The 72,089-nt window shown below is 26.5% G+C and overlaps 1 protein-coding gene and 1 long non-coding RNA gene across 5 annotated transcripts in view; both read left to right on the top strand.

Annotated features, from left to right (window-relative positions):
* LOC122507430 (homeobox protein araucan-like) overlaps positions 1 to 20,143 on the top strand; it is a 118,761-nt gene extending 98,618 nt beyond the window's left edge. For all 4 annotated transcript variants that reach the window (XM_043620144.1, XM_043620135.1, XM_043620161.1 and 1 more), the window contains exons 5-7: positions 1,897 to 2,866; positions 3,158 to 3,240; positions 17,263 to 20,143. In XM_043620144.1, the coding sequence (XP_043476079.1) occupies positions 1,897 to 2,866; positions 3,158 to 3,197 (1,010 nt within the window). In that variant the 3' untranslated portion in view covers positions 3,198 to 3,240; positions 17,263 to 20,143. The remainder of the gene's footprint in view (positions 1 to 1,896; positions 2,867 to 3,157; positions 3,241 to 17,262) is intronic.
* A 28,106-nt stretch (positions 20,144 to 48,249) lies between these two features.
* Positions 48,250 to 71,040, top strand: LOC122507502. Its single transcript, XR_006302121.1, has 5 exons — positions 48,250 to 48,361; positions 49,061 to 49,416; positions 66,793 to 66,871; positions 67,291 to 67,414; positions 70,919 to 71,040. It is a non-coding gene; the product is annotated as an uncharacterized LOC122507502 (long non-coding RNA).
* Positions 71,041 to 72,089: the final 1,049 nt, after the last annotated feature.

The raw sequence follows: 72,089 nt of genomic DNA, 5'->3' as shown, positions 1-72,089 counted from the left end.
TATTTATTTGGTTGCTTCAACCGAATTTTTCCCTAAGTCCACAATATATATCTGACATACTTAATATAAAAAAGATGTTTCATAGATTGAATTTATTTTAATTCGAATATATACCTGCGGTTATTTGATAAATCGGAGGAAAGACACTTGGGGGTCGATAGTCCGGAAATTGCGAATATGCAAGATTTGGAATCGAATCTCTTTCTCTCTCTCTCTCTCTCTCTCTCTATACGGATATTCATCCGTGGAGTCTATATCGCGGGGGCGGACATAATGGTTCACATGTGGGTAAACACAGTGACGGGTTGCGGGTTGCCGCGCGAGGAGATTAATGGCCTTCGGTTTGGTCCCCTGGTGGACTTGGACGACGACGTCGACGATGTAGTTGATGGTATTGGTTGGAATATAGCATCGTTCCAGAGTGGTGGTGTTGAGGGTGCGGTCGAGTTTGAGTAGCCATCCGTAGGACCAATATACACTCTGTCCATGGCTCTATATACTGCCAGATTTACTATATATATACATATATGTATATATGTGGGAGAATGTCGTGGTAGATGTGTATAGATACAGTGCTCTGGCACTGGGTGATGTATCGGCGCCCGCGGCGAGACGAATGGTATAGACCCTTCTATAGCTGCATTATACCCCACCACACATTGGCCAATATCGGTTCGTTCCTGGCACCTGGTTTTCATACAAATCAACTATTTTCTAGACCCACAAGGATGTCTTCATTATAGAGTAGCTTTTTTTAACTTTTGTAATTTTCGACATGAAGAAATGGGGCAAAATTTTAGTGCAAATAAAAGAAATAGAAGATAAAGGATGGAGTTAAAAGCAGGACCAGGAAAAGAGAAAGATTAAGAGATAAAAAAAAGGGAAGGGATAGAACAAAAGGTTTGTAATAGTAGACGTTACGTCATACGTTTTCGACTCCACTTTGTACATTAAGACTTGACGAATTAGGTTTGTAAACTGATTGTAAGCGGAGGAGTAGAGAAGGTATTGACTAGAAGTAGATCATGCGATTAGCGTCTGATAAAAGAGGGTCAAAAGTTAAAGAGCCACTTGTGGACTTGGCAGTAGTATCAGTTTAGTTGGTCCATAAGGCTCTCTTTATAAGGGGTATTGCGCGCGCCCTTCACCTAAACTTTTACCACTTCTGTTCTTGTTTCTCCTCTCAACTCTCGGTATATATCTCGCAGTCTGTTGGTCGCCCTTTCTAGCTTGGGAATTATCGCTTGACGACCCATCAAGTAAACCCTCTGCCGACTCATTCGAACCTCTTAATGAAATTCTCACCCCTGACTGACTGGCTGGCAGGCAGACGGCCCGAGCAGTCCTAGAGTGCCCCGAGAGGGATCGAAATAAAGAAGGATCCACAAAGTGAGAGAGAGAGAGAGTGGGAGAGAGAGCCACTCGAGGGTTGCTGAAATCTCTCGCGCCCCAAAGTGGTTGCAGACTTCGCCCCTTTTTTCACAGCATCCCTTGTAGCTTAACTATATAAGGGTGTGAAAGGAGACACTCGCTATATAAAACTTTCCTTCTCAATGTCTATATAACCCCATAATGACACGCATCCTGGGTCTCACTTTCACACCAGAAAATGTAGCCCATTAACGTCAATATCCCAGAGGGAGTGGAAATTACCTTCTTGAAGAATTAATCATAATGAACAGTTAAACTTTTTTTACAACACACGACAGTGTTCTTATTTCAAAATGACAGGCTAGTCCGACCATCAATCGGATCAGAATTCAAACAAAAAAAAGTTTTTAGGTCCCGTAACTGCTGAAAATTATCAACTGAGTTTAAAAGACAAAATTTATCATCAAGCGATGACCATCTATTTGGGACATTAATATTTAGTTGACTCATCATGTTTGTTCGCAGAACCAATGAGGCATGTGAAAGCGGAGCACATGAAGATCGATAAAGATCTCGACGATGATGACGATTTGGACCTGGAGGATGATCCCCGAAGGAGTGAGCACTCATTTCATCATGCGATGCATCACCACCATCACCAAGGCTACAGTAGTGACGATCATCTCAAAGAAGAAGGAATTAAGAGCGAGTGTGGTGCAGGTGGTATTCCTATTCCAGCCACGAAACCTAAGATTTGGTCCCTAGCTGACACGGCAGCTTGTAAAACACCTCCTCCAACTTCCCATCCACATCACCAACAGCAGTATCACTTACACCATCAGCAGCAGCATTACGCTCAGCAGCAACATCATTTATCCAACCAATCTCATCATCATTCTCAACAACCTTGGCTCGGCTCGAGTGGAGTGGGAGGCGCTCCAGGTGGAGGTGGTCTAACATCCTTTGCACTTCCCTCATCGGCAACAATGAGTCCATCGTCCGCTGCCACTGCACCTTATTCGGGCGCAACGGCGCGATACGGTGGTTTCCTGTCGTCTTCCTCCGGTGGACAACTTCACTACAATCCCAATTCCTCTTCCGGTTCAACGTCCAGTGCTTCGTCCTCAGCAGCGGCGGGGTTTCCCGAAGTTGGTACAGATACCCCACCCCAAACACCTCCCAACATGAAGGTGGGTACCCCGAATGGAGTGATCCAGGGCCCTCCAACAGGGTACTGCCCTGGTGGCAACAACAACAATAACAACAACACCAGTAATGGCAATCTCAATCATTATACTTCTAATCATAATGGAGGTTATCTGTCCACAAGTTCGGGATCGTCCAGCAGTGTTTCGTCCTTTAGTTCTCGTCTTCAAAACTCGCCGCACAAAGAATTCTCGCCCACATCGCAGAATTCGATACTCCACCAACATCAGACCACGGCCAGTCTCCCACCCACGGAAGCCACCACGGCCTTCAAACCTTTCTACAAAGGGTGAGCTTTGTTAACAAATATTCTTTTTTACTTTAGACATTTTTTATTGCTATCTAACTTTTTACTCGCAGTAGAATAAAAAATGATTAACAACAATTAACCAAAGATAAAAAGACGATTAACCATGATTAACTGCAAAGGTAGGATAAACAAGGGTTCCTACCTTTGCGGTTAATCATGTTTAATCGTGGTTCTACTGTACTAGAAAATATAATTTCGAATTTTAAAAACCGAACCAGTAAAATGTCCATCCGCAAAATTTATTTATGGCTTCTTTCGTATATGTTTTAGGTCACAAACCATGGGAAGTGGATTTGTGTCACCAGTTTAAGGATATGAACGAGCACCGACACAAGATGAACGCATCCGCCAAGGTTTGTTGAATTTCTTACCTCTGTTTTTATTGCATGCTCATCTCTATTGCCCCAAATAAAATTTACAAGTGTTCTCCGAGAATACTTTTATAACTGACCTTAAAACCCCTGCGCCTATAGAACGAGTGTAGGAATTAGTTTGGAATTAGGAGTATTCGGATTTGTCTGAAACTATTTGGATTTTTATCGACAGAGAAGAGGGCTATCTTGAAGATAAGTTGATATTAGAAAAACGTAAAACTTTTTGTAGTTATTAAAGAGCCCGCGAGTGAGAAAACTTAAGTCAAAAATAACAGTAGTTGACAATAGATATCGTCAGTTAAGTTTCTCAAAAGTTGAAATTTGGGTGCACTGGCACCTTCGGAGTCTTTAGTTGCGAAGCTAATGAAACCTATTGTAGTTATTAAAGAGTGCGCAAGTGAGAAAACTTTTAAAGCGAAAGTTAACAGTAGTTCTCATCAGATAACGTCAGAAGTTTCCTAAAGTTGAAATTCGGTTGCACTGCCACCTTCAGAGTCTTTAAGGTAATGAAACTTTGTGTTTAATAGTCGACATTGTTCAATGTCAGTAATATTAGTGAATCTAGTGTTTCTCCAAATGCAAATAAGTAACCAATGAATAACATTAGTTAATCTAGTTATTTTGGGAATGTTGTATCGGTCTGGTATTAACAGGGACTGAGCAAACAGATATCTATCAGCGGTTGAAGCACATTAACACGAGAAATGCGCGCGGATAGCAAGTACAATAATTTATTTCGCCATTGAGTTAAAATAAAATGAATAGACATAAGAGACAAGGCACGAAGGTAGGTCGTTTCAAGCAACGGTACAGTCTTATCCGATCACGATCAGTCACGGTCCACGATTGACTGCCCTGGACCAGAGCTCAACTCGCCTCCAAAGTCGAACGGACACCTTAAGACAATCGATAAGGAATTAATATCCGGCCGAGTTGATTGGTCGTTAGTCCCTGGGCCTGCGTCGAAATAATAATGGCATTGGGTATTGAGTAGCGTGTGGGCAGTCTGCGGGCAGAGAGAGGCTATCGCCACCTTCTTGACAGTAACAAATGGACGGAGATTTCAATCAGTGAATGGAATCACCACTGGTTCGCCTCGTCTCTCTCTCTCTCCTTCTCTCTTACATTTTTTCTCTCTCTCTTCCTCCTTTACTCTTTCTCTCCTCCTCCCTTTTTCTCTCACTCTCTCCACCTCGATCCTCTTCCCAACCAGAGTGAGTGCAAGAGAGAAGGAAATTAGATGCCTCCATTCTCCTTCTCTCTTGCACACACTCTCATCCAACTATTCCACTCGAACACACCTCAAGCTGTCGCGTTAGTGACCGACCAAGTCACTCGATTCGTGTTGGCCACTATCTTCTCACGAAATAAAAAGTCAGGCCTAAGCTTATATATGCAAATAAAAACGATGAAGAAATAGACACATTCGAGTAGCTTCATGCTAATGCAAACAAATCAATTTCTTTTTTTTTTTTAATCTCAAAGGAAAGAATAAACTTTAAGTAAAGGAAATTGATTCCATCTTCTTTTGAATTAGAAAATTTTTACAAGAGAAATTTTATCCCTCACAAATTTTTTTTCTTTTTCACCGACACGTGCTTAAAATTCGTTTCTGATTTAAAAAAAAGAGTGATTTTCCAGAGGATCTTATATACTCGGGAGAATTGGTAAAGAAGATGGTGGTATGAGAACCAGTTATCAGTGTCGGTTAGGCGATCGTTAAAGTGCCTTGGGAAACCAAAGACTTCATCCCGCAGTCACACCAAAAAGCATGAGAGGATGAGGGGGTGGGGGCTTTCCGAAACGACTACCCTCGTTTCCTTACAAACGATTCCCTGGATTCATCTTCAGGGTTTACTCTCGATATCCCCTTGGCTCCTCAAAAGCCTCAAGTCTCCGTAAAACTTGGACCCTGACTTTTCCAAAGGTTTCTTCGCAACAGTCTTAAACATCCCTTCTCAATTAGTTTACTTTTAAATTAAATCCCAATTAGTTTTACCCCAGTTCTGAACATAAAACAGCGAAAATCAGAAATTATCCATTTAGTTCGTGTGAAAAAGCTAATACTTCAGTTTATTAATACATCAAGTTTATTTTAATTACACATTTCTTATAAAGAACTAAGATGGTCTAAAAATGTGCGGCCAAAATAAGTAAATAAGTAAAATAAATAGTAAAGAAAATAAAGTAAATAGTAACAGAAATATTTAGTAAATAGTAGGTATTCTATTACTTTTCTATAAGAAGAAAAAAAATCCTAATTTACTTATAAATTTTTGTCCATTTGGCTCTCAATGACAACCCACAGGTGGGTCTCCCACATTCACCGGATCAAACTCCGAATCCAATTATTCGAAATTGAATTTAAATTTGATTTTACAAAGTAAATAATTGTGCGCAAAAGAAGATTCGAAATTGTTTCAAGATTCGAATGAAAGATATAATACTTGTGAATAGATTTAGTGCGTGATCTGTGATTCCAAATTATTCCAGGTGGACGCCTTTGTCGGCCTTAACCCGATACTCCTCAAGTTTTCGAAATGTAGAAAGAAGGACAAGGCAGTATAGCATTTTCTAGCGTGAATGTAAAGTGTTTGAAAGAGGGAAGGTGAAGGAGTTTAAAAAAAAGAGGAGGAAAAGGGGGGAATAAAGGGAGAATAAAAAGCAAAAAAAAAAGAACAAGTAACGTCAGTTTCCAGGTCTTGGAGACGTCTTTCGAGTCCCGGGTGTTACCGGGACCACCTTATCTGGTGGCGATCTGATCCTAATTTATAGCCAGGTCTCAAATAAACTAGTTTTCGCTGTCGTCACCTTGCCTCGCTTTCGGTCTTCGTCTCGTCTCTCATTCTATCCGACGAGAGAGAGAGAAAGAGAGAGAGGCTGCTGGCTGTTGGTTGTCGTGGTTTTCGCCTCGTGTCCCTCATAGTCCAAGGCTTATAAACTCCAAAACTTTAGATGCACCAACGACTCCAACCTGTCTCTCCCGCAGCCACTAACTCGTTGATTTCTTGGTCCCGCAGGTAACCACTAATACAATCATGGGACACACACTCACACATGTGAGAACCAATGAAAGAAACTCTCAGTGGCTACCTGGTAGACTAAAAAAGTAAACCTCAACGCCCATCGTAATTGCCAATTAGCTCGCTGGATATTTAATTGCCATTAGAGTGGGTGGAGTGTTTGGATCTTGGTGGTCGTTCATGATACCTTATCCTCCGTCACTTTCCTCTGCCTGTGCTCGCACCTCCTAATGGGATATTTACAGAACGCCCTTTTCGAATTGAATTAACCTTTCATCCGTTTAGTTCTCCAACTCCAAATTGTCTCATCCGAGACAATTTGGTCCGAATTTCCATTCATGTCTATTCGACCGAATCAAAAAATCCGTACCGAAAAGTCCAAAAGGTAATCTTTTCCGAATGGCACAACATCTATAGGCACAATATTCTGCCTCAATTGCATAAAAATGCTTCTGATAATGTTGCTCTTCAATAATCGAAATATTCTGTATAAAGCTAAAACTATCACTCAGGTGCAAAAAAAATTGGCACAGATCAGGGAATTCAGGGATTTTTAATAAAATGAACTGGAGAAAATTAAATTTTTAGAATTCATAAGAAAATTCTGAATTTTAAGTGTATTTTTTGTTTGCCTCATAAACTATCAAACTACCACGAATTCAAATACAAAACCTTCAACATTTTTTTCTATTTCTGACCAAAATAAATTTTTTAATATTATTTAATTATTTCAGAAGTTTTAATGCAATTATCTTGATGAATAACAAAATTCTTCACAAAGATTCAATTATTTTTAGAAATTTTAAAAAAATATAATAATATTCATCAGAAGAATTCAATTATTTCAAAAGTAATAAAATTCTTCGAAGAAATTCAATTCTTTTTTGCAAATTTTAACGAATATCTCGTCAAGAATTAAATTATCTTTATAAATAGCAAAATCTTTCGCCAAAAATTCAATTATTTACAAAAATTTAAATAAAATTCTTTGCAAAATTTCAATTATTTTTAGAAGTTTTCCGTAATTGAATGATTTTCAATATTTACTATTTTCATAAAATTTATCAAAAAAATTTAATTATTGAAAAAAAATTTGTGGTACAATTATTCTACGAAGAAATCCAATTATTTTCATAAATAATAAAATTTCATTTAGGAATTCAATTATTTTCACGGCAGAATTTTAAATATTTTAAATAAAATATTAAATAAATCCCTCGAAAAATGCAATTATTCTTAAAAATTTTATTAAAACTTGACGAAAGAATTCAATTTTAAGAAATATTCAAATATTCAATAAAATAATATAATTCGTTGCAATGATTCAATTATTTTCATAAATAACTTTCAATTCGTCGCAGGAAATGATTTATTTTCAAAAATTATTAAGTAATTCTACAAAAGAATTCATTCATTTTGATAAACAACAAAATTCTCTCCATAAAATCAATTATTTTAAGGAATTTAAAAAAAAATTCTTTTCCAAAATTCAATTATTTTCAAAAGTAATAAAATTCTTCAAATAAATTAAATTATTTTTTGTAAATTTTAACGAACATCTCGACAAGAATTGAATTATCTTTATAAATAGCAAAATTTTTCGTCAAAGATTCAATTATTTTCAAAAATTTTAATAAACTTCTTTGCAAAATGATTTTTAATATTTACTATTTGCATAAAATTTTAAAAAAAATTTAATTGTTAAAAAAAATGTTTGATACAATTCTACGAAAACATTAAATTATTTTCATAAATAATAAAATTTAAATTAGGAATTCAATTATTTTCACGGCAGAATTTTTAATATTTTTAATACAATTTTAAATAAATTTCTCGCAAAAATGCAATTATTTTCAAAAATTTTATTAAAACTTGACGAAAGAATTCAAATTTAAGAAACATTCAATTATTCAATAAAATAATATAATTCGTTGCAATGATTGAATTATTTTCATAAATAACTTTTAATTCGTCACAGGTAATGATTTATTTTTTAAAAAATTGTAAATAATTCTGCAAAAGAATTCATTTATCTTGATAAACAACAAAATTCTCCCCATAAAATAAATTATTTTAAAGAATTGTAATAAAATTCTTATCCAAAATTAAATTATTTTCATAAGTATCAAAATTCATTACAATAATTTAATTCTTTTGAAAAGTAATAAAATACTTTGCTGAAATTATAATTTATTATCAATTTTTTTTTTAAATTCTCGTCACGAATTAAATTATCTTTATAAATAGGTAGCGATATTCTTCTCAAGAATTAAATTGTTGTTAAAAATGTTAATAAACTTCTTGTTAAAATTTCAATTATCTAAACAAAATTTAATAAAATTCTTCACACGAATTTAAATATTTTCATAAATTATTATTTAAATTCTTAACATGGATTTTTATAAGTAATTGAATTTTGAAAAGGTTTCAAACTCAAATCTTTGGAAATCTAAATTTTTCGTACTTTTAACTAATAATTGATTTAAAGAAGAATTTTAGTTAAAAATTCTAGAAAATAATAATTGAATTTAAATGATAAAAATAATTTCGAAGAAATTCATGTTTATAATAATATTCCTAAAAGTTATTAAATTTTAAACGATTTGAATATGAAATTTTTGAAAATCTTAATTTTAATGGAAAAATAATAATGATGAAATAATTTTTTTACCTATCTAATAATTTTTAGAGTGAATCAGAATATTCTTTAGTGTCAGGGAAAAAGTTAAAATTCTGTCTGGGAATCAGGGAAAAACAAAGTTACATTTTTGTGGCAATCCTGAAAAACTACTCAAAATAAAGAAATCCGAATACATAAGATAAAAATTACTGTCTCGAGAATATCAGGATTTAGTGAGTGATAAACGGTAGCAAGGTGCTTGCATTTATTACCATTATACAAACGCAAAAGCGACAGGTGAGAAAATTTTCAACCATCCAATGAATCCCTGGTTTATTCGAGAGAGAGACTGGGAACGTAACAATCGATATGGCAATAGAGCCGAATTTGCACATTGTCATTCGAAGCGCAGGCATTTAACGACAGAACAAACGGGTGATGGATGGCCCAACGAAAAAAAAGAGGAAAAAAGAAAAAAAACAGTAGAAAAATCACGAGTTAAATGAAAACTTGGTGTTCCCAGGACCGATTGCTTTTTAATGCGCAACCTCTGCGAATCACAAAACGATTGCGTATGACGATATTTCATTGGCAATGTGAATACTCGTTCACTCACGACAAAAACCAACAACTGTTGAGAAAAAAAAATACTACATTGTCGTGAATCAATTACAAATATACTATATATTGTAATTGCCATAGCAGTGCAACGGTGCTTTTACTTGTTTTCAATTTTATTTCACAATAATTTGACACTTATATTCGTAAATTAACAAGAAATTGTAAAATTAGTTTTACTTTTGTAAAAAAATTGAATTATTTATATTTGATCATTATATTGAAAAGCTTCGCATGAGTTTGTTTCGATCGTTACACACTTAACGTTAGGGACCACCCAGAACAGAAGGAATATATAGGAGACTTTTTGCTGTATTCAACAATCACTAGTCTCGAGCAAACTCTTCAATGGAGTTTTATCATTCGATGAAAAAAAAATTAACAAAATAAACGAACGACTGTGTGCACGCATTTGGAATCATTCGCTGTTTTTAATTTGATAATACAATGTTAATTGGAGGACTTCTTTTCTTTTTTGCCATAAAAATTTAATTTTGTTTGACTTTCGACTTTTTTCTTGATCGAAAAAAATATTCTACTGATTCACTTTAAAAATGATTAGATACTCAAAAAAATATATTGACGAACTTCTTTAATTGTAAAATTATTTCTTGAGGAATTTTTCTTTTAAAATTTTATTAAAATTTTATTAACATTTTTCTAAATTGCAAAAATTGTACACTAAAATTTTTAATTATTTGTATATTTGACGAAAAAACAAAAAGTAGTTGAAATAAACGAAAAATCCCTCGCAAAAGAAGTGATAACTAACAAGTGTCTTGAACCAAGAAATTAAATTAATTTTAACATTGAACAATGATGAATTACAGATTTTCTGCTTCATGACTTGGAAATTCATCAAAAAAGTTAAGAATAGCACATAGGCACCGTATGCTTTCGAAACGTTATTTTCTCATTTAAATCATTAATTTCTGTGAGACGAGTCTTCAATGTGTGTGAGTGTGTGTTTATATATATTGCTCAAAGCATCTTGCGCAAGAGTGATATTTTTCCGTTCTTTCACGTTAATTTATGCAGGCACGCGGCAGCAAAACGCAACGTACGACCAATTTGTTGTCGTGCAAATGTATATATACCAACTGACTCAACTCAGAATGCGAAAAAGATTAAGTCGTGCACTCGAAAGGTGTTTCAAGTATTATAGCGCTTCTTTGCCATAATAGATCTAGCTTGTAAAGACGATAGAAGATCCACGAGTCAATTAGTCGTGCCGAGCATTAAATCGAGTGATTGAGTGCTTCACTGCAGTGTATATACACACAACTTGGCTCCATTTTCAAGTTGGCAACAGAATCTCGATTGTGATGAAATAACTCGAGATGATCTATATTACAGTCATTAACAACAGTCATCTATCGAAACATCTTGTGTTCTTCTTCTATCTATTTTTCCATTTTTTTCCTTTCTGTTCTTTCTTTTTCTGCTTTTTCATCTTTGCTCTTTCTTCTTCGCTCTTTCCTCTTTCTTTTTTTCTCTTTTTCCGTTTTCCCCTCTTTTCTCTATTCTTCTTTCCTTTCCTTTTTCTCCTCTTTTCTCTATCAGTCCTTTTTTGATAAATGTCTTCTCCAGAGAGAGTCAAGTTTTCTGATCTTTTTCTCCTGGCTAATCTGCTCTTGTTGTTGATCTTCTCTTTTTCAAAGAAAAGAAAAAAATTTACACACACACACACACTCACATATATACAGAGTCTAGGAATGAGAAACTCCTTTATCTCGAGTTTGAGTTTCTTTTCTCTTTCCAAACTATCAATATGCATCCCCTCTCGATGCATTCTCCAAGCTCTGCTCAGGAATTAATCTCCTGATGTGGAAGAAGTCGAAGAATGCTGTCTGGGTGGTACTCTACCTACAGAAGGTACCTGGGGCAATTGCTGTTCACTTTAATCTTTTAATGGGTCCATCTTTTACAACTAATGTTTTACCAGTAAAGAATCTTGAATTCTACCTTATAGTCGCATAATATTAGCACTCTACTCCAAGATGAATAATGAGTCTAATGGACTTCTTTATTGGCATATTTTATCTTCATATATATATGTATTGATTTGTCACCGTTTCCTGTTGTTCGTTATGTAAACATTCTTCGTACACGATTCACAATTTGTCGCCACTATTATTTATGCTAATAATAGACTCGAAGAAATAATTTATTTCAAACAATCAAATTTTTTTTTTTTAATTAAACTTGATTTTCTAATTTTGGGTTAAATTAACCAAATTCCAACTAAAACCAAATCGACTAAATAGATAATAATCTATTTAGTTCAAACCAAACCAAATATTCAAACCAAATCGACTAAATAGATTATTATCTATTTAGTCAATTTGGTTAATGTTAACCAAATAAAATTACAGGGTTACTACAAAAATTTAATTTTGTTTTTCCCTGACATTTCCCTGATTGCCAGACAAAATTTTGTCTTTCTCCCTGACACTAAAGAATATTTTCATTCACTCTAAAAATTATTAGATACTCAAAAAAATGTTCTATATTCTGATTCACTCTAAAAATTATTAGATACTTAAAAAAATGTTCCATTCATTTATTTACGAATTTCTCTAATTGTAAAATTTTTTCGAAAACAATAACTTCTTTTTTAAATAAATATTTAATTATTATTTTTCCGTAGGAATTAATATTCTTCAAAATTAAAAAAAACAAAACTTCAAAACTTAATTAAAAAAAAATTAAATCTACACAATTTTCAATTAAAAAGTATGAAAAATTTAAACATTTAAAAATTATAATTTGAATCCTTTTCAATATTCAATTATTATCTAAAATTTTAACTGAAATTCATATTTAAATCAATTTTTTTTAGAAAATTCTACGAGACTTCAATTACTTAAATACAAAAATAAATAATTTATTCAAGAATTGAATGTTTTTTTAAATTAAATTCTCATTTTAAGGATTTTATCAACAAATTTTTAGGTAATTAAAATTCTTTTGACGAATTTCAATAAAATTTTCAAGAATAATTTTATTTTTCGAGAAATTAGATTAAAATTGTCTTAAAAATAATTGGATCTCTAAAAAATTTCATTGAATTGAGAAAAATTTTTGAAAATAATTGAAATCTTGACAAGAATTTTATTAAAATTTTTGAAAATCAATTGAATTTTGGAGAAAAATTTTATTATTTATAAAGATAATTGAAATTTTGAAGAGAATTTTTTTAAACTTTTGACCATAATTGAATTTCTGCGTAGAATTTTATTACTTTTGAAAATAATTGAATTCTTAATACGAGTTTTAATAATATTTCTTTTTAAATAATTCTAATTTTCAAAGATTTTCATTTGAAACATATTCAAAATTAAATTATTTCTAAAAATTTACTCTGTAATGCTTTTAATGTTCAAATGATTATCTTAAATTTTAACTGAAACCCATTATTCAATCAATATTTATTAAAAAATTCGACGAGAATTCAATTATTTATTTATTTCTTTATTTTACAATCAATTAAATACAAAAATAAATAATTTATTGAAGAATTGAATGTTTCTCAAAATTTAATTCTCATAAAGAATTTTATCAGTAAATTTTTTAATCATTAAATTCTTTCGATGAATTTTATTTGAATTTTTAAGAATAATTTTTTCATTTTTCGAGGAATTCGATTAAAATTGAAATTAGCGATGAGTTTTATTATTTATGGAAATAATTGAATTCCTCAAAATAATTTTATTATTTTCAAAAATAATTGAATCTCTGTACAAAAATTGCATAGTTTATGAAAATAATGGAATTCTTATGAAGAAATTTATAACAAATTTGTAAATAATTGAATTCTTGCGAATTTGTATTATTTGTGAACATAATTAAATGACTTCGTAGAATTTTATCAAAATTTGTTTTAAATAATTGAATTTTTTGGGAAAATTTCGTTAAAATCGTAAAAAATTGAAAATCATTGAATTGAGGAAAAATTTTGAAAATAATTGCAATTTGGCCAAGAATTTTATTAAATTTTTTTAAAATAATTGAATTTCGGAGAAAAATTTTATTATTTATAAAGATAATTGAAATTTTGATAAAAATTTAAAAAAATTTTGAATGAAGTTATTTAATTAGAAATTATTGTGAGAAATAGTAAAAATTGAAGGTTTCGTGGTAATTTCATAGTTTATGAGGCAAACAAAAAAAAACAAAAATTCAGAATTTTCTTATGAGTTTTAAAAATTTAATTTTTTCTAGTACTTTTAATAAAAATCCCTGACTTTTCCCTGAATTCCCTGACCTGTGACAACCCTGAATTAATTTATTTGGTTAAACAAACGAAATTTGGATGATTCAACCGAATACATTGCTATCTAACGAAACCCTTGTTTGAAACAATTAAATGGAATCAAATATTTTATCAAACTTATTCAGTTGATTCAAATATATTATATTTTCGATTCAATAAAAATTTTTTTGTCTGAAATAAATTGGAACTCATCAGTTTTAGTGAGGCACGAGGTGAAACAAAGATTTCCTTGAATGGATTAAAGGAATCCATTCATTTAGTGAGTAAATTAAGTCACTAAAGTTGATTTAAAAAAATGACACGAAAAGAAACACAAAATAGACACACAAAAATAAAGAAAAAAGAAAATATCGAGAAAAATGTGCAAGTTTAGAATAAGATTTGCCAAGTGGCAATTAAACAGATATCGCTATTTCGATTAGAAGAATGTTTACAGTTGATTGAATACATTTTCTTTATATAGATTAATTACTCTATTTTCTTACTCGTTTCTTACACAAGGCAGAGTGATTTGAATAAAGCGAGATGCTGGCATCCGGATTTACTATTTACACGCGGTCGTTCTTGATTCCACTGGGGATTAAAGGTCCGTTGAAACATGGCTTAGTGGGAATTATCACGAATGTCTATCGAATGGGACACATACCGGATTTGTCCATGCGAAACGTTGTAATCGCAACGATATGCACTGCGTAATCGCCATGGCTACCTATTTTCTCCGGACAACATAAGTATTCTAGCAAACAAGCAGTTATAACGATACAAAAGGATGCGATCTTTTCTGCCAGGGAGAGAGAGCAGGAGAGACACCATATTGCCCTCGAAACCGGTTCGAATTCTCGATTCTTCTCTAATCAGGAATTTCAAGTGTCGCCTATCGAAGAGACACGTGTACTTCTAACTGGGAAAATTAATTCATTACTTTTCGAATCATTCGGTCACTGACATGTGCAATTAAACTTTTATAATTGTAAATCATTTTTCCATCTCTTCGTGTCTTTATCTTTTTTTCATATTTCAATTGAAAATATGATTACAATTTCAAAAATTATAATTTACAGTAATAATTTCAATAATTACAATTTCAATTAAATAATGCTGAACTAATTTTAATATAAATATATAATTATATTAATTATATTAACAAGTTTCCTATGAATATTTGATTGTTTTTTTATTGATTTCCATGGAATTTTGATCTGCAGATAAAAATTCGATTTTTTCTTCGATACTAATTAAAAATATTAGAGAAGAGTTTAATTATAGAAGAAAATAATTTTTAAAAGCAATTTTATTTAAAAATATTCATGGCGTATGTTTTTTTTTACAAATAAAATTAATTATTCTGACGAACCTTTCTCTATAATTTTTAAGAATTTCAATTAAATTCTTTAAAAAATTCAATTATTGCTTTTCAGAATTTCAATAAAACTCTTTACAAAATTCAATTATTTTTAATAGAATTTCAGCAAATTTTAAATAATTTTAATAGAATTTTAGCAAATTTAAATTATATTGAAAAAATTAATTACTTGTTTATAAAAATTCAATTAATTTTAAAAAAGTAGAACGGAATTGTTTTTAAAAACTAATGTCACGAACGTCTATTGACTATTTTCAAGTATTTCTATATACAATTCTATTAAAATATTACAGTATTTTTAATATCTTTTTAGGAAATTTCAATTATTTCAAAAATTTCAATCACTAGCTTATAAAAATTTAATTATCATTAAAAAATAAAACTCAATTTGTTAAAGAAATTAATGTGTTGAAATTATTTTTTAAAGAATTTCAATTATTATGAAAAATTTAAGTTATTTCAAGAAATTTTAATTACTTGTTTATTTAAATTCAATTTTTTTTTTAAATAAGATGGGAAAAATTTGTTAATTTTAATGTGACGAACTTTCCTCGATTATTTTCAAGTGTTTCAATAAAAATAATTTTAAAATTCAATTTTTTTAAATAGAATTTTAGCAAATTTAAATTATTTCAATTAATTGTTTAGAAAAATTCAATTATCTTCAAAAAATGGAACGGAAATATTTTTTTTTAATTAATGTCACGAAAACTTCTCTGGATTATTTTCTAGAATTACTTTAAAATTCTATTTAAAAAATCCATTATTTTGAATATATTTTTAGAAAATTTCAATTGTTTCAAAAATTTTAATTACTTGCTTATAAAAATTCAATTATCTATTAAAACAGAACAAATTTTTTAAAGAAATTAATGTGGTGAAATTATTTTTAATAGAATTTTCGCGAATTTCAATTATTTCGAAAAATTTCAATTATTTCAATTACTTATTTACAAGAATTCAATTATTTTCAGAAAATAGAATGGAAATATTTTTAAAATTGTAATGCGGCAAACTTTTCTCGATTATTTTTAAGAGTTTCAATAAAAGTCTTTGGAAAATTAAATTATTTTTAATGGAATTTTAGTAAATTTCAATTATTTCAAATATTTTTTTTCAATTTTTTGTTTACAAAAATTCAATTCTCTTTAAGAAATCGAACGAAAATGTTTTAAAAAATTAATGTGATGAACTTTCCTGAATAATTTTCAAGAATTTCAATAAAAATCTTTAATTATTTTTAAAACAATTTTGAAAGATTTCAATTACTTTGAAAAATTTTTGTCTCAATTTGATATCCGCAGAAAAACTGTGTATACTTTTGATAAAATTCCCTGATATTTTTCTAATTCTCTTCTAACTAATTTTATTTTTCCTGACTGACAACTCTGTATTACACTGGAAAAAAAATTTTATTTGATTCAAATAAACCGATTAATTGACAATTATTTATCAATTAAATATTTAATTTTTTAATATCTATTGGACATCAAATGATAACTATTGGAGTCAATGGTATTTGAACTAATAATTTCAGTATTTGAAGGAAATATGAATTGTATACCATTTAAATGACTCGAATAAATGGGAGTCAAGGATTTATTTGATTCAAGTAAATATTTAATTGATAATAGTCAATTAATCGGTTATTTCAATCAAATCATTTTTTTTCAGTGTAATAACAATAATAGTTGGGCTACAAAAACTACCAAGTTTGAAATTAATAATCAGATATTTACAACATTAGATATTTGTCCATCGCGTTGAAATTCGCCGAGAGATCGTTTTGCATTCGTGTTCAGCGAAATTAGTTAATATTACAGAAAGTGCACGTATATAATTTCAATTGCCAAGTGTTACAATATTCTGAAATTGAAAAGAGACGCAGGCGCTTGTATGTTTGGCGGGTATAATATACCGACACCCACTCTTGATGGCGGCGGCCAACCACCGACGAATATAACCCGATGCTACTTTTACGTATTAGCTATCGCATGTACGTGTAACTGCTTTGACATGTGCGCAGGTCCCTTCCTCTCCTCGCAACAAACAAAGGAACATGGCGTCACTAACTCGGTACCGTTCCCATTTTCTGTTACAGGTTAACGAGGTGAGACGCGATGGACAATATTCCAGTTTGGATTCTGTAAAATACCTTCAAGTACCACACGAGGTCCTGCGATTTACCACTCCGTCAACAGAGAGAAAGAGAAGGCGAACACGAAAATAAAAAAAGGACAAAGAGCTGCGGAAGAGAGGACGAATGAATGGGTGCGAGCCAAAAAGGGATAGAAGCAAGAAAGGGGATAAATAATGGGCAGAGAATAAATAAAAGGGGAAAAGGGAGACAAAAAGGGAAATGAGAAATAAAAAGGGAAATGGGGACTAAAAAGGGAAATGAGAACTAAAAAGGGAAATGGGAACTAAAAAGGGAAAAGAAGTATTTAAATATAGACAAGGAGAAATCAATATGTTGATTGCCCTGATAATTGCGATTAGGAAACTAAAATCCCGATTTCTCGAAAATCGCAGGTTGAATTCTTCCCAGTGAAATTCTCTACTATATCGAGTCAAAAATGTGTTAATTCATTTCTTTTTAATTAACCACGGGCAATGTGCAAAATGGCACCGAAAAGTGTAATTTGTTATTAATTATTATCCAAAGTGAATCATTTTTTATTTTTTTGTTATTATTTTATCTTTTTTATTATCGTAATGTTTTACACTAGTGTTATATTTTACAAAATTTTACCTTCACACTTTTTCTAAGGATATCAAATTGAGTCAAAAAACATCGTTTTTCATCTCAATTTTGCGATATCCTTAGAAAAACTGTGTTAGTGATTTTACATTAATGTAATATTTTACATTAATGTAAATGTGATGTAAATGTGACAATTTACACCACTATCAATGTTCCAGTTACCGTCCACTTCTATATAAAAAAAAATTATTCATTAAAATTCCATTAAAGGCAAACTAATAATTTCGCCCCAAGAAAAAAAATAGAAATTTAAAAAATCGACGGCTATTGGAACATCGACACTATCGTAATATTTTACACTATTGTAACACTTTACAGTTTACACTATTGTAATACTTTACAGTTAACACTACTGTAATATTTTACATTACTGCAATATTTTACATTATTGTAATAATTTACCATTAAAAAGTCACACACACTCACAAACACACACACACACACACTAGGAAAAGCGTACACGCTTTATTCACTTGAACAATTTAAAAAAATTAAACTCTCTACATCACAAATGGCACCTCCAGTTTCTATAAGAAAATAGTTATTAAAAAAAAGACACCATAGCTAATACAATTATTGTCTTTTTGAATATCATTAATTGATTAATTATCACAATGAGATATTAACATATGCATAATAATTTAGGTAGATAGAAATCCTTATAAGTAGATCCGCGTTGTAAAACTAATTAAATGAAAAATGTCGAGAGTGTCTGGAGAGTGTACGCTGTATATTATTATAAATATTAAAAATAAAAAAAAGAAACGAAAACGATGAGCGATTAGTTGTACATTAGATCGCCAAAAGTATAAATAAGAGGAAGGAGGAGGAGAAGGAGGAGAAGAAGGGTGTGAGACGATTTGCAATTCGTATATACATAGAGCAATGCCAAGCACTCTGGTATTGAAATCAATTATCTTTACGAGTGTGCGTTGATAACGAAGGGACGTCCCTTATACATATAGTTTCGTCCCTTGAGAATTTTGTTACATTTGGCTCGCACAAAACTTAACACGAAAATTCGTTTCTCATTTTTTTTGCAGATGTTTATCTTATTTATTGTTTTCAAAAGATTGAAAATCTTTTTTTTTATATTTTGCAAAAAGATTTATTTACTGAAAAGCAGAATTGTAATTTATTTGTTAATTTTACAAGAATGCAAACATTCTTATGTTGCAAAAAGTGTAAACGAATTTTCGTGTGATTTGAGAAAAATATAAATCATTAAAAAAACAATTGTCATTTCTCAGTGTGATTGTTACAGAAAAAAAGCATAATTGTATCGATTTTTAAAAGAAAAAAAAACCAAGTCATAATATGCCCAGTGCTCAATATTGTTAAATATACGTTTCGTAAGGGCGTACTACGCATTTTTTTGTGTCTAAAAAAGAAAACTACTTACAAAAATTATCCCCCACCCCGAATTTTGTAAAAGTAAGGATAAAATCCTGTCTTCCTAGTTTTTTCTTTTGTTTCATCAAATTTTTTGAATAAGATTGTCGAAACTGAAAATCAACAAACGGGGATGTAAAGATCGTACTCGAAAAAAAAATTGTACATTGTTTTGTATAAAAAAACACATTTGTTTGTATCTGTGATAAAACGAGAGATGAAGTAAATATGACAAGAAAACGAGAGCAATAAAGAAGAAAGAAAAGAGGAAAGAAAAAAAGTAAATAAAAAAGTGAAGAAAAAAGAAAGGAAAGAAAAGAAAAAGTAAAAAAAAAGAAGCGTTTGGAAAAGAACGCAAGAGAGTTTGGGAAAAAATTACGGTATCTGTACAACACTCTATTCTACGATAGAAACGAGGTCGGTGCTCGTGTATTCATCAACACGAATATAATTATTAGAAATATAGATAATAATGTTTTGTAAATAATCAGTGTACGTTATATTGAACGTAACACTTTCCTCGTGAAGAAAAAAATAAAAATCGGCGAGAAAGCTGTTTGTTGTGAATATATATAGTACAGGTACTAGTTATTATTATATATTAATATAAATGAGACTAGGTACTATACCGGTTGTTCGTACAGATTCGATTGTAAATTAATTAAAAAGAAAACAAATACAATTGTACATAGCTCTGAATGTGAATATAGATAAATATATCTATTATTATTATTATTATTATTATTATTATTAAAATTATTATTATTATTATTATATTATTATTATTATTATTATTAGCATCGATATCACGATATATTATATTATTATATACTACAATTATGAATTCACATTATATTAAAAAGAAAAACTATTACGTTGTAGATGCTGTCGCTTATTTTATCACCTTGTCCTTTTTTAATCATTAAGAAATTAAGATACTAAAACTGATCGGAATGAACTAAATAAACTAAAATGAACTGAGATCAAGAAAATCAACTAAATGACCTAAAATAAAATGAAATAAACTAGAATAAAGTCCAATAAACTAGAATAAACTGAATTCAACTGAAATAAACTAAACTGACTTAAATTAACCAAAATAAACTGAAATAAACTAAAATGAACTGAAATAAACTAGAAGGAACTAAAATGAACTAAAATGAACTATAATGAACTAAAATATACTAAAATGTACTAAAATATACTAAAATATACTAGAATATACTAAAATATACTAGAATATACTAAAATATACTAGAATATACTAAAATATACTAGAATATACTAGAATATACTAAAATAAACTAGATTAAACTATAACAAACTAGAAAGAACAGATTACAGTAAACTAAAATTATACTATAAACAGGAATTATTGAGAAACAATAAATATTGCTAATTACGAATATTTATTATAATTGCTACAATAATATTATTTCCAAAAATTATAATTTAAGAGGACTTTATTAAATTTATTACCATTAATCAGTCACTAAAAGTCATGCTATAAAAATTCACTTCGTTAATTTTATTTGTTACAAATTTGAAACTGTTAAATGTTACCAGAATATTTTTCAAATATACTGATAAAAAATATATTGATACCATAATTATAACATTGTTTTAATCAATCCAGATAAATAATTAATTATAATAATAATTTCACAATAATAAAAAATAATAAACAATATAAACTTTGCGGTTATTATCCTACATTTAAAAATTTGTTTACCTAGTTCCAATAAAAATATTTATTTATAATATTAAAACGATGATGAGAATATGTTCATTACTGTTAATAAATATTAAATTTTGAAATTATTTCTGTTGGTAATTTTATTGCTATATAAATTAAAATTCATGTAATAAACTTGTGTAATACAATAATAGAAGGAGAATATACACGTGATTAGCAATAATGATGTTCATAAACATCAAGATAAATGATAATAAAATGGAGAACAAGAAGGCTTATTATATGAGAGAAGGAAAAAATGTTTCGAGTAAATATTTTCACTTTACACTCTCAAGTCTTAAAATCAATTGCGGCAAGCTTTATAGATTAGATATATGTGTGTGTGTGTTTATACATAATATATACATTGGTATACCATTGGTCCAAATAGGGTAGAAACGGACTGTAGCTATAACCCTACACAATATTCAACAAAATGTTGTATCTGAGCAAGTGCTAAGATAGTATGACTTCTGCTTTTATTACAAAAATGATTTTTATTGCGATATAGTATTTTTTTATTAAAATATAGTAGTTTAAATAAAATAGTATTCTTTATGAAGAATCATTTATCTAGTCGAATAATTTTATTTATATTAACATGGTATTTTTTTGTAACAATATTTTTATTAAAACAGAATTCTTTATAAAAATATTCTTTGTAAAAATATTCTTTATAAAAATATTCTTTGTAAAAATATTCTTTATAAAAATATTCTTTGTAAAAATAGTATTTCAAATAGTATTTCAAATAGTAATTTCTAATCAAATAGTATTCTTATCCATACATTATTTTTTGTTAAAACGTATTTTATTTTTTTTATTTTTTTTATTAAAATATTTTTTTAATATAACAGTATTTTGTATTAAATTATTTTTATTACATCAGTGTAATGCAACTTTTTCCCAGAAATAAATACAACTTAGAAGATACCGTTTAGTTACTACATTGATTTAAAGAAAAAATTTACAAAGTTGCAGGTTTGCCCCGCCGTCTGATGTAAACTGGCTATACCTACTTTTTTTTAGACTTCTAACAAGCGCATTAATAAATTCTGCCTTAATAAATTTCAAGAAAAGGGAAATGAACAGTAAAAAATATTCTTGGTTTTTTCATTTTTTACACACCATCAAGCAACACCAAATGCAAATTTTTAATAATTATACTTTAGCTTTTTCTTAAAGTGCTTATTCTAGAAATGGGGGCGTCATATACATTGTATTTTGGCAATAAACAAGTCACACGACATTGAAATCACCAATATCTGTATTGATTTTTTTTTGTTTTTGGTAAATATCTTTTGAACCTACAATAACGTTTTCAAAAAAAATTAGAGCATTTTTTTCCGAACTAACTCACTACTAATCTCAAAAAATTTGTTAATGAATCCGATATATCCATGTAGCCGTTTTACCCCACTCACCCTTAAAATATATTTTTTTTATTATAACAGTTTTTTTTATTAAAATATTGTTTTCAATAAAAAAATTTTTTTTTTGTATTGAAATCTTTTTTTAAAACCTTTTTTAAAAATATTTCTTATTATAACATTTAAAAAAATTTTTTTGTTTTGTATTAAAATCTTTTTTTAAAACATTTTTTAAAAATATTTTTTTATTAAATCCTTTTTTGATTAAAACATTTTTTAATTAAAATATTTTTTATTAAAATATTTTTTTATTCAAAAATTTTTTTTTATTTAGGTTCATTTGGTGTAAATGCAAACAGTTATATTTTCCGATTAATTTAAAGATTTCAAATTATGTAAGACGGTAATATTTTAACCTCAGATCACTTGTAAGATGTTCTCAGAGTTGCCAAATTTTTTTTTTGCAATTTTAGAATTGTGTCATTTTAGGCAAATATAATAAACTGTTCACATTTACCCCGAGAATTTTAGAACTCGTGGTAAACGTAAACAGATTTTCATCTGCATTTCAAAAAAAGATAATTGGATGAATTTGGTTTTATTTCTCAACAGTACTTCTTTGGTAATGGTTGAGATTGTATTTTCTTTCATACATTTTTCTTGTGAATTAATTGTAAGCCTAAACCTTCATAATATTTTCCAAAGTTCATCTTTGATCTTATATGATGCATTATCAATTAACCGTTTGTATTACTATATACATTTAACATAATTTTTTTTAGTTTTTCCGTTCTTAAATACAGTAGTGTACTTGAGATTACGTTTTTCTTGAATATTTCTTAACTGCAGTAGTATTCACATTTACCCCGAATTTTTGGAAAATTTCAAAAACTCGGAGTAAATGTGAACAGTCAGTTTTCTGCGTTTCAAGCTCATTAATATTTTCTTCAATGTCATATAATTTTTCTAGGAAAGTTAAGTAACTAGTTCATGCAAACGAATTTCGTCAGTTTAACCGTTTAACGAAAAAAACTTACGTTTTCCGTTCGAAAATAGATATTTTGTTTGTATTTACCCTAAATGATCCTATTTTATCAAAATATTTTTTTTCTTCAACTATTATTCTTATTCGAACAGTATTGGAAGTTTTCATTAAAATATTTTTTTTTACAATATTTTTTTTTATTATAATATTTTTTTCATTAAAACATTCTTTTATTCCAATATTTTTTGTTCAAACATTTTTTTATTCAAATTTATTTTTCTTGAAACATTTATTTTCTTAAAATATTTTTTGTTCAAACATTTTTTACTAAAATATTTTTTATTAAAAATTTTTTTATTCAAATATTTTTTATTAAAACATATTTTTTGTTAAAATATTTTTTTATTAAAATATTTTCTGTTAAAACATTTTTTGTTAAAACATTTTTTGTTAAAATATTTTTTGTTAAAAATTTTTTTTTTCAAATATTTTTTTTTAAAACATATTTTTTGTTAAAATATTCTTTTATTAAAATATCTTTTGTTAAAACATTTTTTGTTAAAATATTTTTTGTTAAAATATTTTTTCTTAAAATATTTTTTGTTAAAACATTTTTTCTTAAAATATTTTTTGTTAAAACATTTTTTCTTAAAATATTTTTTATTAAACCATTTTTTCTTAAAATATTTTTTATTAAAACATTTTTTTATTCAAATATAATTTTGTTAAAACATTTTTTATTAAAATCTTTTTATTCAACCTTTTTTTTATTTAGGTTCATTTGGTGTAAATACAAACAGTTATTTTTTCATATTAATTTAAAGATTTGAAATTATGTAAGACGATAAGATTTTAACCTCAGCTCACTTCTAAAAGCTTTTCAGAATTGCCAATACTTTTGTTTTCCAATTTTAGAATTGTGACATTTTAGGTAAATATAATAAACTGTTCACATTTACCCCGAGAATTTTAGAACTCGTGGTAAACGTAAACAGATTTTTACCTGCATTTCAAAATAATATAATTGGATGAATTTGGTTTTATTTCTCAACAGTACTTCTTTGGTAAGGGTTGAGATTGTATTTTCTTTCATACATTTTTCTTGTGAATTAATTGTAAGCCTAAACCTTCATAATTTTTTCCAAAGTTCATCTTTGATCTTATATGATGCATTATCAATTAACCGTTTGTATTACTATATACATTTAACATAATTTTTTTTAGTTTTTCCTTTCCTAAATATAGTAGTGTACTTGAGATTACGTTCTTCTTGAATATTTCTTAACTGCAGTAGTATTCACATTTACCCCGAATTTTTGGAAAACTTCAAAAACTCGGAGTAAATGTGAACAGTCAGTTTTCTGCGTTTCAAGCTCATTAATATTTTCTTCAATCTCATATAATTTTTCTAGGAAAGTGAAGTAACTAGTTCATGCAAAGGAATTTCCTCTGTTTAACCGTTTAACAAAAGAACTTACACTCTTGATTCAAAAATAGATATTTTGTTTACATTTACCCTAAATGATTCTATTTTATCAAAATATTTTTTTTCTTCAACTATTATTCTTATTCGAACAGTATTTTTTGTTAAAATATATTTTCATATTGGAAGTTTTCATTAAAATATTTTTTATTACAATATTTTTTTTTATTATAATATTTTTTTCATTAAAACATTCTTTTATTCCAATATTTTTTGTTCAAACATTTTTTTATTCAAATATATTTTTCTTGAAACATTTTTTTTCTTAAAATATTTTTTGTTCAAACATTTTTTACTAAAATATTTTTTATTAAAAATTTTTTATTCAAATATTTTTTATTAAAACATATTTTTTGTTAAAATATTTTTTTATTAAAGTATCTTTTTTTAAAACATTTTTTGTTAAAATATTTTTTGTTAAAAATTTTTTTATTCAAATATTTTTTTTTAAAATATATTTTTTGTTAAAATATTTTTTTATTAAAATATCTTTTGTTAAAACATTTTTTGTTAAAATATTTTTTGTAAAAAATTTTTTTTTTCAAATATTTTTTTTTAAAACATATTTTTTGTTAAAATATTCTTTTATTAAAATATCTTTTGTTAAAACCTTTTTTGTTAAAATATTTTTTGTTAAAACATTTTTTCTTAAAATATTTTTTGTTAGAACATTTTTTCTTAAAATATTTTTTATTAAACCATTTTTTCTTAAAATATTTTTTATTAAAACATTTTTTTATTCAAATATAATTTTGTTAAAACATTTTTTATTAAAATCTTTTTATTCAACCTTTTTTTTTATTTAGGTTCATTTGGTGTAAATACAAACAGTTATTTTTTCATATTAATTTAAAGATTTGAAATTATGTAAGACGATAAGATTTTAACCTCAGCTCACTTCTAAAAGCTTTTCAAAATTGCCAATACTTTTGTTTTCCAATTTTAGAATTGTGACATTTTAGGTAAATATAATAAACTGTTCACATTTACCCCGAGAATTTTAGAACTCGTGGTAAACGTAAACAGATTTTCATCTGCTTTTAAAAAAAATATAATTCAATGAATTTGGTTTTATTTCTGTACAGTACTTCTTTGGTAATGTAGAATTACATAGAAAAGGTTGAGATTGTATTTTCTTTCATACATTTTTCGTGTGAATCATTTGCAGGCCTAAACCTTCATAATATTTTCCAAAGTTCATCTTTGATCTTATATGATGCATTATCAATTAACCGTTTGTATTACTATATACATTTAACATAATTTTATTTAGTTTTTCCTTTCCTAAATATAGTAGTGTACTTGAGATTACGTTCTTCTTGAATATTTCTTAACTGCAGTATTGTTTACATTTACCCCGAATTTTCGGACAATTTTAATAACTCGGGGTAAATGGAAACAGTTAGTTTTCTGCGTTTCAGTCTCATTAATATTTTCTTTAACCTCATACAATTTTTTCAGGGATGTGAAGTAACTAGTTCATGCAAAGGAATTTCCTCTGTTTAACCGTTTAACAAAAGAACTTACATTCTTGATTCGAAAATAGATATTTTGTTTACATTTACCCTAAATGATCCTATTTTTATTAAAATATTTTTTTCTTCAAATATTATTCTTATTCAAACAGTATTTTTTTGCTATAATATTTTTTTATATTAGAATTTTTCATTAAAATATTTCTTATTATAATATTTTCTTATTAAAACATTCTTTTATTCAAATATTTTTTGATAAAATTTTTTTCATTAAAACATTTTTTTATTCAAATAATATTTTTTTTAAAACATTTTTTTACTAAAATATTTTTTGTTAAAAATTTTTTTATTCAAATATTTTTTATTAAAACTTATTTTTTGTTAAAATATTTTTTTATTAAAACATTTTTTGTTAAAACATTTTTTTTATTGAAATATTTTTTTATTCAAATAGTTTTTTGTTAGGGGAGAGTGTAGTAAACCGGCCATACTGAGGATTTTTGCATTGTTGTACGATCAACGGAGTGAACGAATTTTATTCAATCAAGGATTGTTTATTTAAAAAAAATTTAGAAAGTAGCAGGTTTGCCCCACCGTCTGATGAAAACTGTCTATACCTACTTCTTAGTTTTTTTTGTTAAAATACTATTTATTATTGAAATACTATTTTTATTGAGAAAGTATATTTTTATTATCATATGATTTAATAAATTGTGTTTTTATATATTTTTCTATGAATTTTGTATTAAACCATTTTCATTTTCTTCATTACTTTTTATTCAAAAACCATTTTTTATAAACAAAGCCAAGAAATCTTTTCTTCGAAATAAGATTTAATTTAAATTTTTTCTTGAAAGTAATTTGTACTTTATTGATTAATCGAAGAAGAAAAATCGAGAATTAGTATAATACTGCGAAATTAGAATATAAATTAAAAGCAGAACAAAAGCGGTAAAAGACAATGCTGGATAAATTTTTTTAGATAATAGAAAAGAAATTCGTGGGTTGGAATTTTTATGGTTTTTTTGTATGCAGATGCCATTTCACCATGCCATGAGAAGTTGTGTATATATAAATACAACTGCTCGCGATTCATTCGCGTTTATTGCCGATTCTAAAGAACCCTAACAACTATAAATTGGGCAACAAAAAGTCCCGGAGGCCAGTTGGATATGGTAAGACAAAGGAGAATGGTGCCATGAAGTCATGAGGGGTAAGGGCCTTATATCCTGCACGATACTGCGCTATAAAGTCATATCTTGGCAATTTTTTCTTTTCATTCCTTTTTTCCACTATATATACTATAACTGTAGAATACTTTTAATTTAGGGGAATTTGTATTCTTCTATGTATACTTTTAGAAAAACAAAAAGTTGTTTTTTTTACTTTCAAAATATCAAATGATTATTGTAAACGTACCATTAAATAGGGATTATTTTTTAAAATTAAAAAAATTATTTCTCACAATTAAAAATAATTTTTAAAAAATTTAAAAAAATTTTTAAAAATATTTTCTAAACATTCCCTAAAATTCCAATGTAGAAAATAATTTTTTTCGCAGTATAAATCAATTGAAAAGAAATTTTCTAAAATGCAAATTTTTTAATATTTATACCTTGAAGATAAATTTTTACTATTTCAATTTATATTTTTTACATTTACTATTTATTTTTCACTATTTTTATTTATTCCTGTGTACCATGTAATAAAAATTTATTTACTTCTACAAAAATGTAAAATTTGTGATGAATATTTTATTTATTTATCACACATCTATATAAATGGATTTTTTAAAAAAAGTGAAATTATATACGACCTGTTTTTTGAAAGAAAAAAAGATTTAATAGTTTTTTTTTGTTTCTATATCGGCACGCACCAGTCGGGCAGATGCATGCATAGAATAACAACGACCTTATATCATTCGTTGAGAAATATGAGAACCTGTGCAGCCGGCATTGCTGCCACTATTAATGCTCGATCGCGGAATCAACCGCAAAGTGAACGATAAAAAAAAATATTCAATTTGAGATATCTTGCACTTTGTGGCTGATATTTATTTGTTTTAAATGCTCATTGAATTCATTTCAATTGACGTTTATTAAGTCTTTAATTTATACGTTGTATTTTAAAAACAATGAAAATGTTTCATCTCTATACGAATACTTATTTCAAGAAATTTTTATCAAATGTTTCGTTTTAATAATTTTAATAATTGACTTTTCTCTGACTTCCAGACAGAATTTTGACTTTTTTCCCTGACACTAAAGAATATTCTGATTCACTCTAAAAATTATTAGATACTGATTTTAATATATAATGAAAATTAATTTTAAACAAAGAAAGATGGCAAAAAATGGGACCTTTAAGTTCCATTCTTCAGAGCATGTATCACATTTAATATATTTACAACAGGGAAAAAAAATTGAAAATTTAATATGATAAAATTTATTTTATCGTGATGGCAAGTTTTGAAAGCAAGGGATTTATATTGATTTGCAGCTTGAAAAAAAGGTGCAAACGGGAGTCCCAAGAAGAATAAGGGACAACATTGGATTTACACGCTAGTAGGCGTAAAATATGTTTCACTCCCTATAAATTGATATATCCACCGAGCGGTGTTCTCCGGATTATAACTGCAGTGAATTCGTACTCATAACAGCGCACACATGTATATACACAGAGCTTTGCTGTAACGCCTATATTTTATGATTTTCATAAACTCACTCTCAATTTTACAATGATATTAATAACCCGCTGTACATGTAAATTAAATGATTGTTGAATCAAAACATAACTTTATAGTTTTGTATATACATTTATTTAATATTGTTTCTATTTAATATTATATTTTGCCCACAGTACTAAAATATCTTTATTTTTATTTAATTCTTTTGGGCAATACTGAAATAATAAATACCAAAATTTATGATAGTAAAATTTTTGAAAAACTTCAATATAATATTTTTTGCGCAATTTCTACTAGAATGTTGTGTCAGTACTAAAATATATTTATTTTCATTCAATATTTTTTACTACTGAAATATAAATTACTAAAATTCACGATAGTAAAATTTTTTAACTCTGAATTAATATTACTTTTTGCGCACTACCTACTGGAATATTAAAGCAATGTAGCAAACTATTATTTGTAAAATTGTAAAATAATAAATGTTTTATATTTAATGTTAGAATATTCTTAAAATACGAAACGAACTAAAATTCTTTTGTAATACCTGACTCAATATTAATGCAATAAAAATTTCAAAAAGTAACTTTAAAAATTTTTTTGAACTTACATATTTAATCTTAGTGTGTACTTTACCATGAAGATAGTGGAGCAACTCTTCTACGTCGCAATTCTTTGTTGAAGACACAAAAAAAAAAAATTCACTGCACTCCCGAACCACGTGTCAAAAAAGTTGAAAAAGGGGCAAATTTTAATATTCGATCGCGGTTTTAAAAATATTCGACACTCCCGAGATAAAAATTCTAATAGAAATTTAATTTTGCTATCTAAAATGATATTAAAAGACACGTGGTTGTTGAAGACGCGCGTACTCCCAAATTTAATACAGAGATGACTTGTAGAAATTTATTTAATTGAAATTAAAATTGAAATTTTGAAATAAAGAAGAGTTTATGAAAACACGTGTGACAAATTTTCATTGAAATTTTGAAACAAAATGGAATTTATGGAAACACGTGGTTAAAAGAATCACGTGACAAATTTTCACTGAAATTACTGAAATAAAAAAAGAATTTATGGAAACACGTGGTTAAAAGAATCACGTGACAAATATTCACAGAAATTTCTTAAATAAAAAAAGAATTTTTAAAAACACGTGGTGAAAGGAATCAAGTGAAGAAATTTCAAAATTCTGCACGGACTGAGATTACTACGCGTTGACTAACCTCGAGTGAGAATGAGTGGGGGGGAGGGAAACAAAATTGAAAAAGTTCTCTTACCTTTGTTTTAGAAATTCTAATTTGAATTTAAATATAATGGTTCTCGTTAATTATCAATAAATACACTGTCGATTTTTTACACGTTGTTAATAAAAAAGAAAATTTTGTAATATATTCGAAAGAATGAAATTAATAGAATTTAGAAAACATGTGCTCGCACGCGAGAATACTCAATGCCGAAGCTGGCCGCAGCGCTGGAGACCACGTGACGGGACATACGAAAATGACGGCGCACGCGTTGGAAACCACGTGACTGCTCAAGAAGAAACTTGACGCGCAGGCGTCTTTCGATTTCTCGTTCGAAACCACGTGACTGCTTTACGAAGAAACTAAACGCGCAGGCGTCAAGGTAATTTTTCACTTTTTCGTTTCAAACCACGTGACTACTTTACAAGAAATTTAACGCGCAGGCGTCAGTACAACTTTTTCGATAATTATTCTGAGTTGCTTTTATTTGATTATTTAATTATTGCAAAATAAAAATATAGTTTAATATTCTAATAGTCTTCAAAAACATTTCGTATTTTTATTACGTTTTTTTAATTGTAAAAATTAATTTCTAAAATCGAATGTTGAAATTCAGAAGTCACGTGACCGAAATACAAGAAACTAAACGCGCACGCGTCGGAAACCACGTGACTGCTCTACAAGAAAGTAAAGGCGCAGGCGTCAAGATAATATTCCACGAGGCCGACAACAATTTTGCTGATATTTTTTGGAACCATTTTCTTCTTTTTCAAATTCGGTAAGCAAAATAATATGAAATTATTTTTTTATTTTTAGTAATTAGTTAATTAATTAAAAGCTAATTTTATAATAAAAAAAATTAATATACTTTAATAATTGATGTAAATTAATAAAAAATAATTTTCTTAGAATATTAATTTATTAATACTGTTCTATTAATATTAACTAATTAATTTTATAAATTAATATTTATATGTATAAGAAACACAAAAATTTAATACAATAATTTATAATTTTTTTATTTTATTAATATTCAAATTGTCACTATAAACAAATTGAAAAAATGTAAATAAATTCGTAAAAATTAAAAGAGAAATAAATTAGTATTTAGTACCTAAAAATTAATAAATAAATTCAAATTTTTTAATATTCGATTTAATTTGTCACCTGCTAGATAAAAATTATATTGTTTTATAGAAACGTGTGCGCAATACAAGAAGAAAAGTTTTGCCTTTTGATGACGGAAGTTCCCGAAGAGTTCTGAAGACTCGAGTCGCAGCAGATATTTTTTGGGGACAATTTCATCTTTTTCGAATTCAGTAAGTAAAATATAGTATTAAATTATTTTCTTAGATTATTAATCAGTTAATTAATTAATACCTAATTTTATAAATATTAAGTAATAAAATAAGTAAAAAAAATTAATAAAATTTAATAATTGAAGTAAATTTATAAGAAGGGTCAAAATTCGTGAAGTGGGCAACTAATTTTCAGTTGGTCAATAAGTTTTCATAGAATTTATGTTTTTCTGTTTGAAATAATAAATAAAAAATACAAGTTGAACAGTTTTGCAAAATTCGTTTTTTTGTTGTACATATTGTTAAACAAACTTTTTTGCATGAATTTAGAAAAGTTTTTTTTTTAAATAAAGTAATAGGTAAAATTTAATGATTTTTGGTATGGTTATATAAAAATAACACGATTTTTGATTAACATTTTTCATTTTAAAATTTAACGTAATTTGATAAAATTATAAACAATTTATTTAAACAAATGAAAATAAATGCAACTTCTCGATCTGTTATTTTATTTTTCAAAATTGAATATTGTTCCCTATTTAATGCCCAAGTATTACCAAAAAGAAAAAATTGGTATTTTACATTTGTTCAAAAGAAATAAATAATTATGTTAATAATAATAAGCATTAAAAAATCATAAAATCTTAAAAATATTTCTTTTAGCTTCATTAATTAACAAAATTAATTATAAAAACCTATTAAAATAATGTTTGAGTGTTTCTGATGTATGAAAAAAGTATAACAATTTATTAAATTGTTTAAACAATTAATTGTTGTAATTTTTTAAAATCTGCACTTAGGGCTAAAAATTTCTAGTTTTTTCTCAATAATTGTGCAATTTGTCAAGAGTAAAACATCTGGTAATGATAAAAAATAAAGAATAAATTAATTAAACATTGTTTAAACAATTAATTGTTATTTTTCTCATAAAGTGTACTTGGGATTAGAAATTTCTAGTTTTTTCTGTATTGTGCATTTTCTTGTAACTACCACATTTACGTATCAAAGAAAAGCAAAAAATTAAATATTTAAACATTGTTTAAACAATTTATTCTATTAATTTTTCAATTTACTGTACTTAAAACTATAAATTCCTAGTTTTTTCTTAATTGTGACATTTTTTATATAACTTAAACACTTAAGTGTAATAGAAAAACTAAAAATTTATTATTTAACCATTGTTTAAACAATTTATTAACATTTATTTTATTATTTTTTTAAATTTAATTTTTTTAGTTGATTGAATTTAGAAAAAACTAGATATTTCTAATCCCAAGTACACTTTATGAGAAAAATAACAATTAATTGTTTAAACAATGTTTAATTAATTTATTTTTTATTTTTTATCATTACAAGATGTTTTACTCTTGACAAATTGCACAATTATTGAGAAAAAACTAGAAATTTCCAGCCCTAAGTGCAGATTTAAAAAAATAACAACAATTAATTGTTTAAACAATTTAATAAATTGTTATACTTTTTTCATACATCAGAAACACTCAAACATTATTTTAATAGGTTTTTATAATTAATTTTGTTAATTAATGAAGCTAAAAAAAATATTTTTAAGATTTTATGATTTTTTAATGCTTATTATTATTAACATAATTATTTATTTCTTTTGAACAAATGTAAAATACCAATTTTTTCTTTTTGGTAATACTTGGGCATTAAATAAGGAACAATATTCAATTTTGAAAAATAAAATAACAGATCGAGAAGTTGCATTTATTTTCATTTGTTTAAATAAATTGTTTATAATTTTATCAAATTACGTTAAATTTTAAAATGAAAAATGTTAATCAAAAATCGTGTTATTTTTATATAACCATACCAAAAATCATTAAATTTTACCTATTACTTTATTTAAAAAAAAAACTTTTCTAAATTCATGCAAAAAAGTTTGTTTAACAATATGTACAACAAAAAAACGAATTTTGCAAAACTGTTCAACTTGTATTTTTTATTTATTATTTCAAACAGAAAAACATAAATTCTATGAAAACTTATTGACCAACTGAAAATTAGTTGCCCACTTCACGAATTTTGACCCAGAAATAATTTTCTTAAAATATTAATTATGTATTAATATAAACTATTAAATTTTATAGTTTAATAATTATAATTAATATTAATATAAAAAAGAATTTCTATTTTAAAAATATTTTTGGGGCCCATAAAAAATATACTCTCCACTTTTTTCACAAAACATTGTTAAAGAAATTCTTTTCCACAAGTATATTTAATATTTCACTGAAAAAAATGTTATTCAAATAACCGTTTACTTATCTATTATGAAATAAATATTTACTTGAATCAAATAATTTTCATTAAAGTCATTTAAATTGTAAAAAATTTAAACCAATAATTTAAACCAATAATCTCAGTACTTAAAGTATTTGTCATTTAATGGACTTAAATGAAAATTATTTGATTCAAGTAAATTTTAACAATTAATTTTGTTTCTTCATGTCTCAAAAAAAAATTTTTTTTACAGAGAAATTGTTTTTATTTCATTATCTACAACCATTGGCAAGAAATGGAAAGAGAAAAGAAACAATCAGACATCGAAGTGTAATTCAAGATTGCCTAGAAGATATCAGGAAAAAAATATAATGTTCGGTTATTTATGAATTAGGAAAATTTTCCTTTAAGAATAACAACTATTTGTAAATTTTTAATAATTTGTCCTCAAACTAAAGTGATGACATAAAATTGTACTTTAAATTGATTAGCTAGAAATTTTGTAATTAAAAAATACAATTATTTTAGCTAGGAAAATAGCAAAATAACCGAAGATTAGTTTTAAGAAAGAAAAAGTTTCCATCCTACAAAAAGAATACCGACATCACGAGTCAACTTCATGGCAACATTCTTCAATTAAATATGAAAGGTTAGTCAAAAAATAATAATAAATTTATTTTCATTTACTACAACTAACAAATATAAAACTAAAATATTAAATTAAAAAATTTATTAACGCTATTCTTCAGATAAAATGCCAAAAAATAACTATATAAACTTTGAATAATAATGATTCTATCACTCAATTTTCAAATTAATTATGTGTTGACATTAACGATCACTCCAAGTGAAGCCAGACTTGACCCCGAGACTGGACTTTTCAAACTATTAACTTTTTCAAAAAATACAATTTTTCGAAATTAATGTCCACTGCTGTATACTAATATAAGAAATAATTGTTGTTTATATTTTTTCTATACTCGGGGACATTCGTTGATTTCTCAAAAAATTAACCAATTTTTTCTGCCTCATAGATTTCGATTAAATTCACCGTTTTGAAAAAAACTTTTCTTTCCGAAATAAATGTCAACTGCTGTACACTAATATAAGTATAAGCAATAATTATTGTTTATATTTTTTTTCCATATTCAAGGACATTTGTTTAGTTCTCAAAAAAAATAACAACCTTTATTCTTCCTCGCCTCTTTCCCATAAATTAAACTTTTTTTTTTAAAATATCATTTTTTCGAAATTATAGGCCACTGCTGTACATTTATATGAACAATAATTATTGTTTATGTTTTTTTCCATACTCAGTGACATTTTTAAAGTTAAAAAAATGAGAACTTTTTCTACCCACTAAATCTCCATTAAATTAAACTTTTCTCAAAATAAAAATTAATGTTTTTAAATTAATGTCAACTACTGTACACCAATATGAATAATAATTATTGTACATATTTTTTTCCATACTCAGGGACATTTGCAGACTTAACAAAAAAATTAAGAATTTTTTCAACCCACTAAATCTTCATTAAATTAAACTTTTCTAAAAATAAAAATTTCTTATTTAAAATAAATGTCAACTACTGTACATCAATGTGAACAAAAATTGCTGTTTATATTTATTCGATACTTAAAGACATTTGCACAGTTGTCAAAAAAAATTAAAACATTTTAAACCCATAACATTTCTAATAATTAAACTTTTCTAAAAATAAAAATTAATTTTTAGAATTCAATGTCAACTACTGTACATCAATATGAACAACAATTATTGTTCATATTTTTTTCCGTACTCACAGACATTTGAAGAATTGTCAAAAAAATTACGAACTTTTTCTACCCACTAAATCTCTATTACGTTAAACTTTTCTAAAAATAAAAATTAATATTTTTAAATTAATGTCAACTACTGTGCATCAATATGAACAAAAAATGTTGTTTATATTTTCTCCATACTCAGAGGCAAATAAATTTTTTAACACCTTTTAAGCTTCGTAAACCTCGAAAATTCGATTGTCTGTTAATTGGTGGACGGAGTAATTTGACAAGGAATTTTGACAAAATTAGCAATTAGCAGACAATCGAATTTTTGAGTTTTACGAAGTTAATAGCTTAAAAAATTCAATTGTTAACAAACAATTGATTTTGATGTTGTCTTTTGTTCCTTAGATGATTATTTACAAGAATTTTCTTTAGTAAAATAGTTTTGCCAAAATTCCTTGTCGAAATACTCCATCCGCCTATTAGCAGAAAATCGAATTTTTAAGTTTTACGAAGTTAGTAGCTTTAAAAATTGAATTGTTAATAAACGATTGATTTTTTTGTTGTCTATTGTTCATTAGATAAATATTTACAAGAATTTTCATTAGTAATATAATTTTGGCAAAATTCCTAGTCAAAATACTCCATCCGCCAAATAGCAGACAATCGAATTTTTTATTTTCTCGTGGCTAGGAGCTTTAAAAATTTAATTGTTAATGAACAATTGATTTTTTTGTCGACTATTGTTCATTAGATGTCTATTCAAAAGAATTTACTTTTGTAAAATAATTTTGGCAAAATTCCTAGTCAAAATACTCCATCCGCCAATTAGCAGACAATCGAATTTTTGATTTTTTCGTGGCTAGGAGCTTTAATAATTCAATTGTTAATAAACAATTGATTTTTTTTGTTGCCCTTTGTTCATTAGATGTTTAGTTAAAAGAATTTACTTTTGTAAAATAATTTTGGCAAAATTCCTAGTCAAAATACTCCATCCGCCAAATAGCAGACAATCGAATTTTTGATTTTTTCGTAGCTAGGAACTTTAAAATTTCAATTGTTAAAAAACAATTGATTTTTTTGTTGTCCTTTGTTCATTAGATGTTTATTTAAAAGAATTTACTTTTGTAAAACAATTTTGGCAAAATTCCTAGTCAAAATACTCCATCCGCCAATTAGCAGACAATGGAATTTTTGATTTTTTCGTGGCTAGGAGATTTAAAAATTCAATTGTTAATAAACAATTGATTTTTTTGTTTCCTATTGTTCATTAGATGCTTATTTAAAAGAATTTACTTTTGTAAAATAATTTTGGCAAAATTCTTAGACAAAATACTCCATCCGCCAATTAGCAGACAATCGAATTTTTGATTTTTTCGAAGAAAACAGCTTTAAAAAATTCAATTGTTAATAAACAATTGATTTTTTTGTTGCCCATTGTTCATTAGATGATTATTTAAAAGAATTTACTTTTGTAAAATAATTTTGGCAAAATTCCTAGTCAAAATACTCAAATCCGCTAAGTAGTAGACAATCGAATTTTTGATTTTTTTGAAGAAAACAGCTTGAAAAAATTCAATTGTTAATAAACAATTGATTTTTTTGTCGACTATTGTTCATTAGATGTCTATTCAAAGGAATTTACTTTTGTAAAATAATTTTGGCAAAATTCCTAGTCAAAATACTCCATCCGCCAATTAGCAGACAATCGAATTTTTGATTTTTTCGTGGCTAGGAGATTTAAAAATTCAATTGTTAATAAACAATTGATTTTTTTGTTGCCCTTTGTTCATTAGATGTTTAGTTAAAAGAATTTACTTTTGTAAAATAATTTTGGCAAAATTCCTAGTCAAAATACTCCATCCGCCGAATAGCAGACAATCGAATTTTTGATTTTTTCGAAGAAAACAGCTTTCTAAAATTCAATTGTTAATAAACAATTGATTTTTTTGTTGCCCATTGTTCATTAGCTGTTTATTTAAAAGAATTTACTTTTGTAAAATAATTTTGGCAAAATTCATAGTCAAAATACTCCATCCGCCAATTAGCAGACAATCGAATTTTTGAGTTTTTCGAAGAAAACAGCTTTAAAATTTCAATTGTTAATAAACAATTGATTTTTTTGTTGTCCTTTGTTCATTAGATGTTTATTTAAAAGAATTTACTTTTGTAAAATAATTTTGGCAAAATTCCTAGTCAAAATACTCCATCCGCCAATTAGCAGACAATCGAATTTTTGATTTTTTCGTGGCTAGGAGCTTTAAAAATTCAATTGTTAATAAACAATTGATTTTTTTGTTGCCCATTGTTCATTAGATGTTTAGTTAAAAGAATTTAGTTTTGTAAAATAATTTTGGCAAAATTCCTAGTCAAAATACTCCATCCGCCGAATAGCAGCCAATCGAATTTTTTATTTTTTCGTGGCTAGGAGCTTTAAAAATTCAATTGTTAATAAACAGTTAATTTTTTTGTTGCCCATTGTTCATTATATGTTTATTTAAAAGAATTTACATTTGTAAAATAATTTTGGCAAAATTCCTAGTCAAAATACTCCATCCGCCAATTAGCAGACAATGGAATTTTTGATTTTTTCGTGGCTAGGAGATTTAAAAATTCAATTGTTAATAAACAATTGATTTTTTTGTTTCCTATTGTTCATTAGATGCTTATTTAAAAGAATTTACTTTTGTAAAATAATTTTGGCAAAATTCCTAGTCAAAATACTCCATCCGCCAAATAGCAGACAATCGAATTTTTGATTTTTTCGTAGCTAGGAGCTTTAAAATTTCAATTGTTTAAAAACAATTGATTTTTTTGTTGTCCTTTGTTCATAAGATGTTTATTTAAAAGAATTTACTTTTGTAAAATAATTTTGGCAAAATTCTTAGACAAAATACTCCATCCGCCAAATAGCAGACAATCGAATTTTTTATTTTTTCGTGGCTAGGAGCTTTAAAAATCCAATTGTTAATAAACAATTGATTTTTTTGTTGCCGATTGTTCATTAGATGTTTAGTTAAAAGAATTTACTTTTGTAAAATAATTTTGGCAAAATTCCTAGTCAAAATACTCCATCCGCCAATTAGCAGACAATCGAATTTTTGAGTTTATCGAAGAAAATAGCTTTAAAAATTTAATTGTTAATAAACACTTGATTTTTTTGTTGCCCATTGTTCATTAGATGCTTATTTAAAAGAATTTACTTTTGTAAAATAATTTTGGCAAAATTCCTAGTCAACGTACTCCATCCGCCAAACAATCGAATTCTTGATTTTTTCGTGGCTAGGAGCTTTAAAAATTCAATTGTTAATAAACAATTGATTTTTTTGTTGCCCATTGTTCATTAGATGTTTATTTAAAAGAATTTACTTTTGTAAAATAATTTTGGCAAAATTCCTAGTCAAAATACTCCATCCGCCAATTAGCAGACAATCGAATTTTTGATTTTTTCGTGGCTAGGAGCTTTAAAAATTCAATTGTTAATAAACAATTGACTTTTTTGTTGCCCATTGTTCATTAGATGTTTATTTAAAAGAATTTACTTTTGTAAAATAATTTTGGCAAAATTCCTAGTCAAAATACTCCATCCGCCAATTAGCAGACAATCGAATTTTTGATTTTTTCGTGGCTAGGAGCTTTAAAAATTCAATTGTTAATAAACAATTGACTTTTTTGTTGCCCATTGTTCATTAGATGTTTATTTAAAAGAATTTACTTTTGTAAAATAATTTTGGCAAAATTCCTAGTCAAAATACTCCATCCGCCAATTAGCAGACAATCGAATTTTTGATTTTTTCGTGGCTAGGAGCTTTAAAAATTCAATTGTTAATAAACAATTGATTTTTTTGTTTCCTATTGTTCATTAGATGCTTATTTAAAAGAATTTACTTTTGTAAAATAATTTTGGCAAAATTCTTAGACAAAATACTCCATCCGCCAAATAGCAGAAAATCGAATTTTTTATTTTTTCGTGGCTAGGAGCTTTAAAAATCCAATTGTTAATAAACAATTGATTTTTTTGTTGCCCATTGTTCATTAGATGTTTAGTTAAAAGAATTTACTTTTGTAAAATAATTTTGGCAAAATTCCTAGTCAAAATACTCCATCCGCCAAATAGCAGACAATCGAATTTTTGAATTTTTCTTGGCTAGGAGCTTTAAAAATTCAAATGTTAATAAACAATTGATTTTTTTGTTTTGTAAAATAATTTTGGCAAAATTCTTAGACAAACTACTCCATCCGCTAATTAGCAAACAATCGAATTTTTGATTTTTTCGTGGCTAGGAGCTTTAAAAATTCAAATGTTAATAAACAATTGATTTTTTTGTTTTGTAAAATAATTTTGGCAAAATTCCTAGTCAAAATACTCCATTCGCCAAATAGCAGACAATCGAATTTTTGATTTTTTCGTAGCTAGGAGCTTTAAAATTTCAATTGTTTAAAAACAATTGATTTTTTTGTTGTCGTTTGTTCATTAGATGTTTATTTAAAAGAATTTACTTTTGTAAAATAATTTTGGCAAAATTCCTAGTCAAAATACTCCATCCGCCAATTAGCAGACAATCGAATTTTTGATTTTTTCGTGGCTAGGAGCTTTAAAAATTCAATTGTTAATAAACAATTGATTTTTTTGTTTCCTATTGTTCATTAGATGCTTATTTAAAAGAATTTACTTTTGTAAAATAATTTTGGCAAAATTCTTAGACAAAATACTCCATCCGCCAAATAGCAGAAAATCGAATTTTTTATTTTTTCGTGGCTAGGAGCTTTAAAAATTCAATTGTTAATAAACAATTGATTTTTTTGTTGCCCATTGTTCATTAGACGTTTATTTAAAAGAATTTACTTTTGTAAAATAATTTTGGCAAAATTCTTAGTCAAAATACTCTATCCGCCAATTAGCAGACAATCGAATTTTTGATTTTTTCGTAGCTAGGAGCTTTAAAAATTCAAATGTTAATAAACAATTGATTTTTTTGTTTTGTAAAATAATTTTGGCAAAATTCCTAGTCAAAATACTCCATCCGCCAAATAGCAGACAATCGAATTTTTGATTTTTTCGTGGCTAGGAGCTTTAAAAATTCAATTGTTAATAAACAATTGATTTTTTTGTTACCTATTGTTCATTAGATGTTTATTTAAAAGAATTTACTTTTGTAAAATAATTTTGGCAAAATTCCTAGTCAAAATACTCTATCCGCCAATTAGCAGACAATCGAATTTTTGATTTTTTCGTGGCTAGGAGCTTTAAAAATTCAAATGTTAATAAACATTTGTTTTTTTTGTTTTGTAAAATAATTTTGGCAAAATTCTTAGACAAACTACACCATCCGCCAATTAGCAAACAATCGAATTTTGATTTTTTCGTGGCTAGGAGCTTTTAAAATTCAATTGTTAATAAACAATTGATTTTTTTGTTGCTTATTGTTCATTAGATGTTTAGTTAAAAGAATTTACTTTTGTAAAATAATTTTGGCAAAATTCCTAGTCAAAATACTCCATCCGCCAAATAGCAGACAATCGAATTTTTGATTTTTTCGTGGCTAGGAGCTTTAAAAATTCAAATGTTAATAAACAATTGATTTTTTTGTTGCTTATTGTTCATTATATGTTTAGTTAGAAGAATTTACTTTTGTAAAAAAATTTTGGCAAAATTCCTAGTCAAAATACTCCATCCGCCAAATAGCAGACAATCGAATTTTTGATTTTTTCGTGGCTAGGAGCTTTAAAAATTTATTTGTTAATAAACAATTGACTTTTTTGTTGCCCATTGTTCATTAGATGTTTATTTAAAAGAATTTACTTTTGTAAAATAATTTTGGCAAAATTCCTAGTCAAAATACTCTATCCGCCAATTAGCAGACAATCGAATTTTTGATTTTTTCGTGGCTAGGAGCTTTAAAAATTCAAATGTTAATAAACAATTGATTTTTTTGTTTTGTAAAATAATTTTGGCAAAATTCCTAGTCAAAATACTCCATCCGCCAAATATCAGACAATCGAATTTTGATTTTTTCGTGGCTAGGAGCTTTAAAAATTCAATTGTTAATAAACAATTGATTTTTTTGTTACCTATTGTTCATTAGATGTTTATTTAAAAGAATTTACTTTTGTAAAATAATTTTGGCAAAATTCCTAGTCAAAATACTCTATCCGCCAATTAGCAGACAATCGAATTTTTGATTTTTTCGTGGCTAGGAGCTTTAAAAATTCAAATGTTAATAAACAATTGATTTTTTTGTTTTGTAAAATAATTTTGGCAAAATTCCTAGTCAAAATACTCCATCCGCCAAATAGCAGACAATCGAATTTTTGATTTTTTCGTGGCTAGGAGCTTTAAAAATTCAATTGTTAATAAACAATTGATTTTTTTGTTACCTATTGTTCATTAGATGTTTATTTAAAAGAATTTACTTTTGTAAAATAATTTTGGCAAAATTCCTAGTCAAAATACTCTATCCGCCAATTAGCAGACAATCGAATTTTTGATTTTTTCGTGGCTAGGAGCTTTAAAAATTCAAATGTTAATAAACATTTGTTTTTTTTGTTTTGTAAAATAATTTTGGCAAAATTCTTAGACAAACTACACCATCCGCCAATTAGCAAACAATCGAATTTTTGATTTTTTCGTGGCTAGGAGCTTTTAAAATTCAATTGTTAATAAACAATTGATTTTTTTGTTGCTTATTGTTCATTAGATGTTTAGTTAAAAGAATTTACTTTTGTAAAATAATTTTGGCAAAATTCCTAGTCAAAATACTCCATCCGCCAAATAGCAGACAATCGAATTTTTGATTTTTTCGTGGCTAGGAGCTTTAAAAATTCAAATGTTAATAAACAATTGATTTTTTTGTTGCTTATTGTTCATTATATGTTTAGTTAGAAGAATTTACTTTTGTAAAAAAATTTTGGCAAAATTCCTAGTCAAAATACTCCATCCGCCAAATAGCAGACAATCGAATTTTTGATTTTTTCGTGGCTAGGAGCTTTAAAAATTTATTTGTTAATAAACAATTGACTTTTTTGTTGCCCATTGTTCATTAGATGTTTATTTAAAAGAATTTACTTTTGTAAAATAATTTTGGCAAAATTCCTAGTCAAAATACTCTATCCGCCAATTAGCAGACAATCGAATTTTTGATTTTTTCGTGGCTAGGAGCTTTAAAAATTCAAATGTTAATAAACAATTGATTTTTTTGTTTTGTAAAATAATTTTGGCAAAATTCCTAGTCAAAATACTCCATCCGCCAAATATCAGACAATCGAATTTTTGATTTTTTCGTGGCTAGGAGCTTTAAAAATTCAATTGTTAATAAACAATTGATTTTTTTGTTACCTATTGTTCATTAGATGTTTATTTAAAAGAATTTACTTTTGTAAAATAATTTTGGCAAAATTCCTAGTCAAAATACTCTATCCGCCAATTAGCAGACAATCGAATTTTTGATTTTTTCGTGGCTAGGAGCTTTAAAAATTCAAATGTTAATAAACAATTGATTTTTTTGTTTTGTAAAATAATTTTGGCAAAATTCCTAGTCAAAATACTCCATCCGCCAAATAGCAGACAATCGAATTTTTGATTTTTTCGTGGCTAGGAGCTTTAAAAATTCAATTGTTAATAAACAATTGATTTTTTTGTTACCTATTGTTCATTAGATGTTTATTTAAAAGAATTTACTTTTGTAAAATAATTTTGGCAAAATTCCTAGTCAAAATACTCTATCCGCCAATTAGCAGACAATCGAATTTTTGAGTTTATCGAAGAAAATAGCTTTAAAAATTTAATTGTTAATAAACAATTGATTTTTTTGTTGCCCATTGTTCATTAGATGCTTATTTAAAAGAATTTACTTTTGTAAAATAATTTTGGCAAAATTCCTAGTCAAAGTACTCCATCCGCCAATTAGCAAACAATCGAATTTTTGATTTTTTCGTGGCTAGGAGCTTTTAAAATTCAATTGTTAATAAACAATTGATTTTTTTGTCGAGTATTGTTCATTAGATGCTTATTTAAAAGAATTTACTTTTGTAAAATAATTTTGGCAAAATTCCTAGTCAAAATACTCCATCCGCCAAATAGCAGACAATCGAATTTTTGATTTTTTCGTAGCTAGGAGCTTTAAAATTTCAATTGTTTAAAAACAATTGGTTTTTTTGTTGTCCTTTGTTCATTAGATGTCTATTCAAAAGAATTTACTTTTGTAAAATAATTTTGGCAAAATTCCTAGTCAAAATACTCCATCCGCCAATTAGCAAACAATCGAATTTTTGATTTTTTCGTGGCTAGGAGCTTTTAAAATTCAATTGTTAATAAACAATTGATTTTTTTGTTGCTTATTGTTCATTAGATGTTTAGTTAAAAGAATTTACTTTTGTAGAATAATTTTGGCAAAATTCCTAGTCAAAATACTCCATCCGCCAATTAGCAGACAATCGAATTTTTGATTTTTTCGAAGAAAACAGCTTTAAAAAATTCAATTGTTAATAAACAATTGATTTTTTTGTCGAGTATTGTTCATTAGATGCTTATTTAAAAGAATTTACTTTTGTAAAATAATTTTGGCAAAATTCCTAGTCAAAATACTCCATCCGCCAAATAGCAGACAATCGAATTTTTGATTTTTTCGTAGCTAGGAGCTTTAAAATTTCAATTGTTTAAAAACAATTGGTTTTTTTGTTGTCCTTTGTTCATTAGATGTCTATTCAAAAGAATTTACTTTTGTAAAATAATTTTGGCAAAATTCCTAGTCAAAATACTCCATCCGCCAATTAGCAGACAATCGAATTTTTGATTTTTTCGTGGCTAGGAGCTTTAAAAATTCAATTGTTAATAAACAATTGACTTTTTTGTTGCCCATTGTTTATTAGATGTTTATTTAAAAGAATTTACTTTTGTAAAATAATTTTGGCAAAATTCCTAGTCAAAATACTCCATCCGCCAAATAGCAGACAATCGAATTTTTGATTTTTTCGTGGCTAGGAGCTTTAAAAATTCAAATGTTAATAAACAATTGATTTTTTTGTTGCCCATTGTTCATTAGATGTTTATTTAAAAGAATTTACTTTTGTAAAATAATTTTGGCAAAATTCCTAGTCAAAATACTCCATCCGCCAAATAGCAGACAATCGAATTTTTGATTTTTTAGTAGCTAGGAGCTTTAAAATTTCAATTGTTAAAAAACAATTGATTTTTTTGTTGCCGATTGTTCATTAGATGTTTATTTAAAAGAATTTACTTTTGTAAAATAATTTTGGCAAAATTCCTAGTCAAAATACTCAAATCCGCCAATTAGTAGACAATCGAATTTTTGATTTTTTCGAAGAAAACAGCTTTAAAAAATTCAATTGTTAATAAACAATTGATTTTTTTGTCGAGTATTGTTCATTAGATGCTTATTTAAAAGAAATTACTTTTGTAAAATAATTTTGGCAAAATTCCTAGTCAAAATACTCCATCCGCCAAATAGCAGACAATCGAATTCTTGATTTTTTCGTGGCTAGGAGCTTTAAAAATTCAAATGTTAATAAACAATTGATTTTTTTGTTGCTTATTGTTCATTAGATGTTTAGTTAAAAGAATTTACTTTTGTAAAATAATTTTGGCAAAATTCCTAGTCAAGATACTCCATCCGCCAAATAGCAGACAATCGAATTTTTAATTTTTTCGTGGCTAGGAGCTTTAAAAATTCAATTGTTAATAAACAATTGATTTTTTTGTTGCCTATTGTTCATTAGATGTTTATTTAAAAGAATTTACTTTTGTAAAATAATTTTCGCAAAAATTCTTAGACAAAATACTCCATCCGCCAATTAGCAGACAATCGAATTTTTGATTTTTTCGTGGCTAGGAGCTTTAAAAATTCAATTGTTAATAAACAATTGATTTTTTTGTTTCCTATTGTTCATTAGATGCTTATTTAAAAGAATTTACTTTTGTAAAATAATTTTGGCAAAATTCCTAGTCAAAATACTCCATCCGCCAATTAGCAGACAATCGAATTTTTGAGTTGTACGAAGTACATAGATTTAAAAATCAATTTTTTAATAAAAAATTAATTTTTTTGTCGACTATTGTTCATTACATGTTTATTTAAAAGAATTTTCTTTAGTAAATAAATGTTGGCAAAATTCCTAGTCAAAATACTCCATCCGCCAATTAGCAGACAATCTAATTTTTTATGTTTACGAAGTTAGTAGCTTTAAAAATTCAATTGTTAATAGACAATGGATTTTTTTTTCGACTTGATTTTTTTTCGATTTGATGTTTATTTACAAAAATTTTCTTTAGTAATATAATTTTGGCAAAATTCCTAGTCAAAATACAACATCCGCCAACTAGCAGAAAATCGAATTTTTGAGTTTTACGAAGTACATAGCTTTAAAAATTCAATTGTTAATAAACAATTGATTTTTTTTGTTGACTATTGTTTATTAGATGTTTATTTACAAGAATTTTCTTTAGTAATATAATTTTGGCAAAATTCCTAGTCAAAATACTCCATCCATCAGTTAGCAGACAATCTAATTTTTTATTTTTACGAAGTTAGTAGCTTTAAGAATTCAATTGTTAATGAACAATTGATTTTGTTGTTGTCTTTTGTGTATTAGATGATTATTTACAAGAATTTTCTTTAGTAATATAATTTTGGCAAAATTTCTAGTCAAAATACTCCATCCGCCAATTAGCAGAAAATCGAATTTTTGAGTTTGACGAAGTTAGTAGCTTTAAGAATTCAATTGTTAATGAACAATTGATTTTTTTGTTGATATTGTTTATTAGATGTTTATTTACAAGAATTTTCTTGAGTAATATAATTTTGGCAAAATTCATTTTCAAAATACTCTATCCGCCAATTAGCACTTTTCTAAAAATAAAAATTAATTTTTTTAAATTAATGTGAACTACTGTACATCAATATAGACAATAATTATTGTTTATTTTTTTTTCTATTCTCACAGACATTTGCAAAGTTGTCAAAATAATTGAGAACTTTTTCTAGCCACGAAATCTCTATTACTTTAAACTTTTTTTAAAAATAAGATTTAATTTTTTTAAATTAATGTCAGCTCTTGTACATCAATATGAGCATTAACGGTTGTTTATATTTTTTCCATACTCAATGACATTCGCAAAGTCGGCAAAAAAATTCAGAACTTTTTTTTACCTTCTAAATCTCTATTAAATTAAACTTCTTAAAAAATAAAAATTAATTTTTTGATTTTATTGTCAACAATACACTAATATAAGGAATATTTATTGTTTTAATTTTTTTCTACACTCAGGGATATTTGTTGAGTTTTCAAATAAATCCCTAATTTTTTCTGCTTCGTAGATTTTCATAAAATTATCCTTTTTATAATAAAAATTATTTTTCGAAATTAATGTGAACTGCTGTACACTAATATGAGCAATAATTATTGTTTATATTTTTTCATTTTTAGGGTAATTTGTTAAGTTTTAAAAAAATGGAGCACAATTTTGTCAACCCTTTATTTGCCTTAAATTAGACTTTTGATAAAATTCCTATTTTTTAAAAATTTAATGTCCACTGTTGTACATTTTTGTAAACAGTACTTATAGTTTATAATTTTTTTTCTTAATCTGGGACATTAACTATATTGTTAAGAAAATAGTGCACCTTTTTGCAACCCTAGATTTGCTTTAAATTAGACTTGTTATAAAATATCTAGTTTTTCGAACTTTATTGTCAACAGCTGTACATTTTGATAAATATTACTTATTGTTTATAATTTTTCGCTTACTTAAATATAAAGTACTGAGTTCTAAAAAAATATGTCATCTTTTTGCAACTTTAGATTTGCTTTAAATTAGATTTTTTTAATAAAATTTGCATTTTTTAAAACTTTAATGTACACTGCTGTACAATTTGATAAATAAGACTTATTGTTTATAAATTTTTGCTTACTCGGGGTCATGTACTAAGTAGGTAGGTATGAAAAATAAAAAGACCTTGAAAAGGTCGTCTGCTTGAGTATAGAGTTATTTTGTTTACGTTCGTTTGGGAACAACAGGAAAGGTCTATGACCAGGTAATAACCCTTGAAATATACAGTAGATTATAATTTTATAATTGAAATATTTGGGTGGTTTTTTTTCTCATTTTAGGAGTTTCTCTTTAACAGTCAAATGTTCGAAGTCTTAGTGACTGAAGCGAAATAATTTTGTAAAGTTAAATTTGTTAACTTCGGGAGTGGTTTAATTTTTTTAATATCAGCGAATATGTTTTTAATATTTTGTCTTAAAAGTTTTTATAATTTTATTTCTTAAAAGTTTTTTTCGGAAGTACTTTGTGTTTTTTTAATAAATAAAATGTTTTTAATAGTGTTTTTCTGAAAAGGGTTATCAACTATAGTCAAAAATTAAATTTGGTAAATATAGTAATCCGTACAAAAATTTTCTAAGATTTATAATTAACATTTTTTTTAACACATTCAAAAAATTTGAAAATTTTTTTGTTTATTTTAAATTAATTTTAATTTACTTTTATTTATTTATATTAGTTGCTTTGGAATATCAATTTTAGAATTTTGTTTTAAAAATTAACTTTGATTGTAAACATTAGTTTAAAAACTTTTTTTTTATTTTTAATTTATTTTATTAATTAATTTCAATTCTTTCAGAATCACATCGGACTGCAGTCATTCAAGAGGCAATTTTATGCGGAAGAAAATTACAGACTTTTGCCATCAAACTTTTATTCAAGGCGATGATGAGGAAAATAATAATGAAATGGGTAAGTCAAAAGCTTTTAATAATATAGTGTTTCTTATTGCTTGATGTGCAAAAAATAATTAAATCCTTTCTAGGAATTAAAAAAAAATTTAAACAATTAAAATTCATCAAGAAAAATGATTCAAATTGTATTGAAAATATTTTAATTCAATTTAAAATTTTTTTATAAATTCGATTTGTGAGTCAATAAGATTTTTAAAATAAAGAAAATTAAAGTTAAGCAGGATTTTTATTTATTTCAAAAAAAAAATTCAACAATTATTTGAAAAATTTCAAGTATTGAAAGTAATTTATTAATATTTTACAAATTTTTATTTGTCAATCATAATTTTAAATTTAAAATAAAACACAATTTTAGATTTTTATAGAACAAAAGAAAAATATTTTCATAATTTTGATATAGCGATCATGTTTTTTACATAAATTTTAGTTTCTTTTGGAAAACTGCTTCTATAATTTTTATTGTTTAATAACAATTTTTAAAGAAATTATATTTTTTTTTAATTAAAAAAATGTGCATAATTTCTATTGTTATATTGTTATCTTGATGATAATTTTCAATTTAATCAAATAGCAAAAAACGCTATCTTCTTCATTATAAAGAAAGAAAACAAAAACAAATAATAAAGTTATTTTGCGTTAAACACGAACAGAGTTAATACTTATTCGTTTTTTAATTATACTTTAATATATTTTGCAGTTACGTTTTCAACATCATATTCTTCTTAAGAAGAGGAAATGAAGCAGAGCATTATCAAGTTATATATTATTGTAAAATGTAATTGAAAAATTAACGGCGAATTTTTGTTGTATAATTATTATTTTGCGATTATTATTATTATTATTATTATTATTATTATTATTATTATTATTATTATTATTATTATTGTACTGCGTTTTAAAAATTATGTAGTATTATTCAGATAGGAATTGCGATATTTATGTATTTAATAAATAAGAAAAAATAGTCACGGAAGAGGACGAGAAAGAAGCGGAAGGAATCGTACAACGAACGAAGACCGAATTATCTTCTTTCCAACAGGAATGGTATTCACAGTGAGTTTTTAATTTTTATATTTATTTCTTAGGTATTACAGCGGCTAACAAACATACCACTTGTTTATATTTTTTCTTAAGATCATTCTTGATATATTTGTAGAATATTAAAAAAAACTTTGTACTTTGAAAAAATGTATTATTTAAAAAATACAGTAAGAATACTATCAATTATAATAATTATAATAATAATAATTATTATATTATTATAATATTATTATACTAATTATAATAATCTGCTTTCTAATACTTTCCATAAAAAACAGAAATAAAACATAGAATACAAAAATGAATTTACAATACATTTCTTGAAAAATCAAAGAAATATACATAAATACATTTAAAGCTAAAATTATAAAAATTTGTACTGCTTATAACTTTATCTAATAATAATTATTACCGCTGTGATACCTAAACTCAATGTCATTTTTATTTTTAAACACAATGTAAATAAAATGCAATCCCTTTATTATCCCCTTAATATCACAGATCATAAAAAATAAATGGTATAAATTTTTGTTGCGAATAATTGAAATCCTCTGTACAATAAGAGGACGAGCGCACGGTCGTAAGAGATAATACCAGTCAGGTAGCAGTGAGTTGCTAATTGCTTGTCACTGCTACCCGACTGGTATTATCCCTTGCGACTGCAGGCTAGATGGGGTAAGTACCTATATTTTAAAACTAGCTGCCATACCCTTCTCGACGGGTTTTAGTTTTTACCAATACATTTAACAGTGTTTCTACCAATTTGTAAAATCAGAAAATAGCCAGGAATTTCATTTGACCGGAAAAAACAATAATTAGTTACCATTAGCTATTTTGGTAGGAAAATATTACTATTTGAATAGTCTCCACCCTTTAGCAAAAAATCATAAATTATTAAAAATGATCAAAAAATCGAAATTCGAAAAACCGAATTTCTTAAAATTCAACATTTTTTCTTCTCTTTTAATGCATTTAGCTTTATTATTTTTGGGCTATTCAAAAACATTTTACTTTTTTTGATAGTATCCACCCTTTGGTAAAAAATTAAAAATTATTAAAAATTATCAAAAATTCGAAAAACCGAATTTCTTAAAATTCAACATTTTTTCTTCTCTTTTAATGCATTTAGCTTTATTATTTTTGGGCTCGTCAAAAACATTTTACTTATTTAATAGTCTCCACACCCTGTGGTAAAAAATCTAAATTTATCAAAAATTCGAAAAACTTAATTTCTTAAAATTCGACATTTTTTTTCTTATTTACTGCATTTAGCTTCATTATTTTTGGGCTCTTTAAAAACACTTTACATATTTAAAAGTCTCCACCCTTTAGTAAAAAATCTAAAATTACCATAAATTCGAAAAACCGAATTAATTAATTAATTAATTAATTAAAAAATTAAAATCTTAAATTATAACTTGTCAAAAAAATAACTAGATAGTAAATAAACAAAAGGAAAAATAAAAATAGAAGTTATGGGTGATTAAAATTAAAATAGAGTATTTTATCTCACTAACATTGACAAAGTTCCCACAGATCAGGAAATTCAGGGATAAGTTAGGGATTTTTATTACAAGTACTTAAAAAAATTAAATTATTACAATTCATAAGAAAGCTAAAAATTTTACTGTCTTTTTTGTTTGCATCATAAACTATGAAACTACCACGAAAAATTTAAATAATTATCATTAAAAATTTGATTAATTGTTTGTGGGATGTTGCTAAACAACATCCTAAAGTATAGAAAATTTTATTGTAATTTTTAAGTAGTAACGTGTCCACCCGTTCGCTATATCAGACAATTAAAATTTGAAAAAAGGAGGTTTAAATTTTTCTCTAAGAAGCGCAGCAAAAGATTAATCAATAGTGAACCTTTTTCCTTTTGTGCAACAAAAACTAAAATTATGCCTCTACGATTTAATCAGGTTCATAGAGCAACTTTTGAGTTTTCATGCGACTGTTTAGGGTTAAAGCATTGAAACATCCATGAACTATACTAAACCATTTGAATTGAGACTTAGCCTTACTAAAATTTGTTATCTTTTCTCAAATATATTCAGGCTGATAACCTTCATCTTCCTTTGTTCAACAAATAAGGAAATAAGTTAGATATCCTATATTTTATTTATTTAGAAAAATAAGTTCCTAAGGCTAACAAGCCCTTAAAGCAACAATTAAATTATACATTTCAATTAAAATAAATACTTAATCTTATCAATGATAAATTTAATATCAAATATGAGATTTTAAAATCAAAGTTTCTAAAAAGCATTAATAACAAACTCAGAACCTACAATAATAATAGGTTCATATTAGTAGGGTATTTTCCATGAGAGTAATTGAAAGATATTATGAGAAGAAAGTGAGTCAAAAGCATTCTCTTAAAACAATTAGATTACTTTTAGCTTATATTCGATTGATGTAAAAACAGTCAATTGGTTAGAACGAGGGGTTTGGAATTAGACTGTGACCCAAGCTCATGAACATCCGTTGGTACATCCTTAGCTGGCTTTGAATTGAGCAGTCACACAAAGTTTATGAACATTCCCAATATACTCGTTAAACTGGTAGTCAGAGAACGAAACATGTATTTTAATTTAATGACGAATCTTTTGACTCACTTGATTCCTGTAATTTAATATATAAAAATACAAAATGCACAAAAAAACTTAATAATTTATTCTCAGATTTAAGTATTCATAAAATATTTAGAAAGCAAAAGAGTTTATTAATAAATGACGGTAATTTTCCAGTACAATTAAAATAGACTATAAAAATCAATGACAAACGGTAAAGGAATTTCTTCGCGAGAATCAATCGGTTTTGTCTCGTGGAAAGTAAAATGTTCTCTCCCTCCCGTTCTCCATAAGAAAGACGGTTGGTCCTGAAGACTTTCCTCAGCTCGTTTCATAGTTGTTAAAAATATGGAGTATCAGTCCGAAACTACTTTTGATAAGTAGCTTAAACATTACTGTAAACATTACATTATTAAATGTGCTAAACCTGAAACTTGCCAAAAAATGAAAAGCTCAAATTAACTTGCTAAAAAAATAAGAAACATGAATAAAAAAAGAAAAGAAATTCAACTTAAATTTATATTATTTTACCAAATAAGTGAGTCAACAGATTTCACTTTAAAATAACTTCGAAATCAGAGTTATTTAGATAAAATTCACGATTGACATTAAGAAAGTCGATCATTGAGCAGAATTAAGACCCGAGAAAACAAATCGGGAGGATGTGGATGGGTTAAGACTTATCTCTCCAGCGGGTTTTTTGTTAAACGTTTGGAAAGAGCAAATAGAATACATAGAGTTGGTAAATAAAAAATAATTTTTTACAACAATATCTGATGACGGACGTTAATTAAACCACCTGAGACCAATGCTCTCTGAAGGGTCCACGATGGGTATTTGATTCATCTATGGTGAATCACACACCCTAAAGGGTACTTAATAGGAAAAAACATTCGGTTGACATGAATGAATGTCATTTTTTGCAAAGTAATACCTGTTGACTCGCTTATATTTAGTATTTTGACAAAGATGTCTTTTTTATTATAAGTTAAGGAAGAAATTTAGCCTTTTACTGCTACTTACAATAAACATTTATTGATTGATATTGAATATTTGTATATTGACAAAAATAAAAAGTATTTCCTTTTCTTTATTTTTTAAAGTAATAACCAAAAACCGTTTTTTGCATAATTAAAAATCCAAAAAAACATAGTTAAACTTTATTAATCTATGCCAAACGTACTCTTACTTTATGTCTGCACGTGAGACCTACAATTTAAAGAAAATTCATTCCTAAAGGTCTGCATGATCTCGAGATATTTATGAAATTGTGATATTTACACACACATACACAATTACATATTTTAAATATATCATTATTGAACTGCTGAGATCAAATAACATAAAGATGTGTCAAAAAATCGAACTCGAAAAATTTTGATATTACAATACTTCCTCTTTGAGGACGCAATATAATAAAAATATTGTAAAAAATCGTCATAGATTTTTATTAAAAGTACTGGAAAAAATTATAAATAATGAATTTTGCTGTGTTGTTTGGTTGCATCATAAACCATGAAATTACCAAGAATTCTAATGAAAAACCTTCAATTTATATCAATTCTGTCAATAATTTCTCTTTAACCAACTTATTTATTGAATAACTAATTTAAAATTATTCTTTTTAAATTATGTAATAAATAGTTTTACAAATTTTTAATAAATTTCTTCCCAATAAGTCAATTATTTTCATAAATAAGAAAAATTTTTCTAAACTTTCAATGATTTTCAAAATAATAATAGAAATAGAAATCAGATAATTTTTAGATGATTAGATTTATTAAATTTTGAAAAAATAAATTTTTAATATTTTTTTTACCAAATTTACATTATCTGATAGCGTACAGATGGACCTGCTAATACTTAAAAATTGATATAAAATTCTCTATTCATCAGGACTCTGTATGGCTCAGCCCCTACTAGAACTCAGGTAATTTTCAGATGATTAGAATTGTTAAATTTGGAAGGAATAAATTTTTATTTTTGATTTTACGAAATTTCCATTGTCTGATAACGTTCGGGTGAGAGTGCTACTACTTAAAAATTGAAATAAAATTCTCTATTCATCAGGATTGTGTATGGTTCAGTCCCTACTAGAAGTCAGGTAATTTTCAGATGATTAGAATAATTAAATTTTAAAAAAATAAATTTTTAATATTTTTTTCACCAAAATTACTTTGTGTGATAGCGTCCGGGTGGACCTGCTACTACTTAAAAATTGAAATAAAATTCTCTATTGTTCAGGAAAATTTTGATTATCTGATAGCGTTCGGGTGATGGTAAAAAGAGTCAATTGGTTAGAATGAAGGGTTTAGAATTAGACCGTGACGCAAGCTCATGAACATCCGTTGGTATATCCTTAGCTGGCTTTAAATTGAGCAGTCAAACAAAGTTTATGAACATTCCCAATATACTCGTTGAACTGCTAGTCAGGGAACTCAGCATGCATTTTAATTTAATGACGAATCTTTCGACTCACTTGATTCCTGTAATTTAATATATAAAAATACAAAATGCATAAAAAATTTGATAATTTACTCTATGATTTAAGAATTTATAAAATATTTAGAACGCTAAAGGGTTTACTAAGAAATGACGGTAATTTTTCGGTACAGTTAAAATAGACTATAAAAATCAATGACAATCGGTAAAATAATTTCTTTGCGAGAATTTATCGGTTTTGTCTCGTCAGAAGTTCGATGTTTTCTGCCTCCCGTTTTCCTTAAGAAAGACTGTTGTTCCGACACTACTTCTGATAAGTAGCTCAGACATTACTGTAAAATATGCAAGTATTTCAAAAATGTGCTAAACCTAAAACTTGCCAAAAAATTGAAAGCACAAATTAACTTGACAAAAAAATAAGAAACATGAATAAACAAAGATAAAAAAATTCAACTTAAATTTATATTATTTTACCAAATAAGTGAGTCAACAGATTTCACTTTAAAATAACTTCGAAATCATAGTTATTTAGGTTCAATTCACGATTGACATTAAGAAAGTCGATCATTGTGTAGAATTAAGACCCGAGAAAACAAATCGGGAGGATGTGGATGGGTTAAGACTTATCTCTCCAGCGGGCTTTCTGGACGTGTCAGTCGTAGGATATTAGCGCCTGTGCAGTTGAGATCTACCTTGGCACTGTGCAAAGCGTGGATCTGTTCTGAAGAAACCATCTCTACCGCTAACAATCAAAAATGTAAACTTAGTAAGCATTAAAGATTAGTTTAAAGCAACCGAATTTGGCGTTCTTTTTGTAATGGTATATTCTGTTGTTCACGGTGTCAATTATCTCCTTTGTTACAAAAATATTTGAAAACGGCGTTTGGGAAGTCACCTGAGACCAATGCTCTCTGAAGGGTCCACGATGGGTATTGGATTCATCTATGGTGAATCACACACCCTAAAGGGTACTTAATAGGAAAAAAACATTCGGTTGACATTAATGAATGTCATTTTTGCAAAGTAATACCTGTTGACTCTCTTATATTTAGTATTTTTACAAAGATATCTTTTTAATTATAAGGAAAGAAGAAATTAACCTTTTCCTGCTACTTAAAATTAATATTTCTTGATTGATATTAAATATTTGCATATTTAAATTTTTGTCTTGAAGAAAATTCAAAGTGGCCTCCCTACTTAGTAATAGCATACGGAATTACTTTGTTAACTATCAAAAGAAACCAAAGACAAAATAATAAAAAAATTTAATTATTTCACACTAAAACTGCATTATATTTTACATTATTTAAAGCCTGAAATAAGCTATGGAAATAAATGCAAAAAATTGTCATTAATTTTTATTAAAAGTACTGGAAAAAATTATATGTTTTCAATTCATAAGAAAATGATGAATTTTGCTGTCTTTTTTGTTTGCATCATAAACTATGAAATTACCACGAATTTTAATAGAGAACCTTTAATTTTTTTTGTTCCTGACATTCATTTTTTTTAACCAACTTAATTCTTGAATGACCATCATAAAATTATTATTTACAAATTATTTAATGAATAATTTTACAAATTTCTTTATCAATTGCTTCCCAATAATTCATTTATTTTCCTAAATAGTAAAACTCACCACAGAATTTCAATTATTTTTAATACAATTATAATTAAATTTCTCGAAAAGCGAAAATATATAAGATTAAAGATTTTATAATTGTGTGTGTTTACTTCTGTTAGATAGAGTACCTGATAAATTTAATATCAAATATGAGATTTTAAAGTCAAAGTTGCAGAAAAACATAAATATCAAGCGCAGAATTTATGATGATAATAGATCAATATTAGTAAGGTATGATCAATGAAAGTAATTGAAGGATACTATAAGAAAAAAGTGAGTCAAAAGCATTCTCTTAAAATAATTAGATTACTTTTAGCTTATATTCGATTGATGTAAAAAGAGTCAATTGGTTAGAATGAAGGGTTTAGAATTCGACCGTGACGCAAGCTCATGAACATCCGTTGGTACATCCTTAGCTGGCTTTGAATTGAGCAGTCACACAAAGTTTATGAACATTCCCAATATACTTGTTAAACTGGTAGTCAGGGAACGAAACATGTATTTTAACTTGATGACGAATTTTTGACTAACTTGATTCCTGTAATTTAATATATAAAAATACAAAGGCATGAAAAATTTAATAATTTACTCTCAGATTTAAGAATTTAAAAAATATTTAGAACGCTGAATAATTTGTTGATAAATGATGATTTTTTCAGTACAATTAAAATAATCTATAAAAATCAATGACAATCGGTAAAGAAATTTCTTCGCTAAAATAAATCGGTTTTGTCTGGTGGAATGTTAAACATTTTCTGCCTCCCGTTTTCCTTAGGAAAGACGGTTCGTCCTGAAGCCTTTCCTCAACTCGTTTCGTAGTTATTAAAAAATGGGAGTATTAGTCCGACTCTAATATTGATAAGTAGCGTAAACATTACTTTAAAATATACAAGTATCTCAAAAATATGCTAAACCTAAAACTTCTCAAAATGATCAAACTAGCTAAAAAAATAAGAAACATGAATAAAAAAAGAAAAGAAATTCAACTTAAATTTATATTATTTTACCAAATAAGTGAGTCAACAGATTTCACTTTAAAATAACTTCGAAATCAGAGTTATTTAGATAAAATTCACGATTGACATTAAGAAAGTCGATCATTGAGCAGAATTAAGACCCGAGAAAACAAATCGGGAGGATGTGGATGGGTTAAGACTTATCTCTCCAGCGGGTTTTTTGTTAAACGTTTGGAAAGAGCAAATAGAATACATAGAGTTGGTAAATAAAAAATAATTTTTTACAACAATATCTGATGACGGACGTTAATTAAACCACCTGAGACCAATGCTCTTTGAAGGGTCCACGATGGGTATTGGATTCATCTATGGTGAATCACATACCCTAAAGGGTACTTAATAGGAAAAAACATTCGGTTGACATGAATGAATGTCATTTTTTGCAAAGTAATACCTGTTGACTCTCTTATATTTAGTATTTTGACAAAGATGTCTTTTTTATTATAAGTTAAGGAAGAAATTAGCCTTTTACTGCTACTTACAATATACATAATTATTGATTGATATTGAATATTTGTATATTGACAAAAATACAAAGTATTTACTTTTATTTACTTTTTAAAGTAATAACCAAAAACCGTTTTTTGCAGAATTAAAAATTCAAAAAAACATAGTGCAACTTTATTAATCTATGCCAAAGTACTCTCATTTTATGTCTGCACGCGAGACCTACAATTTTAAAAAAATTGATTCCTAAAGTTCTGCATGATCTCGAGATATTTATGAAATTGTGATATTTACACACACATACAGAATTACATATTTTAAATATATCATTATTGAACTTCTGAGGTCAAATAACATAAAGATGTGTCAAAAAATCGAACTCGAAAAATTTTGATATTACAATACTTCCTCTTTGAGGACGCAATATAATAAAAATATTGTAAAAAATTGTCATAGATTTTTATTAAAAGTACTGGAAAAAATTTTGAATAATGAATTTTGCTGTGTTGTTTGTTTGCATCATAAACCATGAAATTACCAAGAATTCTAATAAAAAACGTTCAATTTATATCAATTTTGTCAATAATTTTTACCCAATTTACTTTGTCTAATAGCGTACGGGTGGACCTGCCATTACTTAAAAATTGAAATAAAATACTCTATTGTGCAGAATTGTGTAGGGCTTAGTACCTACTAGAACTCAGGTCATTTTTAAATGATTAGATTTATTAAATTTTGAAAAAATAAATTTTTAATATTTTTTTCATTAAATTTACTTTGTCTGATAGCGTACGAGTAGACCTGCTATTACTTAAAAATTGAAATAAAATTCTCTATTGTTGAGGATGGTGTAGGGCTTTCTACTATAAGTCAGGTAATTTTTAGATAATTAGATTTTATCAAATTTACTTTGTCTGACAGCGTACGGGTGGACCTGCTATTACTTAAAAATTGAAATAAAATTCTGTATTGTTCAGGAAAATTTTGATTGTCTGATAGCGTTCGGGTAATGGTGATATTACCTAAAAATAATCAAAGTTTCTGAAAAATGTCTTATAACAAGCTTATAATCTATTATGATAATAGATTAATATTAGTAGGGTATTTTCCATGAAAGTATAATTGAAGGATATTATGAGAAGAAAGTGAGTCAATAGCATTCTCTTAAAATAATTAGATTACTTTTAGCTTATATTCGATTGATGTAAAAAGAGTCAATTGGTTAGAATGAAGGGTTTAGAATTCGACCGTGACGCAATCTCATGAACATCCGTTGGTACATCCTTAGCTGGCTTTGAATTGAGCAGTCACACAAAGTTTATGAACATTCCCAATATGCTCGTTAAACTGGTAGTCAGGGAATTCAACATGCATTTTAATTTAATGACGAATCTTTCGACTCACTTGTTTCCCGTAATTTAATATATAAAAATACAAAATGCATAAAAAACTTGATAATTTACTCTGTGATTTAAGAATTTATACAATATTTAGAACGCTAAAGGGTTTACTAAGAAATGACGGTAATTTTTCGGTACAGTTAAAATAGACTATAAAAATCAATGACAATCGGTAGAATAATTTCTTTCCGAGAATTTATCGGTTTTGTCTCGTCAGAAGTTCGCCGTTTTCTGCCTCCCGTTTTCCTTACGAAAGACTGTTGTTCCGACACTACTTTTGATAAGAAGCTCAGACATTACTGTAAAATATGCAAGTATTTCAAAAATGTGCTAAACCTAAAACTTGCCAAAAAATTAAAAGCACAAATTAACTTGACAAAAAAATAAGAAACATAATGAATAGCCAAAGGAAAAAAAATTAAACTTAAATTTATACTATTTTACCAAATAAGTTAGTCAACAGATTTCACTTTAAAATAACTTCGAAATCATAGTTATTTGGATTTAATTCACGATTGACATTAAGAAAGTCGATCATTGTGTAGAATTAAGACCCGAGAAAACAAATCGGGAGGATGTGGATGGGTTAAGACTTATCTCTCCAGCGGGCTTTCTGGACGTGTCAGTCGTAGGATATTAGCGCCTGTGCAGTTGAGATCTACCTTGGCACTGTGCAAAGCGTGGATCTGTTCTGAAGAAACCATCTCTACCGCTAACAATCAAAAATGTAAACTTAGTAAGCATAAAAGATTAGTTTAAAGCAACCGAATTTGGCGTTCTTTTTGTAATGGTATAATCTGTTGTTCACGGTGTCAATTATCTCATTTGTTACAAAAATATTTGAAAACGGCGTTTGGAAAGTCACCTGAGACCAATGCTCTCTGAAGGGTCCACGATGGGTATTGGATTCATCTATGGTGAATCACACACCCTAAAGGGTACTTAATAGGAAAAAAACATTCGGTTGACATTAATGAATGTCATTTTTGCAAAGTAATACCTGTTGACTCTCTTATATTTAGTATTTTTACAAAGATATCTTTTTAATTATAAGGAAAGGAAGAAATTAACCTTTTCCTGCTACTTAAAATTAATATTTATTGATTGATATTGAATATTTGCATATTTTACATTTTTGTCTTGATAAAAATTCAAAGTGGCCTCCCTATTTAGTAATAGCATACGGATTTACTTTGTTAACTTTCAAAAGAATCCGAAGACAAAAGAATGAAAAAACATAGAGAAATTTAATTATTTAACACTAAAATTAAATAAGTTTTGCATTATTAAGAGCCTGAAATAAGTTATAGTAATAAATAAAAAAGTAAACATTTCAAATACATAAACTGTAGATTAAATCTTTTTTAATCTGAGATTTGCGGGAAAAAATCATATATTTAATTAAATTAGTTTTACGTTATTAAAAAATATTGATCCTTGAATGAAATGAGTAGATATGCAAATTAGAATTAGGTAAAGGAACACATTCTTATGTTTTTCGTTTTGAAACGAGAAAGAAAATACATTGTCAAATTTAAAAGAGATATTCTAATAGCAAATCTATAAAAATATTGTAAATAATTGTAAAAAATTGTCATAGATTTTTATTAAAAGTACTGGAAAAAATTAAATGTTTTCAATTCCTAAGAAAATGATGAATTTTGCTGTCTTTTTTGTTTGCATCATAAACTATCTTCTGCTAAGTATCGGCTGTGGTTACTTATTATAAATTGTAAATTAAATTAATTTTTATGACCCAGATATTATTTGGAATTGTTTTAGCAAGAGTTTAGGCCAAGTAAAAACATTTATGGCTAAAAATTGCAAACAAAAAGAAAATAAAGTTCGCTCAAAAATAATTTTCCATCTTCTGCTGATTATCGGCTGTGGTTACTTTTTATAAACTGTTTATTAAATAAAAATTATGACCCAGATATTATTTGGAATTGTTCTAGCAATAGTTAAGGCCCAGTAAAAAAATTTTGGAATAATAATTTCAAGTAAACAGAAGGTAAAGTTCGCTCAAAAATAATTTTTCATCTTCTGCTGATTATCGGCTGTGGTTACTTTTTATAAACTGTTTATTAAATAAAAATTATGACCCAGATATTATTTGGAATTGTTCTAGCAATAGTTAAGGCCCAGTAAAAAAATTTTGGAATAATAATTTCAAGTAAACAGAAGGTAAAGTTCGCTCAAAAATAATTTTTCATCTTCTGCTGATTATCGGCTGTGGTTACTTTTTATAAATTGTTTATTAAATAAATTTTTATGTCCCAAATATTATTAGGAATTGTTTTAGCAATAGTTTAGGCCCAGAGAAAAATTTTATGGCTAAAAAATGCAATTAAAGAAAAGCTAAAGTTCGATCAAAAATAATTTTTCATCTTCTGGTGATTATCGGCTGTGGTTACTTTTTATAAATTGTTTATTAAATAAATTTTTATAACCGAAATATTATTTAGAATTGTTCTAGTAATAGTTTAGGCCAAGTATAAAAATTTATGGCTAAAAATTTCAAGTAAACAGAACATAAAGTTCGCTCAAAAAGAATTGTCCATCTTCTGCTGATTATCGGCTGTGGTCCCTTTTCACAAATTATGAATTAAATTAATTTTTATGACCCAGATTAGTTTTGCTTTAAATTAAACTTTTTCAAAAAATGTCCATTTTTCAAAAATTAATGTCAACTGTTGTACGTATTGTAATCAATAGCTATTAGTTATAATTTTTCTCATACTCAGGGACAAGTACTGAGTTTAAAAAAAAATTTTCACATTTTTGATAGCTTTAGTTTTGTTTCAATTTAAACTTTATCATAAAATCTCCACTTTTCAAAAAGTTATGTTAACTGCTGTACATATTGTAAACAATAGCTATTGGTTATAATTTTTCTCTTACTCTGGGACAAGTACTTGGGACAAGTACTGAGTTTGGAAAAAAATATTTTACATTTTTTATAGCTTTAGTTTTGCTTTAAATTAAACTTTTTCAAAAAATGTACATTCTTCAAAAATTAATGTCAACTGCTGTACGTATTGTAATCAATAGCTATTGGTTATAAGTTTTCTTATACTCAGGACAAGTACTGACTTTTGCAAAAAATATTTCACATTTTTGATAGCTTTAGTCTTGCTTTTAATTAAACTTTTTCATAAAATCTTTACTTTTTAAAAATTAATGTCAACTGATGTACGTATTGTAATCAATAGCTATTAGTTATAATTATTCTCATACTCTGGGACAAATACTGAGTTCAAAAAAATATTTCACATTTTTGATAGCGTTAGTTTTGCTTTAAATTAAAGTTTTTCAAAAAATGTACATTTTTTAAAAATTAATGTCAACTGCTGTACGTATTGTATTTAATAGCTATTGGTTATAAGTTTTCTTATACTCAGGGACAAGCACTGAGTTTGGAAAAAAATATTAGACATTTTTTATGTCCGTATTTTTGCCTTAAATTAGACTTTTTAGTAAAATTAAAATTTTTTTAAAAAATAATGTCAACTGCTGTACGTATTATAAGCAAAAGCTATTAGTTTTATTTTTTCCTTACTCAGGGACAAGTACTGAGTTTGGAAAAAAATATTTCACATTTTTGATATCTTTAGTTTTGCTTTTAATCAAACTTTTTCATAAGATCTCCATTTTTTAAAAATTAATGTCAACTGCTGTACATATTATAATCGAAAGCTATTGGTTATATTTTTTTCCTTACTAAGGGACAAGTACTGAGTTTGGAAAAAAATATTTCGCATTTTTGATAGCTTTAGTTTTGCTTTAAATTAAACTTTTTCAAAAAATGTCCATTTTTCAAAAATTAATGACAACTGCTGTACGTATTGTAATCAATAGCTATTGGTTATAATTTTTCTTATACTCAGGGACAAGTACTTAGTTTGGAAAAAAATATTTCACATTTTTGATAGCTTTAGTTTTGCTCCAAATTAAACTTTTTCAAAAATTGTTCATTTTTCAAAAATTAATGTCAACTGCTGTAGGTATTGTAAGCAATAGCTATTGGTTATTTTTTTTCTCATACTCAGGGACAAGTACTGAGTTTGGAAAAAAATATTTCACATTTTTGATATCTTTAGTTTTGCTTTTAATCAAACTTTCTCATAAGATCTCCATTTTTTAAAAATTAATGTCAACTGCTGTACATATTATAATCGAAAGCTATTGGTTATATTTTTTTCCTTACTAAGGGACAAGTACTGAGTTTGGAAAAAAATATTTCGCATTTTTGATAGCTCTAGTTTTGCTTTAAATTAAACTTTTTCAAAAAATGTCCATTTTTCAAAAATTAATGTCAACTGCTGTACGTATTGTAATCAATAGCTATTGGTTATAATTTTTCTTATACTCAGGGACAAGTACTAAGTTTGGAAAAAAATATTTCACATTTTTGATAGCATTAGTTTTGCTCCAAATTAAACTTTTTCAAAAATTGTTCATTTTTCAAAAATTAATGTCAACTGCTGTAGGTATTGTAAGCAATAGCTATTGGTTATTTTTTTTCTCATACTCAGGGACAAGTACTGAGTTTGGAAAAAAATATTTCACATTTTTGATATCTTTAGTTTTGCTTTTAATCAAACTTTTTCATAAGATCTCCATTTTTTAAAAATTAATGTCAACTGCTGTACATATTATAATCGAAAGCTATTGGTTATATTTTTTTCCTTACTAAGGGACAAGTACTGAGTTTGGAAAAAAATATTTCGCATTTTTGATAGCTCTAGTTTTGCTTTAAATTAAACTTTTTCAAAAAATGTCCATTTTTCAAAAATTAATGTCAACTGCTGTACGTATTGTAATCAATAGCTATTGGTTATAATTTTTCTTATACTCAGGGACAAGTACTAAGTTTGGAAAAAAATATTTCACATTTTTGATAGCTTTAGTTTTGCTCCAAATTAAACTTTTTCAAAAATTGTTCATTTTTCAAAAATTAATGTCAACTGCTGTAGGTATTGTAAGCAATAGCTATTGGTTAGTTTTTTTCTCATACTCAGGGACAAGTACTGAGTTTGGAAAAAAATATTTCACATTTTTGATATCTTTAGTTTTGCTTTTAATCAAACTTTTTCATAAGATCTCCATTTTTTAAAAATTAATGTCAACTGCTGTACATATTATAATCGAAAGCTATTGGTTATATTTTTTTCCTTACTAAGGGACAAGTACTGAGTTTGGAAAAAAATATTTCGCATTTTTGATAGCTCTAGTTTTGCTTTAAATTAAACTTTTTCAAAAAATGTCCATTTTTCAAAAATTAATGTCAACTGCTGTACGTATTGTAATCAATAGCTATTGGTTATAATTTTTCTTATACTCAGGGACAAGTACTAAGTTTGGAAAAAAATATTTCACATTTTTGATAGCTTTAGTTTTGCTTTAAATTAAACTTTTTTAAAAAATGTCCATTTTTAGGGTTCCGTACACCATAGGTGTACTGACGGAACCCTTATGAAATCACTCGTGTGTCCGTCCCAGCCACGCAAAATGGGCTGTCCCCCCCCCTAACTTCTACAAATCTCAACCTGGTGAGTTGAAATTCGGCAGGAATCTTCAGTTTTAAGTGCAGATTACAGGAAAAATATAGCGAACCCGATTGACGGACATATTTGCGAACTAGGAGGGAAAGAAATTCACTTTTTTCGAAAAAAATGCTAAAAATGACCCTGTCCCCCCCTTAACTTTTGCAAATCTCAACCTTATGAGCTGAAATTCGGTAGGGATCTTCAGTTTTAAGTAAAGATTACAGGAAAAATATAGCGAACCTGATTGGCGGAGTTATTTGCGAAATTGAAGGGCAAGAATTTGAATTTTTCGAAAAAATTACACTGTCCCTACTTTAACCTTTATAAATTTAAACCTGGTGAGTTAAGATTCAGCTTGTATATTCTTTTTCAAGTGCAAATTATAGAAAAAATAAAGAGAATGTGATTGGCGAAGATAAGTACTATAAAAGAAAAAATATAAAGATTTATTAATAAAATAAAATAATAAAAATATTTATTCGAAATTTAAAAAAAATATATTACTATTTTTTTAATTATTTTTTTAAATTTTGTAAGAATTTTTGAAACAATTTTTTTATAAACAATGAGTTTTATTTTGGTGTACGGAACCCTCGATCTTAATGCGAGTGAAACTCGCACTTGTCCGATTTTTAAAAAATTATGTCAACTGCTGTACATATTATAATCAATAGTTAGGTTATAATTTTTTCCTTACTTAGGGACAAGTACTAAGTTTGGAAAAAAATATTAGATATTTTTCTTTTCTGTAGATTTGATTTAAATTAGATTTTTTAGTAAAATCCCAATTATTTGAAAAATTAATGTCAACTGCTGTACATATTATAATCGAAAGCTATTGGTTATAATTTTTCTCATACTCAGGGACAAGTACTGAGTTTAGAAAAAAATATTTCACATTTTTGATAGCTTTAGTTTTGCTTTAAATTAAACTGTTTCATAAAATCTCCATTTTTAAAAAAATTATGTTAATTGCTGTACATATTGTAATCAATAGCTATTGGTTATAATTTTTCTCTTACTCAGGGACAAGTACTAAGTTTGGAAAAAAACAGTAGACGTTTTTAATCGTTGTAGATTTATCTTAAATTAAAATTCTTTATGAAGTCACCCATTTTTCCAAAATTAATGTCAACTGCTGTACATATTATTATAATCAATAGCTATTGGGTATAATTTTTCTCTTACTCAAGGACAAGTATTGAGTTTGGAAAAAAATATTCGAATTTTTGTTTAGTCGTAGATTGGACAAAATTTAATTTTTTTCTCAAAATCTTAATTTTTAAAAAAATAATGTCAACTGCTGTACATATTATCATCAATAGGTATTGGTTATAATTTTTTTTTTTCACAGGAAGAAGTACGGAGAAAAGAAAATATTAGACATTTTATATACCCGTTGATGTGCCTCAAATTGAACCATTTCACAAAATCTCTATTTTTAAAAAATTTATGTTATCTGCTGTACATATTATAATCAATAGCTATTGGTTCTAATTTTTTTTCTTTCGTAGGGAGAAGTACTGAGTTTGGAAAAAAATATTTCACATTTTTCATAGCTGTAGATTTGCTTTAAATGTAGTTCTTAGTTAAATTCCCATTTTTTAAATTAGATTTTGTCATGAAATTTCAATTTTTCAGACTTTAATGTCAACTGCTGTACGCTCTTGTACTCATTAATAATTGTTTATAATTTTTTTACAATGATAATTATATATTGAGTATGAAAAAAATTAAGGACGTAAAACAAGATTTGTTTTAAATTAGTCCATTTCATGAAATTACAATTTGTAAGACATTAATGTCCACTGCTGTACATTAATTTTGTGGAACGATGTTATTCTATTTTAAACATAGAATTTTAATAATTCTGTTTACTAAAATAGGATCAAATGTGTTTAGTTTTATATTTTCAAAGATTTTTTTATTTTAAATATTGAATTTGAGTAGAAAATTACTAAAAAAATTTGTAAATAAATAAATTGAATATTTAGTCGACGTTAAAATTATTCAGAATTACAGGGAAAAGTTAATTCCAATCCCAAATTGTGAACAAGATAACGTCCCTGACCATTGTTAATGATGGTTGATTTGTTTCTTCCCTTGTCTACCTTCCCTTTGAAGACCATAAAAGTACGAAATTGAAATTGAACCCTTGCTCCTTCTTTTATTACCTTCATGGAAAATTTCCCCTTCTATCATGCTAAGTTTTCCATAAGGTCCCAGTTCTTCTATCTCCTTTGATAAGGTGAAGTTTTATTTCGCCAAAAAATAAATTTAAATATTTCTGATAGCTCAAATAAAAAAAAATAATTATTATTTTTATTTGAATAGAATATTCAAGAATTCTCCAAAGAGCAACACAGTTTCAAACGAATTTCCTTTCAATTTCCTGTCATCTCTGATGTACTGAGTAAGTACCAAAAATTTTACAATTTTTTTAAACAATTTCTAATTATTATTTGTCGTTAAAATTTTTTATCAAAATAATAGTATTTGAAAATAGTAATTAAAATTACTATTTAATTACTATTTAAATAATTATATTTTTATTTCATTGATACAATCTTTTAATGAATAAATTATTCTTTATTTATACGAAAGTTAAATAATGAAACTAAATTTTTTTATAAGAAATTCTTTTGTTTAACAATATTTATTATTAATTATCCATTTTTTTTAATAAAAAAATAATCTTGTTTAATACAATTTAAAATTTATTTCTTTATATAAAAACATATTCTAAATAGAAAATTACTCGGGGTGTGTGAATTAATTTCAATAATTTATATTTTTTTCCTTGTCTTATTAATTTCAATTTTTTTTTTGCAGACACGCATCGCACTGCAGTCTTGAGAGGGAACATAAAGGAAAGAGTATTCAACAGGACACTGAAATTATACTTTGAATCTTCGTTCTTAACATTATGAAGGAAGAGGAAACAAGATCAAAAGGGGTAGGTCAAAAAAAATTACTAAAACAGTACTTTTTTTACTTTCTTTACTATATGAATGTTTTATTAAAATCTAATAAATCATCACTTCAACTGATTTTTTTATTCGCAAAAGTAAAATTTGTTTTAAAACATTAAAAATATAATTACATATTTTCATTCTTAGTTGAAGATAGTTTTTATTTTGAGTCAAACAAATTTGCAGTGTTCTCACAAAGATTTTAGAATTTTTGCTTACTAGAGGTCCTTTAAATGGAAATTTTTTAAAAATACTAAGTTTTCGGCATTAATGTTCACTGTTGTACATTTATATAAACAATAATTTTTTTTCCATACTAAGGGACAATTGCAAAGTTCTAAAAAAAATTACTTCATTTTTATAACCTCTTAGATTCCTTTTAAATTAAGCATTGTTTAAAGACTACTTATTTTTCGACATTAATGTCAACTGCTGTACATTCATATAAAGAATAAATATTGTTTATATTTATTTTCATTCTCAGAAATATTTGTGGAGCCCTTAAAAAATTGCTTCATTTTTTTAACCCATTAGATTTCTATTAAATTTAACTTTTTTAAAAAATAATAATTTTTCGACATTCATGTCAACTGATGTACATTAATATAAACAATATCTTTTTCCATATTCAGGAACATTTGTAGATCTCTCAAAAAAATTACTCAATTTCTTAACCTCTTAGATTTCTTTTAAATTAAACATTTTTTAAAAGCTACTAATTTTTCGACATTAATGTCAACTACTGTACAATAATATACAGAATAAATATAGTTTATATATTTTTCCATACACAGGAACATTTTTAGAGCCTTAAAAAAATTTCTCCATTTTTTTAAACCATTATATTCCTTTTAAATTTACCTTTCTTAAAAAATACTAGTTTTTCGACATTAATGTCAACTGCTGTACAATAATATAATGAATAATTATTTTTTATATTTTTTCCATATTCAGGAACATTTTTAGAGCCATCAAAAAATTGCTCCAATTTTTTAACCAATTAAATTCCTTTTAAATTTAACATTTTTTAAAAACTACTTATTTTTGAACATCAATGTCAACTGCTGTATAATAATATAAAGATTGAAGAATAAATATTGTTTATATTTTTTTCATACTCAGGAACATTTGTAGAGCCATCATAAAAATTGCTCCATTTTTTTAACCTACTAGATTCTATTTAAATTATATATTGTTCAAAAATAATAATTTTTTGCCATTAATGACTACTGTTGTACATTAATATTAACAATAATAATTGTTTATATTTTTTCCATATACAGGAACATTTTTAGAGCACTTAAAAAAATTTGCTAATTTTTTTAACCAATTAGATTCCTTTTAAATTGAACATTTTTTAAAAAATATTAATTTGTCGACATTAATGTCAACTATTGTACATTAATATAAAGAATAAATATTATTTATATTTTTTCTATTCTCAGGAACATTTGTAGAGCCCTCAAAGAAATTTCTCAATTTTTTTAACCCATTAGATTTCTATTAAATTTAACTTTTTTAAAAAATACTAATTTTTCGACATTCATGTCAACTGCTGTACATTAATATAAACAATAATATCTTTTTCCATATTCAGGAACATTTGTAGAGCCCTCAAAAAAATTACTCCATTTTTTTAACCCATTAGATTCCTTTTAAATTTTATCTTTTTAAAAAAACTAATTTTTGCCAATAATGTCAACTGCTGTACATTAATGTAAAGAATACTTGTTATTTTTTTCACACTGAGCAATAATTGTAAATTTTAAACAAAATGTTTTAATTTCTTAACCTCTAAGATTCATTTTAAATACAATTTTTTTTAAAAAATACAAATTTTTGACATTAATGTCAACTGCTGTACATTAATATGAACAATAATTATTATTTATATTTTTTTCTATACATAATTTCTACATTAATGTCAATTGCAGATTTTTCAAAAATATTTCTCCATTTTTTAAACCCCTTAGATTTATTTTAAATTAAACATTTTTCAAAAAATACTAATGTTTGGACACTAATGTCAACTGCATTACAAAAATAGAAACAACAATAATTATTCACATTTCTTTTTATACTCATGATTATTTACAAGGTTTGTAAAAAAATTGTTGACCTTTTCAACGTTCCTAGATTTTTTTAAATTATACTTTTTTATTAAATTATTATAAAATTCAAATTTTCGTACATCCAGTGATATGTAGGGGAATGTAGTCAAGGTTGGCCTACTGTCTAGGTAGGCCACTCGCGTTTTTTTGTCAAGTTCACTAGCGCCACCTACGCGCATTTTTGTCGAAGCTTGTCTTAGTGAAACCTAACTTTTTGTTCAATTACATTTTCGGAAAATCGAAAATTGTGTTTTCTGTGACGTCGGTACAAAAAAAGCTCAAAAAAAGTTTTGTGCATCATGTGAAAAACCATTAATAAAAGATAAAAAACAAATTGAATCGTCAAGGCAAGTATGCAGAAAATTTGTGGGACTCATGGTTGAAAGAAAAACAAAGTAAAAAATCGAATCCCGAAACGTATTTCTTTATGGTTACAACAATTCGGTAATGTTACTTACTGTCAAGGTCGGCCACTATGTGTTTAAAATGCGCAAAGTTGAGGACGAGCTACTTCATTTGCAAAAACTGCAATTCTGTATAACTCATAATATAATTGATCATCTTATTAATATTTTTATTTAATTTTATTAATATTTTAGTGCAAAACTTTTTTTTATTTATATTTATTTTTTTATATTGTTTATTTTTATTATTTTGTTATTTCATTAAGTTACAAACTGTAAACAATAAAGAATCAATTTTCCGTAACTCCAAACATGTTATTTTATTTTTTAACGATTAATGCCCTTTGAATTTTAAACATGGCCGACCTTGACTGTAATGGCCAACCTGGACTACAAATTTTTTTTTTTTTAAATCTTTATAACTTTTTCATTTTTAAACCTGTCAATTTACTTTGTACAGAAAAAATGTTCCTATTAAACAGGACTTTCCAACCATATACTTCAATTGTCCAAATTCATTTTTAAAAAAAAGTTATAAACAAAAGTCAAAAAGGTGGCCGACCTAGACTATGTTCCCCTATATATTAAAAAAACCATTTTCAGGAAATACTGGATAATCATATTTATTTAAAAATAATATACCGTCACTCACGACGTTTCGATATCAACGTTGATATCCTCTTCAGGTGAAAATCTGTTAAATAATTCATAAATTTAAAAAAACGAGTGAGTGACGGTATATTATTTTTAAATAAATATGATTATCCAGTATTTCCTGAAAATGGTTTTTTTAATATTAAATTATTTTTTTTTTAATTAATATCAACTACTGTATATTATTGAAAGCAATAGTTAATGTTTATATATTTTTTATTCTCATAAACATTTGGTGAGTTTGTAAATAATTGTTGGAAGTAGGAATTTAATTTAACAATTTATATAAATTTCTAATGAACTAAAATTTTTTTTGCAGAGATATATTTTTTTCTCAAAAATCAATGACGAGCGAGCGAACGAAAGAAGAACAGGACGCAAGAAGACACCCCAGCGTGGTTGACAGTCACTGGAAAATCTGCGGAAAATGGAATATTTAGCTCTCTTTGTATTAGGAAATTTTCCCCGAGTGTTAAAAATGTTTGTTATTTAGCTAGGGAGTTTGAAACCAAAAAATGAAATATATTAGCAAGGCAAATAGCAATATATTAGCAAGGCAAATAGCAATCTAAGTAGTTTTAAATATTATAAAATAATTTTAACACAAGAGACTTCAACATCCAGCATCAACTCATCATTATGGGGTAAGTCAAAGAATTCTTTCTCTTGTTTTACTTGCACCCAGAAAAAAGTTTTATTTCCTATTTATAATAAAATTCTAACTTTATTTTTTACTTAAAAAATAAATTTAATTCAAATGAAAAATTTAAATTGAAAATATTTGTCGTTAAAAGAACACTTTTTAGTGAACGAAAGTTTTATCTTCTGAATTTTATTTTTTAATAATTATTTTATTTCATTTATTTTTGTTTTTAATTCTATCTTTTTAAAGTAACCTAGTATTATAATTTTGAGTAACTAAATGAAATTTATTGTAAATTAAAATTTAATGGAAAATAAATAAAAATTATGTAAAGAATAAGAACTTAAAGAGTTTAATAATTTAAAAATTTTAATAATCAGTATATATGAAAAATAAAGTTAGAATTATAAATAAAAATGTAAACTGTAAAATTTGTAATAATTAGGGGATATTGTTCCTTCCTTCAATAGGATTCCTCCTTCGAATTTTCCATTGCGTCACAGTTCTCTTACCTCCTTTAGAAGGAGTAGGTAGTTAAATATTAAAGTATTATTTCACAAAATAAATGAATCTTATTTTAAATTATTATTAATTATTAATTTTTATATTTAAATTATTTAAAATTTAACAACAGATATATTATTTAAAACTTAACAAGATTAATTATAAAAATTTTAACAAGATAAATTATTTAAAATTTAACAAGAAATTCCCCACTTTGCAACACTATTTTGAAGAAGGACATTTTTCTGCAATTTCCCATTCGTCTTTTATAAATCTTGAGTAAGTCTTACAAATATTTCAACAATTTTTTTTTTCTTTAAAATATTTTGAAAACTACAATATT

The sequence above is a fragment of the Leptopilina heterotoma genome, unplaced genomic scaffold (assembly GCF_015476425.1).
Source record: "Leptopilina heterotoma isolate Lh14 unplaced genomic scaffold, ASM1547642v1 Lhet_114, whole genome shotgun sequence".
Classification (NCBI taxonomy): Eukaryota; Metazoa; Arthropoda; class Insecta; order Hymenoptera; family Figitidae; genus Leptopilina; species Leptopilina heterotoma.
Note: the sequence above shows the minus strand (reverse complement) of the source record. Positions and strands in the feature narration are given on the sequence as shown.